Consider the following 56,680-nt stretch of genomic DNA (forward strand, 5'->3'; position numbering starts at 1 on the left):
TTAGAATTTTATAAATTGATGATAAAAGGGTTTTACCTCTATAACTATTTGGTGGTTCAGGGATAAATATTTTAGGTAAATTAATGATGATTGATTTGCAGATTTCAGGAGGTACGTTTGCTGCTAACCATATCTTGTTTAAAACTGGAAATAGAATTTATGATGTTGTAAATGGGAATTTTTTAAAAGTTCATTTGAAAGATTGTCTGATATGGATTTGTGATTTTTGAGGCTGTTTATAGCTTGTTTTAAGGGAAAAGTAGCATGTGTGCTTAGTTGTTGAGAAGTTAAAGATTTAATGAGAGGTATTTTACATTAAAAATGTTCCTATAATGATCAATAAATATATTTATTTGATCTTCTGGATTGTTAATCGTGAGACAACCAATTATATTAATTTTTTTGTCGTTGGAGGATGTGAGAAAGAAGTTAGTGTAAGGAGTTGTAAGGTAAATAGCAAATCTGTAAATGAAAAAAAAGTTAAATAAAAAAATTTGCCTGATTCTTCATTTTAAATTGATCTTTCTAAAGGGGTATGACTAAATACTGCCTTGCTAAACTGCCTTGTAAAAAAGCAATTATTCATAATCAATCATAATATGATATAATATCTTTTAAAAAAAATTCTCAAAAAAAATTTTTTTATTTTACATAAATCAAATTTTAATTAAGTAAAAAATTGATATAAAATATCAAATAATTTAAAATTCTATTTTTACTTAATATTATTGGAAAAAAAAATATATTTACTAGCTTATTACAACTTAAATTTTATTTTTCAATTACAAAATTTAACAAATTTATATCCATAAAAGGGCGTTTACACAAATATGAAAATATATTCTTAGGAAACCAGAATAAATATTGGATAGCGCTTTTTTTGTATTTGGGTGTAAATACATGTGAAAAACCAAAAAAAAAATTTAAAAAAGGGGTTTCTTTGACATTTAATTAATGAGTAAGTTGAGAATCGAAAAATAGTAGAAAGTTTGTAAGGACCATATTGCTGGCGTTATTGATCAAAATCTCTTCATTTTTGGTTAATACATGTATATTTAGGTGTTAAACATTATCCTAAAAAATATTTTGAAAATATTATGATTTGACAGAATGCCGAGCTCAAAACCGACCACTTACTAAATATTCGATCGACCAAATTTGGTGTTAATATTATTTGGAAAATAATTATTTTTGGTTAATTTATCTATATAGTGCAAATCATCATCCCAAAAAATATTTTAAAAATATCGTGATTTGACAGAAAACCGATTTTAAACCGGCCCAATGACTAAATACTGCCTTGCTGGCGTTATACATGGAAAATTCTTCATTTTTGGTTTATAAGTGAACAATCAGGTGTTAAGCATTATCCTATATAATATTTTGAAAATATTAAGATTTGACCGAATGGCGAGCTCAAAACCGACCACTTACTAAATATTCGATCTACCAAATTTGGTAGTTATTTGGAAAATGTTTATTTTTGCTTAATTTATCTATAAATACGTGCAAATCATTATCCCAAAAAATATTTTAAAAATATCGTGATTTGACCGATAACCGATATGAAACCGAAATACTGCGTTGCTGGCGCTCTCCATGGAAAATTCTTCATTTTTGGTTTAATAGTGAATAATAAGGTGTTAAGCATTATCCTAAATAATTTTTTGAAAATATTAAGATTTGACCGAATGGCGAACTCAAAACCGACCACTTACTAAATATTTAGTAATATTATTTGGAAAATGTTTATTTTTTGTTTATTTATCTATATATACGTGTAAATCATTATCCCAAAAAATATTTTAAAAATATCGTGATTTGACAGAAAACCGATTTGAAACCGGCCCAATGACTAAATATTGCCTTGCTGGCGTTATACATGGAAAATTCTTCATTTTTGGTTTATAAGTTAATAATAATCTTGTATAATATTATAGAAACGATTAATAAATCAAGTAGTTTGAGAAAATTTAAAAAATATAATATATATCATCAAGTCTATCTAACAATGAGTGAGAGGGTGTTCGATTTATAAAATATTAAATTTGGTATAAAAATTCTTGTTTTCATCCATAAAGATAACCTTTTCAACTAAATTTTTATTTAAAAGCCTTATGTTTGCAAGAAACTCACGCTTAAGAGGAATTAAAATAGTTTCTGTTCGAAAACAAAGGATGACTATATAAGAAATACAAACAATATTATATATATATAAATTATATTTAGTCTCTCTTTAATAAATACTTTTTTTATTTTTTGGCCTTATATCTTGGATATAGCTATGTTATTCCTTTCAAGCAAATATATTTTTTATAAACGTAACATCGTGTTTAATTAGTTAATAAAATATTAAAATCATAAAATATACAAAGATGCTTTCTACAATTTTTATAAAAATAATAAAGGTATATATAAATCACTATTAAATTATAGTCATTAAATTTTATAAAGTTTGTGGCTAAAGTTAAATGGATTTCATAATAAAAGGAAGGACGTTTTGCAATGCTCTGAATCTATAATTACGTAGAGCATATCTTCGAAAAATATATGAATATGATTGAGTTCTTACATGGATAATCAAATTATTTGAAGATCGACCTTTCACTAGAGATTAATTAAAATCAAAACGAGCGAAGAAATTGAATATTTCAAGTATCGGGATTCTAATTTACATTTATTTTGATCATAGGGAACTCGATACTAAGAAGGCATATTGGCTAGAATCTATACCCTTTCGAGAAGTTTATAGTGATGGGCTTAGAAGTTCTGTGCTTACCACTATTATATTCGGTTGCAGTCTCTAGGTTCTAAAGCTTTCAAACTTCGCACATAATGTTCATGTAATAGAAAATCTTTAAATAATGCTATTTTTTATTAATATCTATTCGCAAATATCTAATATTTTATTTTATTGTTTTCTTTCGAGTGTAATAAATTGCTGAAATCTTCATCTATAAATCATTGATAAACTGGTATGATTAGAAAGAAAAAAGATGAGAGAAGATATAAAAAGTAGCAAAAAGGAGAAGGGAGAAGAAAAATGTTTGAAGAAAGAATCGAGATGAAATAAGATAAAAGAAAATCTAAAGAAGTAAGACAAAAGAAAATATGTGGTCGGCTTTGAGCTCGGCATTCGGTCAAATCATAAACCACGTTATTGTACACGTATAAACCAAAAATGAAGTATTTCATGGATAACGCCAGCAATGCAGTATTTCGGTTTCAAATCGGTTATCGGTTAAATAACGATATTTTTAAAATGTTTTTTGGGATAATGATTTGCACGTATTTATAGATAAATTAACCAAAAATGAACATTTTCTAAATAATATTACTACCAAATTTGGTAGATCAAATATTTAGTAAGTGGTTGGTTTTAAGCTCGATATTCGGTCAAATATTTCCAAAAAATTATTTCGGATAATGCTTAACACCTTATTGTTCACTTATAAACCAAAAATGAAGAATTTTCCATGGAGAGGGCCAGCAACGCAGTATCGGTTTCAAATCGGTTATCGGTCAAATCACGATATTTTTCAAATATTTTTTGGGATAATGATTTGCACGTATTTACAGATAAATTAACCAAAAATGAACATTTTCCAAATAATATTACTACCAAATTCGGTTGATCGAATATTTAGTAAGTGGTCGGTTTTGAGCTCACCATTCGGTCAAATCATAATATTTTCAAAAAATTACTTAGGATAATGCTTAACACGTTATTGTTCACGTATAAACCAAAAATGAAGAATTTTCCATGTATAACGCCAGCAAGGCAGTATTTAGTCATTAGGCCGGTTTCAAATCGGTTATCTGTCAAATCACGATATTTTTAAAATATTTTTTGGGATAACGATTTACACGTATGATAAATAAACCAAAAATGATTATTTCCCAAATAATATTAACACCAAATTTGGTCGATTGAATATTTAGTAGGTGGTCGGTTTTGAGCTCGGCATTCGGTCAAATCATAATATTTTCAAAATATTTTTTAGGATAATGTTTAACACCTAAATATACACGTATAAACCAAAAATGGAAGATTTTGATCAATAACCCCAGCAATATATTCCTTACAAACTTTCTACTATTTTTCGATTCTAAACCTACTCATTAATTAAATGTCAAAGAAACCTCTATTTTTTAAAAAAATTTTAGGTTTTTCACATGTATTTACACCCAAATACAAAAAAAGCGCTATCCAATATTTATTCTGGTTTCCTAAGAATATATTTTCATATTTATGTATTTAACGCCCTCTTATGGATATAAATATGTTAAATTTTGTAATCGAAAAATAAAATTTAAGTTGTAATAAGCTAGTAAATATTTTTTTTTTCCAATAATATTAAGTAAAAATAGAATTTTAAATTAGATATTTAATATCAATTTTTTACTTAATTAAAAATTGATTTATATAAAATATAAAAAATGTTTTTGAAAATTTTTTTTTAAAAGATATTATATCATCAAATTATGATTGATTATGATTAATTGCTTTTAGCAAGGCAGTTTAGCAAGGCAGTTTAGCAAGGCAGTAATTTAGTCATACCGTTTCTGAAGTCCATATGAATAATTTATAATCATTAATGATCTGGTTTACCAAACGATAATTTCTTCCAATATTACAACTGCCAAACAGATTACAACATTTTTCATTTGTGTCGTGCTTTCTTAGCTGTTGATGGTGTAAGTTATTCTCAAAATATTTTATTCCTCAAAAAAAAAATACGTAACGATACATGACGTAGAGAGGACATCGGAAAATTATAATATAGATATTTTATTATTTAAAAATTATTAAGACTATCTAATTTTTATTAAATGAATACCATTTTAATTATTAGATTAGATTAATGCATATAAATTATATTTTCACTATGTCAGCTTGCAATCAAATTCTGTGTTAAAAATCGAATATCAATATCCCTCACTAAATATTAATTTAGCATTAACAGCAGTGGCGTCACTAGGTAGGGGCGCGCCTGAAAAATTTGAATAGCCCCCTGAAGCAAATTTTTTTTAATGGCTCCTTAATATCCCCTTGAACTAAAAATAAATTGTTTTGATTGCCCCCTGAACGATTTTTTTTATAATTCTATTGCTTAATATATAGATTTAATTTTATTATTTAAAAATTAATAAGATTATCTAAATTTTTATTTAATGATACTATTTTAATTATTAGATTAGATTAATACATATAAATTATATTTTCACTACCACAGCTTGCAATCAAATCCTGTGTTAAAAATAGAATATCAATATCACTCACTAAATATTAATTTAGCATTAAAAGTTGAAGCTTAATTGACTTTTATTATTCAAATTATGATACAATGACATAGTCATTGGATATAACCCTAATTAAATAAATATAATCGTTAATTTAAAAAAAATATTGTAATTAGCCGAGTTCAAAATCACTATTCAACTATATTATCATTTTAAATTTAATTACCATGCCTCTTCCTAAAAATATTTTCAAGGTCCAAATAATATAGGAGATTTCTTTATAAAAAATCATATAGTTTATAATCCCATATAATATATAATTAGTTATAAAATATTAGGTAAAATACCAATTTTACATACGTATTTGACAGTTATATAATATATTACAGTTAATATTTTAATAAATTTTACTAATAAATGCTTCTGATTATAAATATAAGTAACAATCTACATTCAATTCTTTAATGCCATCTATTTATTTAGAAATATTATTAAAAATTAAACATCTTATTATTCACCCCACAATGGATGTAATAAATTAGATTTATATTCTCTTCTTTTTTTACTAGTTTTTAGGAGGGCTATTTTTTTTCTTATTTGAAAAACAGTTTCGAGTTGAATTTTTAATACGAGTATATTTTTGATATTATTGCAAACTACTATTATTTTAAGATATAATATACCAACTCGAGGTGGTGCGACAATAATATATAAAATCTTAATTTCTTTCATTATATCAAAATGTTTCTCTAATATGAATCCTTGCCGTGTAGATAAATTAAAGCTTCAATATATTTACATAATTTATTCTAAAGATTTTTAATGTTTTTATATTATTGATTTATCTAACATAATAAATTATGATATGAGTAACATCGTGAGTGTCATTCATGACTATGACTGCAAATTAACTAGCACCTATTATTTGTGTGGCAATGTAAGTTAAGATTATTACTACAGCTGCTGAGAACATATGATTGCATATTTTAGATAAGCAATAATGTTCAACTGTGTCTTCGTTTATATATTATTAAAAATGAAAGATAATCTTTTAGAAATTTAATATCTCACAATAATTTTCTCGATTACTTATCTAGCTTCCATCATATCATCTAAGAGGAAGCTCTAACCACCATATAGTTTTATGATTTGGATTGGTCGTTTATATTATTTTCTTCAAGAAGTGTTGATTTGGTTAAGGCCTATAAATTTTTTATTAGTCCATTCTATAAAACATTGTCTATAATGGTAACAGATATATTAGTTTCATGACCTTTTGTCAATATAAGTTGCTAAGAATTATATTGCTTATGTGGTTTTTTAAAAACCATTATCAATTGAGGCATATGTAAGAATTAATTAACCTTTTTTATTACTTATAATTCTTTAGACGCAAAATTTTTTATATCAGCAATTGAAAATATTTTATATTGTAATAAATATATTTTGTATTAAAAATTATTATTTTAAAAAATGTCTTATATTTTTTTAATAATTTATATGCTAGCTTATATTGTATGCATAATATAAATGACAAAATATGAAAGAATAATTGTCCAGAGTTAACAAATTTTAAAAAAGTATAATGTTTAATATAAAACCCGGCCGATGCCCCCATAAAATCTTTTTTAATTGAGCCTCCAGAGATTGTAAAAACTAGCCACGCCCCTGTATCATTCGGTTTGAAAAGGAGACTATATCATGAACATCAATGGAGTATTGCATAAAAATAAAATCGATGGGCAGAGTACAACCCAAGGTACTGATCTCAGCCATTTTGTCAAGGGAGTATGAACTACGATTTAACACGTTGTTTGTCCACACAACATGTCCAAGGAAAACTAGGCGGGATTTCTTTGGAGGGTGGAATTTTGAAATGACCTATTTAGCGTAATTAGCGTAAACTTTATGGTCAGACTGATATTTTATTTATTATTATATTATAGATTAACTAATAGATTTTTAGTTAACATTTCGATCTACCAAAAATTACTAACATTGTAAAATGATTGATTTATTATTTTACACATATTAAATAAATATCATATATAAAGGATCATGGGCGTCGCTAGCCTTTACGATATCAGAGGCTCAACTAAAAAAAATTTATGGGGAAAATATTTTCGATTGCTGATATAAAAAAATTTTGCTCCTAAAATTACAAGTGATAAAAAAGGTTAATTAATTCATACATATACTTCAATTAATGGTTTTTAAAAACCATATATTATAATATAATTCTTAGCAACTCACATTGACAAAAGATCATGAAACTAATATAACTATCTGTTACCATTTTAGACAATGTTTTATAGAATGGATAATAAGGAAAAATTTATAGGCCCAATGACATGTTATTGATAGGCCTAACCAAATCAATAATTATTGAAGAAGAGAATATAAACGACCTATTCAAATCAAAAAATTATATGGTGGTTAGAGCTTCCTCTTTGATGACTTGATGGAAGCTAGATAAGTAATCGAGAACATTATTGTGAGATAATAAATTTCTAAAAGATTATCTTCCATTTTTAATGTTATATAAACGACAACACAGTTGACCATTATTGCTTATCTAAAATATGCAATCATATGCTCTCAGCAGCATTAGTAATAATCTTAACTAACATAGCCACACAAATAATAGATGTGGTTAATTTGCAGTCATAGCCATGATACTCACGATGTTAACTCGTAGAAGAAATTATTATGTTAAATAAATTGATAAAACAAAAACACTAAAAATATTTAGAAGAAATTATGAAAATATATTGAAGCCATAAGTTATTTACACAGCAAGGATGCCATATTAAAAATGAAACATTTTGTAACTATAAAATAAGACAGAATGATATGATAAAGCAATTAAGATTTATATATTATTATCGAAGGATTATGAATTTGAGGAAAGATTATTATTTTCAAATGTATTTCATGATTAAACAAATGTTTATAATTTGTAGTAAATATATTAATTTGAATAAAACGATTGTATAAATACATGAAAATTCCTAATTTATTTACCCATCTACATCTCACTCAATTTATATCTATTTTGAACCACAAGATGCAACTTGTTGTTATATTTTTGTTTAATTTTTTGAAGCATGGTTTGTACTCCTCCAATTTTGGCCAGACATGATGTTTCACGTCATATGCCAGGCTTATTATATTCGATGAATTAATATTTAATTAGTAATGCTTTCAGCAGAAAGAATGGTAAATTAATGATTACTACTAAATTTTATTGAATTTCTCCACAAAAAAAATATAGTGGATAATTATTCTCAGGTTTTCACAACTTGTTTATTAGTTTGTATAAATTAAGTAACTAATATTTTTCTAAAAAATTTGTTGTATTTTCATTTAGATTTAATTTTTAATGGCAAACTAAAATTTAATAACTAAATAATTTTTTTTTAATTTGGGGGCCAAAATTTTTTTTGAAAGCCAAATTTGGGAGCCAAAAAAAATTAAAGGGGAGCCTGCCCCACTCGTCTTTTTCTCCAGCCAGTACCGTTTTTATTAGCCTTTGTTTTAATATTTAATAGGATTAATATTTTCAATTTTACCCTCCAGTGGTTAAGGCCCTCCTTATCATTTTTCTCCTTTAATTTGATGAGAATCATAAAATTCTATATTTTTGACGTTTACATTCTAAAAGGTAATAATATTTTTGCTTTTCAATTAAAATTCCATAATTGTCAAATTCATCTTCCGAACCTATGGCCTTGGCCTACAACTTTATAAATAATATTATCTGAAAGTTAAAATGTCCACTTTGGGTAGATTTTTACGGCCCGATTAAGATTGTAGCCCAAAATAATATTTTATAAAAGATTTTCCTCATAGATAGGTGAAAGGTTTGGACTTCTATCTGCCCAATCTCGAGGCTTACATCATATTATTTCGGCTAAAATCTTAATCGGGCTTTTTAACAGCACTAATGTTATTGTTCAATTTTAAATAAGTTATGGGGAAATAAAAACAAGCTCATTTATTTAAAATATTCGAGAAAGTATTAACAACAATTTTAAAAAACTTGAAAAAGAAAAGAAATCAAAGTCTTTCTATCTAACATTGGATTCAACATCCGCAAGTTCAACGTCGGTATTTTAATATTTAAAAAGGGTGAAAATTTTAATTATCCATTTTATCTCAATTGAAAAAAAAAACATTAAAAAATTTAACATGTTAAAATACTGGCTTGACTCTAATCACTTAATTTGCTAATGAACTTAGGAAAAGCAATGGAATTATTTATATTCATTGTCGTTGTCGATTATTATGTATTTAATCATTTTGTGCCTTTATTGAAAAAAATTCTAAATATTTTAAAGTTATTTTATCATATTTTTTGTTTAGTTTGTATATGACAATATATATGTCCTTTGTTTTGTCGTTAAAGTTTTATGTTGTACTCATATAAATATAATAATATGTTATTTCATAAATAAATATTCTTTATCTTAACCTTTTATAATAAGGTATGTTAATTTTTATATTTTTTTAAGGTGAATCAACAGATGACATGATCTGGTGTCACGGGTTAGTAACCCATTCCCAGGCAAAGGAACCAAAGGGTATTGGTGCTTCCACCATGATAGATTTAGACAATATCATATTTGTTTTAAATCAATTCACACACTGCTTATTTTTATATTTAAATTAATGTCAAGATCATTTTCCATAAAATTACAAAATTCACGATCAATTTTTGAAATGATCAAATTCAAGTTCAATATTTGACGTATAAAATCATATATTAAATATATTATATTTACTTTTCTTATATATATTTCGTGCATTAATTGCTAAATTTACAATCTATTGATAAATTAAAATGAATAAATAAAAATATAAATAATAATTAAAATAAGTTAAAATAAATCAAAATAAAATATGATATGATATTTAATTAAAATTAATTAAATATTTTGTTATTGGTAACAATTATTGTCATAAAAATTAACTTTTATACAGTCAAAAATATAAATTTTTTATACATAGTGCTATAAACGTTACCACAAAAAAGAAACGCGTTACCGTTACTCGTAACCTTTTCAAAAAAGGAACGGGGGTTACCGACTATTCAAAAAAGTAACGGGCTACTCGTTACTTAAAAAAATTAAATATATACAAAAATTATATTAATTTTTTTCTGACAATGTATAATAAAATAAAACTATACAAAAAGAATATATAAGATCGTTAAAAAAAATATTTATATATTTAATATAAATAAAATTATACAAAAATAATATATTATAAGATAACATCTTTATGTAACAATTTTTTATTTATTTTTAGCAACAATTGATTTCAAAATTTTAATCAGACAAACAAGAGCGCTTAGTGCTCAACATAGCTGGTTAAATAATGGGATGTTATATATAATATTTTAATAATAAATAAAATCTATAAAGAAATTCTATGTAAAATTTTGTTATTGGATAAATCCTGGCTACGCCACTATTTCATATATATATATATTATTTAAACATTTTTTAAAATCACTATTTTTTATTCTTTAAATTTATTAACAATTATAGTCAAACCAATAGCAATACTAAAACAAGAAATAGAAGATATAAAAAACTCAATATAATACTTTGAACCAAAACCAATATTTTGTTAATCTTGGGTTTTTAATGTTGGTTCCCAGCCCAATACTGAAGTATAATTTAATTGCTTATATTTAGGGCTGTGCCGATTTACATATTTATCACCGATCCGATATTGATTCAAACCCGATCCGATATTTATATTGATTTTTCACCACCCCCCTTTGAACCAAATAAAATTAAGAAATCAATATTTTTTATGTAAAAAATCAAATTGTGCATTTAATTTTTTTTATTTCTACAGTTAAGACTATAATTTAAAAAATAATATATTTGATAATATATCCATTTTAAGTTGGTATGAATTATAAAATGTATTTAATATATAAAATTATAATATATTAGTTTTTTTAAAATAAATATGAGAGCCTCTAGATTTTCTGGTAATAAGCTTCTACGATATGGGGTATCTATATCCCCTGCCTTACTGAATGTAAACTCAGATGATTCGCAGATAACGCATTTTGCAAAACTACCTTTGTCTATTATAAAATAATTCCATAATTCTGTTACCATATTTAAAATATTTCTTTTATTTAAAGTATAAATAATAAAATTGGCGTTATTATTTAAAAAGATTTAAGATAATTAAAACTTTGGGTGTTCCTTTCTATTTATAAAAAAAACTTTTAAAATACTATAAATCTATTTTAAAAAAGAATAAAATTTAGAGGGTGTTGTGCATTTGCATTGTTTAAAAGAAAATTATTTAGAAATTATTACAATAATGTAAAATAAATATACATAACATAAAATAACAAAAAAAAAGAAATGTAAAAAGATTGAATCGGTTTTTTACAGGTCTCAGCCCGATCCGATATTTTTGGGAAAAGCTATATATCGGTGTTGATCTGACCCGATATTTAAAATCGATACAGCCCTACTTATATTTTAATTCCATGATTAAGCTTTTCAAAAAATTACGAAAGATATTATTCTATTATTAAAGTAATGTTCAAAATAATGATATATTAATTTATCTTTTTACCTTAAAATGCTTTTTTAAGTTTGAACTGCTGGACATTGATGTTGAAATATTTGTTTTGGGATATAATTTACATTTACAAAGTGTAGACTTGGTATTATTAATTTTCTTTATTGTTTTAATATATTTTAAATTAGGGCCAGGGAAGGGTTAAATCATCTTCATCTGAAAAAGTAAGTACTGGACATAATATTCTTAAAATAAATTATAAGAATAATAATATCATTATAAACATTTACTTTGAATTTTGATTGAATATTAATTTCGACGGAAAATTTAACAACGAGAATTATGAAGGAAATGGTTGATATGAATTAAAACTCGGTTTAAATTATTTATATTAAGAATTAAAAAATAAATAAAAGTAATTTTATAATTGTTTTTATTTTTGTTAATATTTTTTAAGAAAAAATATAAAGTAACGAGAAACGTTTTGCGTTACCTTTACTTAAAAAAAGAAACGCGTTACCGTTACTCGTTACCCCTAGAAGGAGGTAACGAATGGCGTTACTTTTTTGACGTTACTTCACAGCACTACTTTTTCATAACCTCATTTTTCTATTAAATGATTTTGCTTTTCGATAACAACTTTATAAATATTATAGTTATTTAAATATTATTTGTAAAAAATATAATTATATATATATAAAAAATATAATAAAGATAATGCTCTTTGCTAAATGTTATGTTTTTACTTTAAATTATAAAATCGTTCATACACACTTTAAATAATTATAAATTTCTCTTCTTACAATAAAGAAAAGAAGTTTTTCAAATTAAATTGGTCTATATATTTAATAACAGTCATAATAAAATAATAAGTTTCATTTAACTTAATAATAGATGGTTTAACTCTTTAACATAATGTTTAAAATAAGTAAAATAATAAAGAATAATATAATTTTAAATAAGCAAGATGGCATTATATATAAAACAATTTTAAAACATTATACCTTAGGGATTGCTCACAAAAACGTTCAAGATTTATTATGATCAGAAAATCAATCTTATTACTTCCTAAAAATAATATATGCTTAGTATTTTGTTATACTTACTGTGATTTATTCAATAAATTGAATAAAAATATTAGGATTGCCTAGCGTCCACATGAACGGGTGAGAGGGGGGGATGTAGGAACACGTCACATCCAATTTTATTTTATTTTTTTTTTGGGGGGGGGGTACGAAGTCGGCATTTTAAGGTGGTAGGCTAGGGTTAGGATAAACTTATTGGGAGGTTATATATTTTTAGATAAAATAAGGCAAATGCATTACAATATAAATTAATACCTCTATTATAGACGTATTTTAATATAATGATATTGCTAATATCAGACCAAATCTATATATTACACACAATCATAGACAATTTTTTAAAAGAAACTATTTCTGGATAAATACTAAACAATATACTATAATAATGTAATCATTGTATTTGTTAATTGGTGAATCTTTTATTAAATTCATATTTTGGCTATGGATATAATAATCATTAAGTCCGTCTCGATACAAATATATTTATTTGAATTAAGTATTTTTATGTAAAGTAAATATATGAATTACATTTTCTGATTCTCTAATATTCAGTATGGATTTAAATATATAAATTATAATTTTTCATCATCTCTTATTTTTTATCACGCTTTATATATGATCTCGATTATATTAATCTATCCATGTTCGTCGCTTGAAGTGTAAATAAAACATTATATCAAACTATTAAGTTAATGTATATTTCAATAATCAAAGAAACAATTTAGATTCTCTTTTTTCTAAATATTATTATTTATTATTTTTCTTGTTGATATTAAAAAAAACACGAGCACGATATATCAACTTAGGGGAGTTGTTAATTGAATTCAAGTTTTTGAATTCACAATATTTTGATAGTTGGTAGTAGAGCATTAATATTTTAAGTTATTATTTAAAAATTTATTAAGGGAGTACCATCATAATTAAGTCGTAATTAATAATTTAAGGGGGGCTTGCCTCCATTAAAAATCCTGCTTGCGTTGATATTTTATAAAATTATGCTATTTTTAGTTTCATATAAATGAACTTTCAAAAAGATTTAAAAAGTTAACATACTTTGTTTTACTCACAACATACATTCAAATAACGAAATTTAATTAAAATATTATTGCTATTGTTAAAAACCTCATTGCGACGATATAAAAAAGAAAATCAAGGTTTAGCCAAAAAATATTGCCTAAGCTTCGAGATTTCGCCAAAAGAAGATAAAGACATTTAGCAAATATCAGGAAGCTTATGTAATATAATGATTTAGCATTTTTTAATAAAATCGATGGAATTAAAGATTTTAACAACACAAGATACTATGAAAGAATGGATTAGTGTTTTAAAATCTTACCAAACTTTATATATTTAAAAAAAATTATTTTTTTAATTCCTCATTTAAATGCTGAATCAGGGTATCATATCAATTCGGCTCAGAATCGTCAATTTAACAATTTGGTGCCGCATTAATTTAGCACGGCGACAATTCGGCGCGGCTTCAATTCGCGCCTATCTAATACAGTTGCAATTTATTAGTGTAAAACAAAAGGATCGTTGAATAGAAGTCATGCTAAGGGCTGAATATCAAAAAATAATTAAATAAACAAATATTTATACTCTGATTTTTAGTTGACCAATTTACTATTTTATAGATATGATCCAAAAAAATTAATTATTTTATAAAAGTAAAGAAATAACGGTATGACTAAATACTGTCTTGCTAAACTGTCTTGCTAAAAAGCAATTAAACATAATCAATCATAATTTGATAATATAATATCTTTTAAAAAAAAAATTTTAAAAACATTTTTTTTTACATAAATCAATTTTTAATTAATTAAAAAATTGATATTAAATATCAAATAATTTAAAATCTATTTTTACTTAATATTATTGGAAAAAAAATATATTTACTAGCTTATTACAACTTATATTTTATTTTTCAATTACAAAATTTAACAAATTGATATCCATAAGAGGGCGTTAAATACATAAATATGAAAATATATTCTTAGGTAACCAGAATAATTGGATAGCGCTTTTTTTGTATTTGGGTGTAAATACATGTGAAAAACCTAAAAAAAAATTAAAAAATAGAGGTTTCTTTGAGATTTAATTAATGAGTAGGTTTAGAAGCGAAAAATAGTAGAAAGTTTGTAAGGAACATGTTGCTGGCGTTATTGATCAAATTCTCTTCATTTTTGGTTTATACGTGTATATTTAGATATTAAACATTATATTATTTACGATTTTAAATAATTACTAATCGGGCGATTTACATAATCAGATAATTAATTCAACTGTATCCCGATACACCTTTCTTGATCTCTAGGGTTGCGTACCAGAAATTTATTTTCGGTTAATGATTGTTCTAAACAGAGTATCTAAAAATTTCCAAATAGAGGGATGATGCGATGAGAGCTGAGATAAGAATGCGCGGTGCCAACCTTTAGAAAATAATTGCAAAGTAAATTATAAAAAATGATTGTGGAATAATAATGATTAAAAAAATAGAAAATTTAAAATCAAATTACATTCAACTGTATCATTTGTTTTCGGAATTCCCTCCAATGCAGCAGCGTGATTCCCAAAATGAATTGGTAACCTTGGTGCTTGCCTATCCATTATAGAGACGTTTGCCAATCCTATTCGCTTCATAAAATGTGTATTAGTGTCTGTAAAAGTCCATAAAAGGCACATGTTACGTCATCCATGGGAACAAATGCAAGAGAGAGCATTTATATAATTTTTAAACTAATTTCCTTCATCTCTATCTAAATACTGCACTAGTAACTCGCTATCACTTTATATGCGTCTCCAAACCTCTTAAGTTATATGAAAAAAACACCCTCTTATAGTTATAGGGAAATAAATTAGTAAAGATATTTATTTCTCCCTGTTCAAACTCGATCATTATATAGGCTTTAGATTAATTTGTAACCTTTTTATCTAATCCAATACCTCTATATATGTGATCTGGCTTTTATTCAGTTAGCCCAAAAATTTTGAGTATAATCGTTGTAATATAGGACTAGGAGGGTCCATAGTTAGTGAAAAATTAAATGGGATGCTTTAAACGTTCCACCCATATACCAGTCACTGCTTTCCACTATCAATGTAAAGTTTTGCGAGGTGTCTAATTTTAAAATTCTTGGCAGTTCTGGTTGCATAATACTTGCTGTCATATTGAAGGAATGACAACTCCAATGTTATTCTATAGCTATCGGATAAATCTAGATCATAATTGTTTGACAGGCTAGGTAATGGAGAACCTATAAGCGAACTAGCCCGCTGAATGATCCGTTTTATTGATGGGATGGGTGGAAGCGCAGCATAAAGGGATGGGGAACCCCTGCTATTAAAATACTTATAATTTTTTGAGGTTTATCAATCATCTCAATGGCATGTTTTTTAATGTTAATAAAGCATTCGGTTAAGGCCTAAGTAGCTACTAACACATGATTATGATTATCAAACTTTTTATTTAATGTATGGCACAGCCCTTTGCAACTGGCAGGTCTACCTTCCAATAATTTATTATAATCAACACTCTAAAAATGACTCATCTCAGTCTTAAATGGAAAAAAATTAAGTCAAAAATTATAATCTAAATATAATCGCTGTTAAATATCATTGGAAAATACCAACCTCTAGAAAGAGACATCCCTTTTGTTAAAAAATTAAGTCAAAAATTATAATCTAAATATAATCGCTGTTAAATATCATTGGAAAATACCAACCTCTAGAATGAGACATCCCTTTTGTTGATCCCCTATCAATATTCTAATTAATTATTTGATAATTATTGGACCAACCGATTAAGATTTTAACCAAAATAATATGTGATTCGAGATAGAATAGAGGTCCAAACCTTTCTTGCATCTATTTGCAAAATCTCCAGGCAGATATAATATTGGCTAAAATCTTAATAAGGCCGCTTAACAACACTAATCAACATACCTTATAACATGATAAATTGGCCCACCAAAAAAATTGATATAAATATTGGTTTGTTAATTTTTTTGATGTTATTAAATTTTTTTATTGATATAACACCTCTAAATAAAATTGAGATTGTGAAAAAAAATATTTGAATAAATACTTAGCCAATATTCAAAATGACTTCTGTTTAATCATCCCTTTGTTTTATATTAAAAATATATAATACAGTCAAAACCGTTTAATTGCGAAAGCTTGGGACCGAAATATTTAAAAATTTCGCAATTATCCGATTTTTCGCAATTATACGATTAAAATTCAACAATTTATTTATTAAAAATCAGTTTGTGTTTTTTATAAAGATATTTATCATCTATATATATTTTAATCAAATAAGCCATCAAACTTTGCAATAAATACAATTTTTAATTAATGTAACCAACTATATATTTTAATTTGAATAAGTTATGTAACGAATAAAAAAACTAAATTTTAAAAATTTATCTTATTTGTTGAAACATATGATCATAGCTTTTTTTTTCTTCCCACCAATAATCCTATATTTTTATCGTCAAATCATCAAGTTATTATTTTATAAAAAGTATTCAATTAATTTAGATCAATCAAATAATATTAAAATATCTGAAGCACTTGAAAGTAATGTGATATATTTTGATATATATACTTTCTCTAGATCTAGACATGATTATAGACAGAAAGGAACAAAGAAAACAAGACTTAATTATAAAAAGATTGTAATTATTTATGTATTAGCATTATAGTTGTTGATAAATTATTTTTTATTGAATAAAATTATAATTAAATTTGTTTACTTGATTTTATCTCATTTTTTATTTAAGATATGTAAGAATTAAAGCAAAAAAAAGCTTTTATGAAAGATAATAACATTTTTTCCTTTACAATACCCTAATATTTATTTCCATTAATTTTAACTACTTTTGTCATTTTACCTTCATTAAATTTACTGAAATATAATTTTACACAAATATATTATCACTTTTTAAATTCTAATTTATTATTAAAGCCAAATTTTAAAATATTTTGCCTAAAAAACTGGAAACAATAAGATTAATATAAAAGAATTTAAGTTTATTAAGTGTTTTGTTTTCATTCACATGATATTTGATTTAAAATCCTATGCCTATTCAAATCTTATAAATTCTAATATTATAAATGTAAATGTATTAACAGACCATGCTGGAATGAAAGTTTATTAATGCTTTATAACATAAGATTTTATTTGAACTAATTTTATTATACATGTATCACAATTATTATAAAGTAATATAAGATTTAATAAAAATATTTTGTGATAAGAGTTTGGCTAGACTCTGGAGTAAATAATTCTTTTTCCACTATATTCTCTAGCTTTCTTATGATCAGATATCTCTAGGTTCCCTTCGTCATTCTTGGAGCTTTCATAACCTTCTATAAAAAATAAGATTAATTAAAATTTTAAGTAATTAAACCTTCCAACTCTAATCTTATCTGATTACAAATATCCTGATCATCTAAAATTCCATGGCAGCTAGCATCATCATCGTGTAACACATATTCTTCAAATATGGGATCAAATTCATCTTCTTCGTAGTCAGTTAATGCTATTTCATCCTCCGATTCCCAATCAAATGCCATAGACTTATCAAAAAATTTAGCTTCAATAAAACACTTTATGATTGTGGTACTTGTCACCTCACCCCATGCAAATTTTATAAGATAGAGGCTATCATATAGTGTAAATCTTTAAAAGAAATGGTGTCATTTCCTTCCATCAATGTTATCATTTTTCTCATGATACCCTTTCTATAATGACATTTAAAGGATCTAATTGCACCCATGTCCAATGGTTGAATTAATGATGTTGTATTTGCTGGTAAAAAAATTAATTTTATATTGTTAATTGTTAATTTTGTTTTGTGACAAGATGCATTGTCACAAAACAATAAAATTTTCTTCTTTAATGAGGAATCCCATTCTTTAAGAATATCTTCAAAAGTTGAGGTTGTCATCCAGCTGCTTTTATTGGAGTAGTATTTAACTGGTAATTTTTTATTTTTAAAGCACCTAGGGTTTTTAAATTTCCCTACAACATATAACTTTTTATCAGATCCATCCCCATTTATGATAAATAGAACTGTGACCTTTTCCTTGTCTGGTTTGAAGCCCAGTGGTTGAGTTCCACTAAATTCCATTGTGCCCTTTGGTAATGCTCGGTAGTATAGTCCTCATCACAATTGTAAATATTACTCCTTTGATAATCTTTAATCAGAGATGAGAGTGTATTTCTGCTCCATTCATTTGCATTAATAATATCTGCACTCCCCTTTTCATTGCAAACATTATGAAAATTTATATTCTGTCTTTTCCTAAATCTCTGCAACCAGCTGCTAGTAGGAATGCCTATAATTTATATATATATATTATAAAAACTTATAATTACCTTCATTGAATGTTTGGCTAAAAAACATAGCTTTTTCTAACATCACTAGCCCATTTAGACTGCAATTTTTACTTCGCATTTGTGTAAACCAAACCAATAAAGCTGCTTCTGTCTTTGGGTAACAACTCATTCTAACTCTTTTAGTTGTAGGAGGTTTATTCCTTAGAAATTGTGAGCATAGATTTTCTTTATTCGCTATTAAACGGTAGATTGTCGAGACGTGGCAATTGTAATTTGATTCTAATTGTGTTTTTGATGTAGTGTTTAATTTATCAATTATTTCTTTTTTATGCTTCAGGGTTAATGTTTGGAATGATTTTTTTACCATTTTTATATTAATTTCTGGCGTGGTAATGAATGAATGAATGAATGGAAAAAGGTTAAATAAAAAAAATGATGAATAATTTTTTTCGATAAATTTTTTTTATTTTTTCACTTATCCGATTAAATTAACGTTATTGTTATATAAATGGGACCTGAAAAATTTTGCAATTATCCGATATTTCGCAATTAACCGATTCGCAATTATAAATGTAATTTAACATTATACCATAGTAATTATTATCAAAATCGCGGGGTTTTTTCGCATTTAAAAGTTTTTGCACTTAAGCGATATGCAATTAAACGGTTTTAACTGTATATTGCAATTGTATTAGAAATGCGCCGAATTTTCAGCGCCAAAATTTCTGCGCCTAATTGACGTGAAACCCCGAATCAGAGTGCATTTATATATATATTAAATACATCATGGAGAAATGGATCTTCATTCATCTTCGATTTATTAAAAGCTGAATTACTTCTAACACAGTGGGGGGCTCATTTAAAAAATATACAAAATTAACAAAAAGGGAAGTAATTCTACCATAAAAGAGCAAAAGCACAAAAATGTAACTCTATATAGAATGTGCAAAAGGACTATATCTAAAAAATCTTAACATTTATTTAGAGGCTTTCCTAAGTTTTAGAGATCTTGAACCCCTTTGCCTTCTCCTAGTGAGCCATCTGGTCAAACAGAATTGAATTGATTGGGTAGCTGAATAAATTTCCCCCAAAAATGCAACTGTAAAAAAAATATTTCAATCGTATACAATAGTTTACTATATATAATATTTTTATTTTAGGATATATTGTAATAAGGATGTCCCGCGAGCCCCGTTTCAGCACCTTTTTTTGAAAATATCTATATGACATTAAAAATACGGCAGTTTTAGTATATAACACAAATTAAGGTTATTATAGATGTAAAATTTATTTGATAAAACAAAATCTTATAAGCATATACTTTAAAAATTGGCGTCTACTGTCTAAAATCAGAAAATTTCGCTCACCCCTTCAAAATCTTATATGTCCACCTAAAAAATATCGCTACCCAGACAATTATACTATGTTCATGTTATTATTAAAATATTAACCACCATTTCAAACAAAATCCTAATTATAACTCTTTCAAGCATCATAATTCAGATTAGAACGACTAAATATTTGTCGGGAATATTCAAGTAGTTGTTACATATGAATCTAAATAAGATCTGCGAAGCGAACGAATGATAGTCCTTATTAAGGCGAAAATCAACGGTTTTTTAGTTATCGTTCATAAGTAATAATAAATTAAGATAAGGGATGGTATCCTTAAAGAATTTAATAGCCGGACCATAAACCAACTAAAAGATAAGACAATAGTTACATCTTATATATTTCCATCCTAATATATTATTGCTTAAAAAAAAGTAAAAAATAGCTCTGGTTGAATTCAGGGGTATATATTAATTCCTGATAGGTTCTTCCATATCAATTACTCTAATGTTTGATTTATATTTTTATATTTGTTTTTATTATTTTCCAATGTTGAATGAGTGAATACCCCACGTTTTAATAACTGTCATATTATTTTCGGTATCATCTTTATTTATTAGTCTTCAATTGTTTAGAACATAATCATTCCATTGCGATTTATGCGAATTATAACATTATGAATCAAAAGAATATGGATTTTCATCAGCAAAGTAAGGAATATTCGATTAATAAATAATGGAATCATTTATATAAATGCTTATAATATTTTATTTTAATATATAAAATAACTTACAATTATATTGACAATCATTAATTAAAATTTCCCATATATAAACCTTGCATCTTGATGTAATAATTAATTATCAGCATATTCCCAAGATATATCAAATTTATAAATATATTAGCATGGATGCACTAATACTTTATAGTAATGGTGCATTTTTTCAATTTCCAGTGGCTGACACCAAAAATGATATAACCTTATAGTAAAATAAAAAAAATACATAAATTTTTTTAAACAGGTAAAATTGCTAAAATAAAAATTTGGAATTTTAAATATATCTCTTATAAAATTTTTAAAGATTACTTATTTGATTAAAACAATATTGATTTTATTATTTATAAATGGTGAAAAGAATTTAAATGAAATTGCAATTAAATAAGGAAATAATTGTATTGAAAAAATATAGCAATATAATAATTTTTCAAAAAATTAGGGCTTAATAAATTTTATTTGACTGACAGTAATTTAAAATTAATGAATAAATGTTGTGCTATTCAACAGTAAGCTCTGTTATAGAAATGATATATTATAATTCATAAACAAAAGTAGCATTGGTAGCCCAACTTTGTTTCATAATATAGGTGCATAGAAAGACAAATAGATGACATTTATGCATCTTGTATCTGATAAATGCTACTCTTAACAATTTTTGGGATATATTAAAACAATGAGAATATTTAAATTTAATTTCATGATATGATTTTGGCTTAATCCTATATAAAAATTTGACTGATTATATTGTAAAATTATACAACTTTGAAGCAAAATATTCCCTTGGTAACCAATGCATGGCAAAAGATTATAATAGAAAAACACTTGTAAAATTCCTTTCAACTTAAATTTGCTGCTTTAAGACATGTCCTAAAATGATAATTTTCTATCACCTATGCCTATATCTATAATATTAATTTTAATATTTTATACAATTATCTTTCTTATGATTATTAAAAATAACTAACCTAATTATTCTCATGTAATAAAAATATTGTCCCATGTTAATTATTGACATTCTTACAACATACGATAAGTAAATTAGTTAAAATAAAATTTTAATTTCTAAAAAATATTTTGGTAAAATAATTACATGTTCAAATTTTAAAATATTAATAAATAATGATATCTATAATATAATTTTTTTTGCATTTCCTAGATTTTTTAAAATAATTGGCATAATATTATCTGATTTGGAAACTGAATAGAGGTATTTTTAGAAAATAAATACCACAGACTCTGGAAAAACCCATTCCTTAATAATTTATCTAAAAAATTATAGTTATTAAATTTTTATTTTATTATCACCCAGTATCCCATTTCTTTAAATTATTTGTTTTACTAGTGGTTTACAATGGGTGGGTTTATGGCCCACAAGACTACCCATCCAATGGTTAAAATAATTAAATTTGATTTTCATTGCTCATTAGTCTAAAATTCTTTACCTGCCTTGATCTAAATTATTTACCCACTATTTATAAAAAAAACCATGCCAACTCATAAAAAATTTAAATATGCCCATTTTTTCAATTTTTTTAGCATCTAATAAAAAATAAAGATTCAGCTCCAGTGTTACACACCTACAAAAAGTTTTGTAATTTAGGAAATTCTATATTAAGCATTCAACCCATAGAAATTCAGATTATAAAAATCTAAATACATATGCTTCATGGGTTCATTTTCCAAGCAGCCAGAATGATCTGAGATCTTTTTCCCCTTCCCTTCTGTGTTTATATCATTTTTTCTCTCTTTCTCATATTAAGAAATATATATGTATCTTATTTTCTTATTTATATTTGTGATTTTAATATAAAAATTTTTCTTATATTTGTGATTCTAATTTATAAAAAAGTTCCTTTCTTAAATATTAATTTCTGTATGAATTAAATTGATTTTTCTCATAAATATATAATTATTAATTTATATCATTATTTAATCTATTTACACATTTATAATGTATTTATATTAGAGATCTGCAAAGTTAGGCCCGGCCCGTACCCGGCCCGAGATAACCCGGCCTAAACGGGCTTCGGGCCAGGCTCGTGCCTAATTCTATTTAAAATAATTGGGCCGGGCCGGGCCTAATATTTTTAAAAAAAATTCGGGCCAGGTCGGACCTTGGAAATTTTATTAAATATATCTAAATTTATCAATTTTATATTGAATTTTTTATGTAAAATAAAAAATTTTTTAATTTTTTGAAACTAAACGCTATATAACATATGTCTTTTATTTTAAGTAATTATAAAAATTAATTTCTGTATTTAAATAAATTTGGGCCAGGCCAGTAAATTTTTTTAAAATAAATTTCGTGTTCGGGCAGGGCCGGCAAAACTTTTTTAAAAATAATTTCGGGCTGGGCTTGAAAAATTAGGCTCTATGATATTTTGATTACAATTATAAATTAATTTTTATATTAATATATTTTAGATAGACAAATATACTTTATTTTTTATAAACATTTTGATATATAATTTTATAATAATATTTAATATATCGTTTGAGTGGCCTAATGGGTTAGATGTATGCTTGGAAACAGAGAGACACAGAGGACACAGGTTTCCTGTCAAGGAGAATAAAAACTTTCAGGTTTTTCTTCGATGACTGATGTGTAAAGACATATGGTAAGATGAATTTCGGAGCTTAGAGTTGACACCCCGGTCACCGACAGGCCTGGACAGCCGGGTGCTAAAGATACTTGTCCAATAAACAAAATGAAGGAAACAAATGGAAATATGAATATGAAAGCTAGGTTCCCTCCAAGCGACGAGCAGGGTGTAGACCTCCATCCTGCGAAAAGTAAAATAAAGGTCAAAGCACAAGATTAGCAAGTTTGAATATTGGGACACTTAAAGGTAAGACAAGAGAATTGTCATCAATGTTGAACAAGAGAAAAGTTTATATAGCATGCATACAAGAGACAAAATGGAAAGGTCAGATGATTGGAGATGGGTATAAATCGTACTATAATGGAATTGTTAGCAATAGGAACTGTGGCATCCTCCTCAGTCAAGATCTAACCTCCTCAGTAGTAGAAGTCAACAGGATCTCTGTTAGATTAATGAAGATAAAACTCTGCATTGGTCAATCAATACTACACATCCTTTCAGTATATGCTCCTCAAACGGGTTGCAAGGAAGAAGAGAAAGATAACTTTAGTGCTATCCTCGATGAAGCTGTAATGGAAATCCCTAAGGATGACCTAGTCATAATAGGTGGTGACTTTAATGCACATGTGGGAAAAACAAGAGATAGCTACAAAAGGCATCATGGTGGTTTTGGATACAGAGAAAGAAATGATAAAGGAAAGCATGTACTGAAATTTGCGCAAGTCTTCGACCTTGCCTTAATTAACACCTACTATAGGAAAAAAGACAGTCATTTAATAACATATGAAAGTGGTACAAGGAAAACACAGATAGATTACATGCTTATCTCTCGCAGAAGATTAAAAGATGTAATAGACTGCAAAGTCATCCCAGGAGGAGATATAGCCGTTCAACACAAGCTACTAGTCATGGATTTACACATCACAAATAAATCCACTCAAAACAAGTTAAAATTGGAACCATGCATCAAATGGGGTTAATTAAAAACAATGACAGATGCCTTTGCAATCAATGCAATAATTGAAACAATAGATTCCTCACAAATCAGTGAAAAAATGTGGACAGACCTTTCATCCAGATTAATAGACACTGCCAAATCGACACTAGGCTTGACAAAGGATTCAACAAATCATACAAAGAACTTTGGTGGTGAAATGAAGAGGTACTAACCACTATACAGGAGAAAAAAGCCTTTTATAAAATATGATACAAATCCAAAAACTCAGATGACAAGACAAGATACGAAAAATCTAAGAGAATAGCTACAAAGGCGGTGGCTAGGGCCAAATCTATGGCATACGATGACATGTATGAAGAACTACATACCAAAGAAGGGCAAAATAAAATATACAGATTAGCCAAACAGCGAGAAAAGTATTCTAGGGTTATAAATGGAGCTCCGAAACTAATCAAAAATAAAGATGGGAAATTGATAATAAAGGAAAAAGAAATTAATGAATAGATGGAAAGAATATTTTCAGGAGCTTCTCAACTTTAATCCCCACATACTATATCTAGACGAACACTCCCCATGTCAAAACCTTGTCCAACCTATATCAAAACAAGAAATAATCACATGCCTCAAGCATTCCGTAGCACAACAGGTAAAGGGTCGGCTCTCAGCCCACTTCTCTTCATTACAGTAATATATGTATTAGCACAGTCTTTACCTCAAACAGTCCTGTGGAATATGATATTTGCAGATGATATTGTGATACTTGCCGAATCCAAGGATGAAATAAAAGAAAGATTAGTGAGTTGGATAAATATCCTAGAAAAGCACGGACTAAATGTAAATAGAGAAAAGACCGAGTATATAGTGATAGGAGGAGATGAAACAGAGAGTATTGATATAAATGAATGGCAGATATCGGCAATTGAAAGCTGCAAATATTTGGGCCCACCATACAAACAAACGGCACAATAGAAAAAGAGATAAAGAGTAAAATTAATCAAGAGTGGTTAAAATGCAGATCTTTATCTGGAGTGCTATTTGACAAAAGAATTCCACCAAATTAAAGGGAAAAATTTACAGTTCCATAGTTCAACCAACTATTCTATATAGTTCGGAAACATGGCCAACCAAGGAATCAGACGAGAGAAGTCTACAAACTTGGAGATGAGAATGCTGAGGATGATTGCTGGGTAACAAGAAAGGATAAAGTGCACAGTACAAGAATACTAAGTAGTTTAAAGGTAGTGCCCATTAAGACTAAGTTAATGGTAAACAGACTTAGGTAATATGGGCACACAATGAGAAGGCCTATGAACTACATTGAAAATTAGGTTGAGAGTTTGGAAGTGATGGGCAAATGTAAAAGAGGAAGGCCAAAACTTCAATGGGGCCATAAAGTTAGAGCCAATATAAAGAAGTATAAATTAGATAAAAGAGATTGTATGAATAACATAAAGTGGAGAGAGATGTTGAAGGAGCTTACCACCAGAAAAGGTGAAAGCTAAAGAGAAAAAAATAAAATTAATATTTAATATCTTTTAATTTTAAAATAAATTGTTAGAAAAAATATTTTAAAAAAGATAAGGAATTTATTTCAATTAAAATATTTTGAAAAAATATAAAATTAATATTGAAATTATTTGTAATTATAATACATAATGAATCCACATTTTCTGGATTTGAATACATTCTTCTTAGTTCTAAAAACATCCCAGCATTACTTAATCCTCTTTTCAGAATAAGCACATTGCTGGAATTGGTAATATTTTTCTAGCTAATCTTAATTGCTTAGGTAAATCTTTTTCTTGTCATTTCCACCAGGATCTTCCTCAGATGAGATCCTTAGATAAAAAGTGAGGCCATAATAAATTTAAAAAAAATAATTTAAAATTTTAATTAATTGTTTAAATATTGTAAACTAAACGAAGTAGCCTAAAATCTTGTTGGATTATACAAATTAAACTCATTACTTTAAGAGTTATATTTTGTTATGTCATTAGGTACAATGCTCTCCTTTCATCCTCTCACCTGTTGTGGTTTAATTTTAATGTTGTTGCTATCTATTTCAAACATTGCATTTATAATTTAATACCCTCTAATTGAATTCTCTTTGCTTTGGGGGGTAAAATCAGATTTTTATCCACTTTAATATTATATTCTTCCATGCAAATTAATTCCAACATGTTTTCGATATATTTTTTTACTTCATTAATTTTTATAAGAACTTTGGTATTAAAAATTTTGAAATTTTATGGAACATATTTTCTTTAATGTTTACCTAAATTATTTTAAATAACAAATAAAAATAAAAAATTTTTTTAACCTTTAGGCTTTTTAAAATTTTTTAAACCCACAACCCTCTTATAATTTAACTTTTTTTAGCCTTGCCTGCCATTGAATTTTTGAAAAATTTTTATTTCGCCTAAAAATCCACCAGTTGCATACCTCTAAATTTTACATTATACATATTTTTTTAAGGGCTGTGCCGATATTAAACATCGATCGGACCGGTAACGTTATTTAACGTTTTCTAAAAATATCGGATCGGGCCGATACCTGTAAAAACCGATCCGATTCGATCTTTTTAACTTTTTTTTGTTATTTTATGTTATGTTTATTTATTTTACATTATTATAATATTTTCTAAATAATTTTTTAAAATTTTATTTCTTTTTTAAAAATAGATTTATAGTATTTTATAGTGTTGTTAAAGGGCTCGTTTTGAACCGATTTTTAAAAACGGCTAACTCAGTATTTTATCCAGAATAATATTACGCAAGCATGAAGATTTTGTTTGTAGGAGGAACAAAGGTTTGGACAACTATTAACGAAATCTCGAGACTTAAGCAATACTTTTCTGGCTAAAATATTGAGTTAGCCATTTTTAAAAATCGGCTCAAAACGAGCCGTTTAACAACACTAGTATTTTAAAAGTTTTTTTTTATAAAAATAGAAAGGAACACCCAAAGTTTTATTTATTTTAAATTTTTTCAAATAACGCCAATTTTTTTATTTATACTTTAAATAAAAGAATTTTTTTTAAATATGGTATCTGAATTGTGGAAATATTTACAAAAGACAAAGATAATTTTGCAAAACGCGTTATCTGCGGAATCATCTGAGTCTGCCTTCAGTACGGCAGGAGATATATATAGTCCATATCGTAGAAGCTTATTTTATTTAAAAAATCTAATATTATATATTAAATATTACAATTTTATAATTCATACCAACATAAAATGGATATATTATTAAATATATTTTTTTTATTATAGTCTTAATTGTAGAAATAAAAAATTAAATTAAATTCATAATTCGATTTTTTGCATAAAAAATATTGATTTCTTAATTACATTTGGTTCAAACGGGGGTGATTAAAAATCAGTATAAATATCGGATCGGTTTTGAAGCAATATCGGATCGGATGGTGAAAAATATGTAGATCGGCACAGCCCTACTTTTTTTTATAAAAGTATTGCTGTTCTATTGTTAGATTCATTTTGGTCTTAACTTGTAATGATAATAAAACTATTAAAATGTTTTGTTATTATAATTCAATACATAAATCTGGAGCAGAAATTTGAATATTCATAAGCTTTAATAAACTATTTAGCAAATAGTTGTTCAAAGTTTTAACTGAATTAATATAAAAAGGAGGTGTTTGACAGATGTATTTAATACGAATGTTCTGGGATTTATACTCTTTAAAATTAGATTGATGTGCCATTTTTTATTTTCTTAGAGCTAAAAATTTTATAAAATTGTTTAAAACATATTTGCTAATTAATAAATATGCGAAATATTAGAGAAAATGAATATATATAAAAATAATAAGTAAAATTTGTATATTATAATATAATAAAATAGAATGAAATAATATTTATTCAGGGACGCATCTCTGAACGTTCTGGAACTTGGAATTGGGAACAGAACAGGAATAAAAAACTCAAAGTGCCCTTCTTCCGGGCTGCTGTATGTGCACATTATATCTGAGATAAACGACCTATGACTAAAAAGCAAAAAAAAAAGAAACATGATTTGATTATATGCGAAGATCATCTATCCAAAACGATGAAAGGCATTGTTCAATAAACATTAAACGATTACCTTTCTCTGACATGAATAATTTATCAGTCATGATGGTACATAGTGCCGAAAGATAGCTCTAATTCAGCTCAGCAAGTGCATGAACAAATGACTCGAGCATTGAGGTCCGAGATTATATTTTTTTCTGTAACCTTAGAATTCGGTCCATTCATTTTATAGTCAATCTCAAAAAAGGTATTTACCAACTTGGCACCAAGATCAAGAAAATTTATTGCTGAGATTTATAAATCGATTTGTGTTTGGAAGTGTAAATTTGCTTTTGATGGCCATTTAAAAAGGGAAGACGGTCTATCCAAACATTATAATGACTATGTTCCTGCAACAAATGTGTTTTTTAGAAATATAAACAGACATGGGCGGGCTTTTTATAAATATTATAACCATGGAGCAGACACCCTTTATGTTATGGACCTCCCTTTTTAAAACAAATATATTTATTGATAATTCTTCCTTCATTAACCTTTTTTCAACGATAAAAGGATGGGTGATATTTACCCATCGCAAATTACCCCCCCCCCACCCCATTTATGTACTTATATTTATCGCATCAGGATGTAAAAATTTGAGGTAAATGAATGTTGCTAACATCTTATAAATATACTAAACATGTGTTATCATAAATCGAACACTTGCTAAGGTACTTGTTTTATTCGCAACGTTTTAAAGAAAATTAGATACCCCTCACCCCCACCCCCCTAAAAATTTAATTTGATATGAGAACCTTATAATAGCCATATTTATTCAGCAACCCAACTTATACAATAACCTAATATTTTACCCTGAACATTGTATGTTAAAGTAGTACCCGCCCCATGACAGCTTGGCTCTATGGCTTCCCCATTCAGTTCTTTCTACATCCCTATCCTACCCTAATATAATTATCTAATTTAAAAAAACACATGTAGAAACCATTCCTGCCACTTTAGCCTTCCACACAAACTACAGCAATGGGACCGACAATTTAATCGATTTGAGTCGCGCATATAATCCAATTCCTGCTGCCCTTTCTTCTTCCGGGACTAGCAAAAACGCAATGGAAAACACATCGCACGACAACAACACGTCGCCCAACAACAATTGTCACGAGACCGCCGGAGTTTTAGACGGAATGCCCGAGGCTCTACTACTCAAATTGGGCATAAACCCAGATAAGTTAGAGGAGATAAAACACTGGAGCCTGTCGACGCTCAAGTGCACGAAACAGTTGGTACTTCAGCACTTGGGTAACGGCGTTCGGACGATCGATCTTGATCTCGAATCCCGCGTTCAGGTACTCCGCGACACTAAACACAAGTACACTCAGCTGATAACGCTCGTGAGGGTCTTTTCGTCCCATCTTTACCATGCCAAGGAGGCCCAAAACTGTTTGAGCGAACTTTTCGGGGAACTGGCTCAAAAATCCCCTGAACTTCAGGTGAAAAAAGAATGAGATATATGTTGTTATGAAAAATCTGAATTGAATGCGTTTATTTTGGAACCACATTTTAAAATCATAGTGGGATGTGATGCGGCGTGATTTAACAGCTGATTGATTTTATATAAATCTTGAGATCGAATTTTTTTTATTATAAATTTTATCTTTATTCCAATCATAATGATAATCTAATAATTATTAATTATTACTAATAAAGAGATAAAAGATTTTTATAAACTATCGGCTGTTAATTTTGGGCTCACGTTTGACGCGATGTTTCGCCATTTATTACCTAATCTAGTTAATAAAAATAATTTATATTTATAATAATTTATTTCAAAATAAGTTATAATTAATCGCATTAATAAAATTTATGAACTCGATTCATCTGTTAAATCGCGTTCGTTCTTAATTCAGCCCTAGGCAACATTAAAACGTTTCCAATCTAGATGGCATTATTTAAATTTTAAAGGCCTTATAATAATGTAAATACATCAACGCTTCCTTCCATATCTCCCTTAAAAAAATGACGCATGCATCTAAATTTCGTAATAATTTATAAAGCGCGAATATTATCGTTGCATTTTTGAAGCGTTAAAAGAAACCTCATTAAATGTGACGCTTACATACAGCCCTAGAATATGTGTAGAATGTGGATAGGAAATCTCACGTAATTTGACGCCATATCAAACAGACAAAAATGTCCCTGACTAAGAGACGACCGGTCTGGTGTCATTTACACCCGGAATTCTAGAGAGAGAAATTAGGCCCAACAGATTATAGTTTATTTTTCGATCCGAACCCGGCCCTGCTTGAAATTTTTATTCATTTTTAGGTTCGAGCTGGGTTCGGCATTTTTTGAATAGAAATTTAATCCCATTCCCGACTTAGGGCTGACTTCCAGGACTCTAAGGGAAATATACTAATATTTAAACTTTGTCAAAAACATTAAATTCTAAAATTTACAAATTTTATCGAAAAACGCGAAATAAGAAAAAAAATATGGTGTTTCAAGACACAGCTTTATTTTATAGTCGCTAATGTTCTAACTAAATTTATTATTTACATAGGTGTTTCGCTTAATTGTTTATTTAGGTGTTTCGGCACCATTTTTCTTTTTTTAAATTTAGATATTTTTTATAAAATTAAAATTTTTTTTATATTATTATTTTTTTCCATAATTTTAATTACGTTTCTTATATTATAATATCATGTATAAATAACCTTATATCTTATTATAGGCGAAATGTTATTTAATATAAGAAAGTTTATTTATAATCGATAAATTTAACGTAAGGAATTATTGTAATTTAAGAAGAGAAGAAAAAAATTACTAATTTTTTATTGTATTTAAACGCAAAATAGACCGAAGGCTCATCCGCCTCGAGGCTCGGTCCGAATCAAATAAAAAAAATTACATGGGGCCGTTGACTCTGTCTGTTCCTATTTAACATTTATATTTTAAAAATAAAACAAATATTGGAAAATTAGGAAGAATTTTCTTATAACGCCGAAACGCAAAAAGTTATCAGCAGGAATATGGAATCCTTCATTCAAGCGTTAAATTTTTTCGTCTCCAATATCAGCACGCTTGTCAACAAAACCATTGAAGACACGCTTCTCACAGTCAAGCAATATGAATCCATTAGGTGTTTATTTTATATAAGATATGTATATATGTTTGAAAATTCGAGAGATAAAGAAGGGATAGAAAGAAAGGATTCTCGACTTTAAGATCAGAAACCCGGGTCGGTCTTAATTGGACCTTCTTTATTAGAGCCGTTTAGGAATATGATTTGATTTGGAGCCAAATATCCCTTTTTTTCGATCTTTCCATCATTGTTTTTTAAAAAAAGGCACATTATATTTTTGAATGTGCCAAAATTTTGAAATCGATGCCGGGTCGTAAAATGACCACCGATTATTAATTAACCTGGTTGGCAAATGGATCCTTTTTTTGGGTCCCCGAGAAACACAAAAGCATACGTACCACAATTATATCGTTAGTGTTTTTGCTAGGGATGTACCGATATATTTATTGGATCGGATCGGGCCGTTATTTCACCCATTTTAAAGTATCGGTTATAGGCCAATATTATAAAATTTGCCGATCCGATTAGATATAGAATAGCGTCTTTAACAAAATAAAATGTTATAATATTTTTTAAAAAAGTTATATCTAAAATCATTTATTTTTATAAATAAAATCGAAATCCATTTTTATATGTAATTTTTTTAATAATAATTAATTAGTAAACATTCTTTCATATTGTTATTTTTTTGCGCATTCTGTTTATAAAAGTGTGCGTTGATAATCTCTTCAGAATCTGTTTTTAGTGAAGCTGGTGATATTGATAGTTACCATCGCCGCAGGCTGACCTCTGATAAATTGGAAATATTGGTATTTCTAAAAAGAAATTTTCGATATATTAATGCTAAATATTATTTTAAATATTTATTTTAAATTTCTTAATATATTTGTTTATTACTTATTTTGTATATAGATTAATGTTATTATTTATTATATAAAAGTGATTTAACAATAAAAATATTTTATATAATTTTAAAATTGCAATTGAATTGAATATAAACTATAACTGATCATTATAATATATTTAAATGACATAAGTTATGGTATAGTTAAATTATAGATGTTATACTAATAAAAAGTATATTAAAAATTAAAACCATTGGTATCTTTACATAATACAAAATTAAATATGATATCGGATCGGTAACCGGCCGATATTAATTTAATATCGGATCGGTAACCGGCCGATATTAATCTATTATCGGATTGGATCGGATCGGCCTATAAAAAATGGTATCGGTACACCCCTAGTTTTTACTTTGTGTTGGACACAAAAATTTTCCTTAAATACATTTAGGTAGTAAACCTAACTTAATAAAAATGAACATACATATATATTGGAGTTGCACCGACACAACCATTATAGCGATTAGGGGAAGAGAGCAAGGATATAATGGCCCCAATATTGGCGCATTTCTGATACATATTACGATAGTAAGATTTAGAAAATTAAAATAAATTTTAATAATTTCCTAATACGCTTGCAGCCCTTAAGGCCAGTGAAAATTTTTTATCAGGTCTTTTGTATTTATTTTTTTACCCAGCTCAGCTTTTTAATAATCTAGATTGATATAAGTATATGTTCTCTATATTATAACCTTAGCTCGCATCACTATGGTATATCTTTAGAGCCCTTACTACAAGGGGCCATTTTGCGAAATGGTTTTTTTGCTTTTTATGCTTATACATACATTAATTTTTTTATTACATAAATTATGCTTAATATTCCCTAATTCGGTCATTTATTACAAATTATATATTTTACTATAAATCTATTACGTAAGGTATTCCTTAATTCATAATTCATTGTTTATTCACGAAATTGCATTTTAGAAATGGCGAATTTACTAATATGTTAATATTATTCTAATCCTAAATAAAGTTTTAGATGTAAAAAATATTAACCTAAAAATTTAACGTTATCTGTGTATTTTAGTTTTATATTTATTTACCTTTTATTTTTTTAATTCTCAATTTTCGCGAATTTTATATGGGTGTCGTTACCCTACTAAATTTAAAAAAGGGCTTTTGAGTTAAAACAAAAATATCAAATTTTATGAATATAACAAAAACACTTTTTTGTTTAGTTACGTGATATTGCCACTAATTAGAAAATGGGCAAATTTGCTCACAACGCCTCGTGAAAATATTTTATAATTAGGGATGTTTTTTTCAATTATTTTTTTTAATATCATTACAAAACCATATAGAAAATAAAATCTATTAATATTTTTTTGGATATTATTTTTAAATTGAGTTTATAGAAATATTTTTATTTTATTATTTTTTTTAGAAAATTAATTTAATACATTTAATTTCTTAGTGCTAAATTTCGTTTAATAATGATTTTTAAGCTTATTTTATTTTTTTTCGCCGTTTTTTCTCGTTTTTTAACATTTCATTTATAACATGTGATGTGTAATTAATATTTGTAATTTATCATTACTTTAGTAATGTCTTATATATAGCAGTGATTCACGAACCTTGAACCCCTAACATGGTTAGACCCATTTTTTGATGAACTGGACTAAATTCGATTCCTTTTAACTATTCGGCTTAAAATCTAACATAAAAACATATAAAATGGGTTCGGTTCGGCGTCAATAATATTTAACATCATCCGATTTAAATTTTATTATTTTGACTAAACATTTTTACCAATAAGTAACGAATCTAAAGCTAGTTATATATTTACAGGGACCCGAAGTGAACCGGAATGACCCGTTAAACCTTTATAAATTCTAAACTCTAACCAAACCGATATAATAATTTTTTGAAGGAGTAAAAAGAACCTTTATAAAAAGTTAAACCGGTTTCAGCCAAAATAAAATAAGTATTTTTTCATTTTTTTCCCTGTGGTGTATTACATATTTTACCATATCTGCGTCGTTATTTATAATTATTAAATGAACAAAATATTTGTTTAATATCCATAAGATATGTATTAATTGTTTCCCTATGACTTAAATTGGTGGAAATTTTATGTCCCCAAAAAATTTTCTGATCCACAATCTATTAACTTCTTCATATAGTATTTGAGCACTCCTCTTTTCTCTATTTTAGTATGCAAAATATTTAATTTATCAATTTTTGATTTAGTTTCATTTATTTAATTAAACTAAAAAATATCAGTTTTATGTATTGGAAAAAAATTTGAATATCCAGAATTATATAAATGCTCTTATAGTACTTGCGGTTCCCGTAACACAAATTTCTGTTGGAAGGGCCTTTTCGGGGCTAATATTTATGTCATTATCACACTAACAAATATGAATCCACTTATATTAAAAAATATATACATTCAAATAATATATTTAAAAATGAGTATTCTTACATATTTTTTTATATATATTATTCATAGTATAAATAAAATAAATTAATTTCATATCTATTTTATAAATAAACAATAACCTAAGTTATAGCAAAAATTTTATATTCATAATTAAAATCATTATACGATGGTGTTGCTTCATTAAAAATAATTTTAAAAATATCTAATATTAATGAACCTTTACAATTAACTGAACCGAACCGTAACTTTATAAATTTTTTCTTAAGAACCGTAACCATTATAATTTTTTGCATACTGAACCGTTATAAATAAAAGTTCGGGTCCCTGTATATTTATGACAAACTAAATTTATTCCCAAATTTAAAATTAGTGTTTATTAAATATAATATCTCACATCAAGCACTCCTTCGGCAAATTTGACTAGGGAAACTTATTTTTTTGTGAAAATTAGCACATCTTTTAGACATTAATTTTGAAAATAGATTATTGTTTAAATAAAGTCAAATGAAAATTCATAAATTTAAATTTTTTATGAAATTTTTATATCGTTTCGGTGCAAGTATATAAATAATATATTGTGATATTTATTTTTCGCAAATTAATTTTACCACTATAGTATATTTTAACCAGTGCAATTATTTCTTTATATAAATTGTATTTTTATGCAAATTAATTTGATTAAAAATTTTAAATCGCTAAATTATTTCGTATAAATAAAAAAAAATTATATTAAAAATTCCGAATTACATAAATATTTTATAAAGTAACTTGGTAACTATTTGTATTTATAGCCCAGAGTTGTTAATCGCTGCTTTTAAAAGTAGCGCGCTACCGCTATCGTTATTTATAAAAAAAGTAGTGCGCTATTAGCTACTTTTTATAATAAATTTGTTTTTTTTTGCCTATAATGTTATTGTATAGTAAATATATAAAAATCAACATTTATAAATATTAAAATATAGTTAGTTTTGATTATAAAAAAATTTATGTAATAAAAATAAATATTTATGGTAATTTGTTGCATTTTATAAGTTTTTACCTTTTGTTATGTGTCCAACTATCTGCCGTGGTACATATATATGATATATCTGATAACTCTACTATTAGAGCATCTTTCATCATTTTAAAGTTATCTGGTATTTTATTCATTAGTGTCTGGCGACATTAAATTGTTGTACCAGTGGATAGATTTTTAATCATCATGGTAAATGATGGATTATCAACCAAGGACATTGGCTGAACTGTATCAATTATAAAATCAACAATAATTATCAGCCAATTTCTGAGAAATATTGGCATTGTATTATTAATTAATTTGGTTTGAATTGAATTAGTCTTTTTGGATGTAGAGCCGCCTATTCTAAAATTATTTAGATGTTTCTCCATTTCCTTAAAACTATTGGCATGAACAGTCTTATAAAAAATACTATTAGAATGTAAAAATGACAATTTACCTTTAGGTGTTTCTTGAGGTTATAACTGATTGATTTGAGGAAATATTTTTACATTTAAACAAATAAATTTGAAGCCAGTTTTTAGTTTTTATATTTATTTAAAAAAATTTTTCAAATCTAGGGAATGGGAAATTTGTATTATAGCTATTAAGAACATTTTCTTCCCTGGTATCTTCCGTTTCATTAATATTGTCTGAATCACTTTCAACGATTTGGATATCCATAGGCGATGACATTTTAAATTATTAACAGATTTAGGTTTATAATACAAATGAAAATATAAATTACAAATTGAAAATATATTTCAATTTCAAAATTAAATAATAAATCATAAAAATTATAATTAATTATGATATTATATTTAAATTTTCATGTTTATACTTACCTTCATTACATTTTTTTCAAATCAAGTAGCGCGCTTAAAAATTTAATGATTACAAAAATAGCCGCTATTAGCTATAGCTATCAAAAAAGATAGCGCGTAGCTTTAACAACTCTGTTATAGCTTAGTAATATGGATTTTAGCCAAATATATATTCCCTCGAGATTTCGCCAAAACCAGGCAAAAAGTTTGGCCCTCTTGGCAAAATCTCCTGGCTTCGAAAAAATATTTTATTCATTTTTTAAAAAATCACTCAAATCGAGGTTTTAACAATACTATGCGGTAACTGGTTACTTTAAAAAAATGTAAGAAGTTACTTTTCTAAAGTAACTTTTAACAATACTAGAAAAAAAGGTAATAACATATTAAAAAATTTCACTTACTATTTAAAAATAACATGTACACAATAGCTATAATAGGTACATATATAAATTAATATTTAATTTAAAATATCAAATTATATAATATTCGACAAATCTTTTTTTTTATTCTGAAGTTCTATCCAATTTAATGAATGGTTATATAATGTATTATATATAAAAACTAATATAATTCAAAATATTTAAAAAATAGAATAATACGAAATTAATAATATATGAATTTTTAAAAAGGGAAATAGATTTAAAAAAAAATAAAGCTACGTGACTCGCGAATTGTTAAAATATTTGAATGACAATAATTTAATGAAGATATAAAAATTATTTGAGGATAGGGCCTCATGACCGAAGTCGCTAAAGTAGAGGTATCACTCAGAACGAAGTGTATTTTGTTTATAGGTGAATATTTGTTCCTCCTCGTTTTTTCGGAGGAAGATTAGATTCGGCAAGCACGTTGATGCACGTTTACGCTTTGTTTAAAATTAGATGTAATACACATATACTCCAGTATACCCCATTCATTTCTATTTTTTTAATTAAGAACATATTAACAACTTTGCTTGTTATAAATTAGTTTTTCCGACACTAGGTATTGATATCACTTACGTTAGATTAGGTTAAGAACATACCCAGAGCGCTAGCGTTTGAAAAATTGACCTTTTGGTATTCATTTTTAAAACAAAATTAATACTATAAATGTAAATAGATAGTTATAAAATTTTACAGAGTTTAAAAGATATTATATATATATATCAGAGACCATCAGATACCTGGGCTAGGTCTAAAAATTTTTTTTTAAATACTCGGGACAAGCCTAAAATATATTTTATATATAATATTGGGCCGTATATTTTAAAAACTATAAAAATTAAAAATAAATGTAATATGTTTTAGAATCTGGCCAGGCGGAAAAATATTTTTTTAAAAAGATCGGTTGGGCCGTGAAGATGGTATCTGCAGATGATATATACAATTTAATATTATTTTAAAATATAGAAATTCTAAATTAATATGCTATATTTGCTATCTTCTTGCATTACGTTCTTAAGGCCTAACCCTCTGGTATGCCCTAAGTCTTAGTATTTGTAAGACGCTACTAAAATCGATATTAGTCGATCAAGTCAATTTTATTATTTATTCAATCAATATCAAAAGATAAATTCAAAATAAACAAGTCTCGTAAAACAAAGCCCTGCTTAGACCTGAAGCTCGGCCCAAGGCCTAAAAATTAAAAATCGCGGTCGGAAAAAAATTGAGCTTGCAGGGCTGTTATATAAAGACTAGCTGATAGCCCTTCAAAAATGACGGGGAATCAGAATTTTCGCCTTTATTTAATGATGGATAAATAATAGATTTTACCTTTATTTAACAATGGTTTTTTAGATGAAGGGTTATTCTAAAATTTTCCATTATTTATTATAAAATTTATTAAGTATATGGTTTAGTAATTTTAATTTATGCGCATAATAAAAACTCTTTAAAAATATTTCTTATTCATTTGTATTTGTAATTTATAATCTAAAAAATATATTCTTGCTAGATGAGAGTTTAAATTATCTTCAAGCAACATTTGAAACAGATATTAAAAATGGACAAAAAATTAAATAAATCCAATGATAATTTATTGAATGTATAGACATCAAATTTTATATTTTACTCTCTAATCAGAACCTCTAGAAGAATTGGAATGTTTCAAATGGATGGAAATTAAAAATGTTCCCAAGTAGTCAGATTTAGAAATTTTTATAAAAAAATAAAAATGTTTCTTTAGATGAGTCAAAGTTGTTCAGCCAATTTTGCAACTTTAAATTATTTATTACAAATAAAATCAGACGTGTTGAATATTTAAAACCTGCTCTTCACCAAAAATGGGTCAAATTTATTTTATATCCCAATCCTTCGACAATGTAGTGAACTGCTATTATAGCAGGCTTTATTTTTTTCTATATCAGCTCATAATGCCAACGTTGAAAAATCTTTTCTTTAATCAATAATCAAATGAGAGAAATATATTATCCATATGTATTCTTCCAAGATTTCTATAAATTTTTAGAAAAAAGACCAAATATATTATGGAAAATATGGAATAAAAAAATATGATTTTTAAGTTATGATATTTGTAAAAAAAAAATTTACCCAGACACAATGGTTTTTGTCCTCTCACTTCTTATAAAATCTACACTCATCAAGAATTATTTATAAGCTTTTGAAACCTTCATAAATACTTATAAAAAGACCTGAAGTCTACGTATCATTTAGGATTTGGTGTTAAATGAGAAGGCAAAATAGCTTCACATGCCATTTGTATTATATTCAGAATTCTCCTCCTATGGCTATTATCAAAGTAGACTTTAAAATGCTTTCAATAGCAAATTTATTGAACATTTCGTAAATTTTTTTTTATCCCAAATTTCGTGATTATTCAAAATTCCTAGAGACATACTATAACATTAAAGCTCTCCATTATTCAGTCCACGTGTCATTGATTTTGAAGGATCCAGCAGGGGGCCACATGTCCTCATTTATTTTACCTTGGTATTCATGATCTCATCCATTATCTTAAATCTAAATTTGATTTGGTGTATATTAGGAATCTTGATGATGGAACAAGCTGTGGAGCTTTTCCCAAAATATTGGTTTTCAATTTCTTAAACCAATTTTAATAGACTCATTCTTAATAAGTCCAAATCTGCTTCCATGATGACAATTTTAAAGCCATTATTATCTATTTGAAAATAAATTTAAAAAATCCATACCAGGCAATGCCAAAATTTAAAAAAAAAATCCAGGGTTGCAAATGGTACCTACAGGTCTCTGCAGATATATTTATTACCTTCAATATAAATATACCTTTAAAACATAATCTTCATTATATTAATTTCAGAAAATCTGTAAAAATTATATTTATGTGCTCAATAAAAAAATATTCCTACATGAATTTTTATATATTCATTTGCAATTTAAAACCTAAATTTATTCTTGGTAGATGAAGGTTTAGCCTAATTTAAACTTGCTTATTCTTTGGATATACTGAAAGATATTGAGTTGGTGAGTGGAGGGCTAATGATATTTTTAACAATGGGCAGGTGAATTTGAAATAATTTCAGACAAAATGAGCAACTGATTTCTTTTAAATTTAAGTAAAAAACATTAAAGAACCAAATCAACCAATATAATAATTTTAAGCATTGGACAGGCAAGTTAAAAATTTTTTTAAAATAAATGAGCAGGCAGGTGAACCAAAACCTGCCCATTGCAGACTTTTAGCCAGTATGACACCGAAAACATCAGATCATAATGATATTTTACTTCTACCAAGGAATTCATTTATAAATAATGTATTTGCCACATTTATTTTCCTATGCATTTACCAACAGAGGTCTGAAATGACAACATTTTTAGGCCCAATGAGAATTTAAAATGCTCATCCCAATTTCAATTTTTTACTAAAGTTGTCTGACCTTTTTTTTATATATATTTGCTGAATTCTGATATTTCATAGAAGTGATAATTCATAAAGTATAGTGTTTTTAATTTAACCACTCTCCAATATTATAAATAGTGTTTACTTTGGTGCACAGCAACATATATTTTGGTATAAGCTTTGGTTTAAAAAAAACAAATATTCAATTATATATATGAAATTCATGATAAAATAAAGAGTAACAAAGATATATAATTGCATATCATCAGAGGTCTGTAAATTACAACATTTTTAGGCCAGTGGGAATTTAGTTCCATCCCAAGTTTTGCTTGGCCTAATTTCAATTTTTTACTAAGCTTGCCTGAACTTTATATATATATATATTAGTTGAAATCTGATATATTATAGAAGTGATATTTCATAGTGTTTTTAATTTAACCACTCTCCATTATTATAAATAGTGTTTATTTTGGTGTTCAGCAACATATATTTTGGTGTTCAGCAACATATATTTTGGTGTAAGCCTTGATTTAAGAAAGAAAAAAAAATTCATGATAAAATAAAGCATAAAAATTATTTGTTAAAAATTATACTTTTGAAAATGAAAGAATTGGCTAATATTACTAATATCTTAACATCATCTGATATTGATATGGCATCTCTGAATTCTGATTAATTCGGTTTTAAAAGGTAAAAAGAAATTTATTTTATATAAATTTAAAATATATGAATTTTTACCATTAAAATTCTTCTCTATTCAACCCAGATGTCATAGACTCTGATGAAAGGAATTTTTACCTTGATATTATTTGGGGATATGTTCTAAATCGCTAAAAATTGGGAGCCTGGCTTATATCTCCTAGAAAATTTTTAAAGTAAATTTGAAATTAATATTATTAGATACTAGGGGACTAAACACTTGTATTTAAATTGAAAATTTTAATCATCCAAAATCCCAGTTTTCGATTTTTGTTTTAGCGATTTGGAACGGGAACCGATATTTGTGATCTCATCAAAAATAAGATAATTGAAGTTTAACTTTGAAGTCAACTCTCCTTGATTCAGCCCAGATGTCATAGATTAATGAAAGTTCACACAAAAATAAAATAAGAAGAATTTAAATTTGCCTATTCTTTGGATATACTGAAATAAATAGTGTTTACTTTGGTGTTCAGCAAATATTTTAAATATATTATCTAAATAAAATTTGTTGAAAAAAGAATATTTTACCTACAGTGGCAAATTTGATATGGATATTGTGTTACGCCATATTATAAATCACATGGGAATTATTGGCTTAAAATTGCTAGATGATTATCATTGCACAAATATTTTTTAAAAGAACACTCTTGGCTAAACTTGATTGACGTTTTTTGAGGATTATTATAATAGATTATAATTCTTTTAGTAAAGTAATTAATGCTTTTCATAAAATAACTAGTGATATTTATGCAAAATTAATAATATAATAGTTTATTGATTAAAATATAATATTTAAAAGTTATGCAGGGAAGGGGGGGGGGGAGTCGTAATTTTTTTAAAATAAAAATATCAAATTTTTAATATGTGATTTAAAAAAGGTAGCATTAAAAAAATAATACTCAAATGAATTTTATAAAGGCTATGATTTTTTTTGGACAGTAAATTAATCCAAAATGGATAGTATTTTTAAAAATAAATTATTTGGGCAGTATTTAAAAAATATTGAGTAGAAGATAAAATATATAAGGTTGAGTTGTAAACTAAATTTTTTAGAATTTATTTGAAAATTGTTTAATATTTATACAAATAACTCTTTATTATAGGTTATCGTGTATATTATATGAAAATTAACATGTCAAATATTAAAAAATTACTAAATTGACAAATAAAATATCAAAAGGAGATCCGTTATGGTATAACAGTTTTACCATGATTACATAAATAATTAAAATACATATTCATTTATGATGGTAGTTTTAACCAGACTAAATTTTTAAAATTTATTTCTTATTGATTAATTGCCTTAAAGTAATTATTGGATTTGCCTTAAATTATATTTGCATAGACTATTTTCTTAGCAACCATTTTTTTAAATAAAACTGTTGAGGTAATGATAAACATCAACATGATTTTATTATCGCAAATAGTTCATTTTATTAGGCCTTATGGGTTAATATTATTATTATTTAGTCGTTGGTTACCGTTAATGGAAAAATGATTTGGAATTTTTTGATATATAGTTTAAAGAAACGTTTATTTAAACGACAATTATATTCAAATGATTTTAAAATTAAAATACTTAAAGTTTAAAAAACCCACCTTAATCGACTGTAAATTTTCTAAGTATTTTCATCATTAATCACCAATTTCATGCTAATGCATTTTTTTTCTTGATGTTTAAACTCTTCATATGGTGTGTTATTTTTATCTAGCCATTTAGTTTTAAAATATTTAACAGACAGGAAAAACTATCCTTTTTCAATAAATAATTCAGAGGCTTTATTAAAATAAATTGGCTTTGAGCTAATAATAGATAATTGATTTGTCAGCACAAAGAATAACTTTTTTAACAGCCATTGTATTTTTTATTTCATCCAGATGTATGCCTGATTTTTGGCGTTTTCATTCTTACCAATACCAGGTTCATAGTAATTAGATAAACATGAACGGTTTCATCACATACTTTCAACGTTATTGTTCAAAAAAATTAAAACTTCTTAAGTAAAAAAAAACCTGAAAATTTAAATTACCTACCAAATTTTGAAACTTCCTATTTATTTAAATACTGCCCAAATCTATAAAAAACTTGAAAGTTGATATTAACTTACCAAAAATTTGAAATACCTACCAAGTGTTTTTTTATACTGCCCATTTCTTATCAATTTTATTGCCCATTTCTTATTATAAAATCTGCCCGAATAAATTAATCTATTTATTATAAACCAAATAAAAAGCGTAAATAACCAAAATTTTACCCGCATTATACGAATAAGAAAAAATATATTAATAAAACCAAAAAAATAGAAGAAAAAGAATGATTATATATTTTGGTTCTCCTTCCCCAAATTATATCACGGAGATGAATAAGAATCCAATCATGGATCTCTTGATATTGTGCGCATAATGCTAAAGGATTTAAAAAAAAATATATATATCACATCCCTACGATTGAGGAATATCCACCCATATTTTAATACTTCCTTATAGGTTTAATTCATCAAGTCCGGCAAAAGATTTAGGGTGAATTAGTGGGTATCCCGTCTTTACAGAGAATCTTTTATAGAGAATGCAAATATAGAGAAAACAATTGTAGAGAATGTCGTTTATAAAGAATATCGTTTATAGAGAATGATTTTATAGAGAATTTATTTTATAGAGAAACTTTTAAAGAGAAAACAATTATAGAGAATGTCGTTTATAGAGAATCTCATTTATAGAGAATGATTTTGTAGAGAATATCGTTTATAGAGAATGATTTTATAGAAAAACTTTTAAAGAGAAAACAATTATAGAGAATGTCGTTTATAGAGAATCTCATTTATAGAGAATGATTTTGTAGAGAATTTCGTTTATAGAGAATTTATTTTATAGAGAAACTTTTAAAGAGAAAACAATTATATAGAATGTCGTTTATAGAGAATGATTTTATAGAGAATATTTTACAGAGAAGGGTTTTACAGAGAATTATTTTATAGAGAAAATTTTACAAAGAATTGTTTTAGAGAGAATTATTTTATAGAGAAGGATTTTATAGAGAATAATTTTATAGAATTTTATAGAAAATGAATAAGTATTATTTTAGAAATAAATTTTCTCAAAAAAAGCCAGATGCCGTCATATAAATTCTCGGAACCCTTGAATAGAAAAAGGGAAAAAATAATCATAAAAAAATTTATTCACGTTCCTGATTTGTATTGCTTATGAATAATTATGATAATATTTTTGAGTTTCCTTTTGTTATTTTTTTTAAAATACGCTGAACAATTAGAAGTAGTAATACTAAAATTATGAAAATGTTTCCTTCTTTATCAGTTTCTATTAGTGCTTTGCTTTAACTAGTAGAGTAGCCATTTAAAAAAAAACTACTAGCAACAAAGCCAGCCTTACGCCAATTGTTTTAGAAAATTTTGTCAATATTTAGTTGCTTTGTGCATTATTTTAATCTGCTTGGCCCGGCCCCGATTTTTAAAAAATATATTATCTATTTTTAATTTGCCTAGATAATAATGGTGTTAAAATATTTGGTTTTAAAATATATGGCCCGGCTTGAGTTTTTTAAAAAAAGCTTTTTTTGACCGGCCCGTGTATTTAAAAAAATTAAAATACGTCCCGGGTTTAAGGTCGGGCCTGTAGGTCTCTGATTTATAGTGCACTTTTATAATTTCCCTAATAAATCTGATTTTACCAATTCCGAAGAGAATCTACCATGGGAATTTCATACGATTGCGCCAAAATATTTTTGTATTTAATAATTTTATTTTCTATTTTTTCATTTTAAATCATAAATTGAGCGCGTTTTATTAAATTTTATATCAGATTTTGCCGAAAATGCATTATAATATGTGTAGAATATACCCACTCTATAAATTTCAGAAGATCTTATATTGAACTTCTGAAGAAATTTTAATTTACATTAATCTGAAATTTATAAGTAGTGTTAGTAGCCTAAAAATCAGCTAAACATAATTTGGCTTAACCGAAAAATCGCCTAAAACTAATTAGACAAAATGTAGGGACTGGGAGCTAGGCTAATCGCCCGTCAGCGTTACGCAACACTAAGCCTGGCCTTTATTAAAATTATTTTAAATATTTATTATGTAACGATATATGACGGGCGATTAACCGACTCCTTAGCCGATGCCTAATTTTTGAATAATTAGTTTTCGCTATTTTTATGCTAAGCCTAATTATGCTTAGACGATTTTTTAATCTAAAAACTTGGCTAACCGTTTTGGAATTGCCTAAAATTAACCGATTGCGCAACATTAAGGGTGGGTATTCTACACTTATTCAGGTGCATTTCTGTCAAAATCAGATTTTTAAATTTAATAAAACGCACTCAATTAAGGATTTTAAATGCAAATAATAACAAAAAATAAAACATTACCCATTAAACTATCGCCTTACCAACATTAAGTTTAGTTAAAAGATCATTAGAGTACTGTCTAATATTCACAGGGTAGGCAGGGAAGACCAGGGGGTGGTTGGATCAATTTCTGTCAAAATCGTCATAGGTCCGAAAATAATTGTATCTGAATTTACAAAATACAAAATGATAGTTCAAACCCTTACCTAAAAATTATACATTGACAAAATTTAAAATAATACACTTTTTTCTCTAAATTGATTTTAGTAAAATAAAAATTTCTTATTACAAGCCTAAACTCCTTAGGGGTGTAGAGAAAGGTGAATCAAAAAGTTTAAAATGTTTTTTATAGGTTTTTTGAACTTGTTAAACATTCCGAAGATCAGACTTTTAATATTTATAAGAAATTTTTTATTTACATATAGGGATTATATTTATTGATACCAATTTGTTTAAATATGGTTGGTTCACAGACAAGCTTGTCATCATATGATTATAAGAAGTCTTCTGATTTCCATCACATTGTAATGTCTTTCTTTAAAAAATATCGAAGCTTGATATTTGCAGCAGATTGCACAATATTTTACTAACTCTTTTACACTTAGAAGTTATTTCAGATACCTAATTATCAAAAGATTTTTCATCATATATTATAATACTACCCCCTTCTTCCCCCACTCTCCTCATTTCCTATACCACATCAAAATCAGAACAACGGAATTCCAAATACAAACTACCCATTTTAATTTCAATGCCAATCATGAGTTATAACCCCTTCCCCTGTGGTAAAAGGTCCTGTTTAACATTGTTTGAATGGTTAAGCGTCTTTTTATTATTGGTAGTCGGTCTATAGATCTGGTTATAAGCAAGTATAATTATCATTAATATTTAAATTTCTTCGTATCATTAGGGCTAATTATTTATTCAAACTTTTCTGTTGGGAGGAGGGGTGGATGTTTCTTAATAAAAAAATTTTCATGATTAAAGCAATATTTTTATTTTCCAGCATAGCATAAGGATTTTCATTATCTAAGCTTCCTGAGACAGTTATATATAAAGGCATAGAAAATGTAAAAAAGAGATATTTTCCACCTTTCGATTTTTTAGGGTTGTATCTACTCCTTGAAGTACAACTCACAAAGTAAATATTTCATTCCATTAAATTTTCTCATCTTCAGCGATGATAGTAACGTCCAATCACTATTATCGCCACTCTAATAAAATTTATGACATTCATCAGATTAATAAAATATAGCAACTGAATTGAAATGGGAATGTACTATAATTTGTGTTAAAAATAGCTAAGTTATTTTTAATAGAGGCATGTTCAATTCATTCAATTTTAGCTCTACTTATATTTATTATACTTCTATATCTATTTTTGTATAATTTTGTCTTTGATCACATAATTGGAAAAAAGACTCGTCAGGAAGCAAGAATTTAGCAAGAATCAATTAAGGAAATCAATAATCTATTTTTTTCCCAATTCCTAAGTCACAATAGTGGCAATTTCATCATCAGAGATTACACGTAGTAATTCAATTCGACAATCTACCTATGATGCTGAATATTGTTTCATGTCTTGTTGTGATAAGCTTTGACCTTGTCTTTTTGATTAAACAATAAGATAACTTTATATAAATTTATTATCAAAAAATGTTTATCAAGTCCATACTAAATCCCTCACTAATCAAAGCATGCTTTGTCAAAGAATAATATAAATCCGAGGTCTAATTATCATTTTGGCTCAATGTTTTAAATAAAACTTTTTTTCTTAGTGCCTTGCAAATTTTATTTATTTCGGCCAAAGCTCCATCCAAAATCTTTATTTTTAGGAGCCTAGCCATAATTTTAAATTTTAGGCCTGAGCTTGTCCTGTCCCAAATTTAATTGAAAAATATACCTAAACGCATATTAAACAATCAATTAATATAAAAATTTAATTCCTTTACCCTAATCTTTAGAGAAATCTATTTTATTGCTTAGAATCTTTTTTATATTTTTTGAGTCAAAAAAATCAAAAGCCTTAACCCTATTTTAAAAAAAAATATTTTTAGACCCAAGCCCAACTTTAACTTAATTTCCAGGTTCAACTAAGTCTGTCTAAAGGCCGATAAATATAAAATTGTAGTTTCATCAAACTCCATTTTAGATATAGCAACTGATGTAATTCATTTGAGATAATGCATTCGCGATAATACATTTGCGATAATGCATTCGCTATAATATTTTTGCTGTATTATACTCGCTATAATGCATGATAATGCGTTCGCTATAATGCATTTGCGGTAATGCATTCGCTATAATATTTTATATAGAAACCTTCAATTTACGGTTTTGGTTTTTTAGGAAGGACAAAATTATGGTGCTTATAAATCAAAAATATTGGTTTCTCTATAAATATGTGGAACCCCAAAAGCGTATCATTTGAGATTAATGAATTCTTAGTTATCTATATTAAAAAGTATGAATAAAATTTGTATAATAAAATAGAAAGAAAATTATATTTAGAAACGTGTTCCGAAACGCAGAACGAACGGGAATGTGACATATTTTTTACCCAAACAACTGGTTAAAACCTTTTCTTAATTAAAATTAAAATCAAGATTCTCGTCCGTCATATTATATCCATAAGGATAAAGTTAAGAACCCTTCTATAGGCTAATTTAGGTAGCTGACATATAAATGCAATATATAAAAATTTTAAAAATGGTTGGTTCAGTTTAGATTCTCTTTAATAACAGTTAATACATATTTAACAAATCGTTTCAGGCTTGGTTTAGCTGAGTTAATAATCAAGCTAAACCTTGATATGAACTAAAAAGATTTTACAAAAAAACCATTGTTGAAACAAATAAAGTCATCGAAAAAATACAACAAATAAACTGAATTGTATTATTAAAATGTTAATTTTGATATATTTTTCAAATCCCGCATAAATTTTTTGAACTCTACAATTGTCCCATATATAATATTTCTCTATAAAATCAAGATCTAGAAAATAATTTTCCATAAAATAATTCTCTACAATGTAATTCTCTACAAAATGATTTTCTACAATGTAATTCTCTACAAAATAATTCTCTATAAAAGTAATTCTCTTTAAAATCATTCTCTATAAACAACATTCTCTATAAAATCATTCTCTTTGAAGTCATTCTCTATTAAGGACCTTCTCTATAAAATAATTCTCTTTAAAATCATTCTCTATAATAGACATTCTCTATAAAACCATTCTCTATAAACGGCATTCTCTATAAAATCATTCTCTTTGAAGTCATTCTCTATAAAGCACATTCTCTATAAAATAATTCTCTTTAAAATCATTCTCTATAAATTACATTCTCTATAAAACAATTCTCTATAAATGCATTCTCTATAATTGTTTTCTCTATAAATGTTTCTCTATAAAATACATTCTCTATAATGGTTTCTCTATAAAGACGTGGAACCATATTAGTGAGAGAGATTGAGTACATTGTAAATTTTATAGTCACCTGCTTTGGTAATTATCTATACTCTACTCCTGCAGTATCTATTTCCTCCGGCTCCTCGCTTGAACTGAAGACTTTTAAAATAAAAGGTATACTTAGCCTTTAGAACCTCCATTGTAAATAATACTAAACGTTTTCAGTTACTAACTAAAGATACCACAGACGATTTACTTAATACTCTCTATGTTTTTTGTCGCAATGTATCTTTTTGACAAATTTTATTTTATTCCAGAAAATCTGGATGAAAATGTTTTAACGAAATTTCTAAAGCTATATACTTTCAATGATTGAACTTACAACTCAATCTCTACTGGCTAAACCTACATTCACAGTTAACGCAAATTCGCTGGAAATCGCGTTAACTGCGAATGAGGGGTAAGACAGAGATATCAACAAAATGGAGAAACCTTGTCGAAATTTGTTGAAGCCTTAGAAGTTTGCAACTACGCCACTTGGGAAGAAAATTTCCTTATTCCGAGTGATCTGCGCATAGTGTATAGAAATTTATTCAAATCACATTTTTAAGGTCTAACACACTAAAATGGAGAAAAATGTGCTCATAAGTAATTTTCTGTATTCAATCCATATTTAATTTAAAATATTAATTATACAACCCCAAGGAAAAATTGAAAGTATTATGAGAATTCGTCAGTTTGATTAAAAATCTTCAGAGATCTTGAAAATGCAGGAAAAATTGTTTTTTTAGTAAATTTTTTGTTATCTTTATGCATAAAAATCCGGTTAGGGTCTGCTAGTTCTTATTTTAATTATAAATACATATATCGGATATAACAATTTTTGACTAGTTTACATTTGCATTTTGATGATAAATAGGGATTTTTAACTATATTAACACTTCATTGCACCCAGGCCTTGCCCCAGATTTAGTATTATAGAGGGAAATTTCAGAAAATATCAGTAATTTTCATAAATAAAAATACACAAGTAGAACGATACCAAAAATCCTACATGATGTAATCTTAATTTTTTTTGATCTTTTCTTTTTTTATGAATAATTTTATTTAAAAACGGTTTCATTTTAGAAATAAAATACAATATAAACGATATCAAAATTAAATATATTTAAAAAAAAAGAAATAAGAATATATAAAAAAAATATGTAAACATTAAAAAAGAACTTTAAAAAATTGCCCCCATCACCATAGAAAGGTTTTTTTTCAAACTCTCCGATTAAAAATTTTAATTAAAATTGTTTTCGCTGGCGGGGAAAAAATGAATTAGCGGCAACTCTAATCGAACCTTTTGATATATATATATATATTTATGTTGGGCTGGAATTCCAGGGAATAAAAAAAATTATAGATTCTAACATTTGTTCTTTTTAACAATTTTTTGAATTGATCTATTTTTAGGTTAGAGTTTGACGCTTATCGCACGGAGATCGAGAATTTAACGAAACTCTTAAAGACTAAACCGGTTTCGGAGGCGAAGATAGCCGAAAGCACAAGGCAGTTTAATATTTCCAAGGACAAATTCGACAAGATCCGCAACGATTTGTCCATCAAACTGAAATTTCTGGACGAAAATCGGGTGAGTTGATTGATAACTCAACAATGTAAATTAATGTTTCCGGATTTTTTGTAAATTTCTAATAGATCTTTTAGTTGTTGTTTTAATAGTATAATAGGTTGGACTTCGCTAATTCACCCGATCTAATTGGATGGGGGAAAAATTTGAGGATCAGCATAGTTTTTATTAATAAACTCTTCAGTAATGTGAGGTTTTTGAGACCAGCGATCCTAAAAACTTTGCATGTATAAGTAAATTTAGCCCATGAATAGGTTTTGAGGGGTCTAGCTGATCCTAGAGATTTTAAAATTGTAAAAAACCCGGTATAATTTACTTGGTTTTTTCCGGTAACCTTTTGAATATTCCATTAGTTATGAAAAGTTTACCTCCCATTTTCATTGGATAAATTTTTTATCAAAGATGTAAATGTTTTTTTTAAGTTGAAAATACAGAATTTGAACCCAATTGATTTTTTTAAATTATTTGATTGAAAATTTCTTTTTAACTAATTTTATTTTAAAAAAAACTGATTTTATACTTAAAATATGATCCGATAATTAGGAACCTTTAACTTATTTTGCATCTTACTAATCTTATATAATTTTTATTTATTCATACCCTTCAATTTATTTTATTTTTTTAAATCTTAAATTAGAGGTTCAAAATATTTTCCAAATCAGGACACCACTATAGAGCTAAATAGTGTTTCTATTGAAGATTAATTAATCGTTTAATGACCTGTGCCAAACCATATTTGGATTTGGGCGTTTGTTAACCGGTTTAAAAAAATATATTATTAACTTAATTTTTTTTGAAAGAAAATTATTTTTAAATATCTACATATCTCTTAAAAAACATTTAAATGCAATTTTACAATTAAAAATCAATATTATAAGGGTGTAGATCTATATCTGTGGATGGATATGCAGCTAGATCTGTATATATTTAGAAATATTCTCTGCCTGAAAAATTTTTTTCCTTAGAATCACCGGGGATAATAACTTTCTTCCCGAAGGCATAAAGCAGAGCTAGACCTATGGGAGCCATTAATCTAGGGTGCTAACTATAACTGGGGTGGAAAGATAACCACGAGGTAGCTCGGTTATTTTTTTATTTTGATGACCTCCTGTTATAAAGAAATGATAATTTATTGAATTACTATATTTCATTTTTATCTAAATAGTTTAATAACTCTATTTTTTTTACCTTATCTTAAAAAGAATTTTTCAAACAAATATTTCCACGATTTTTTTTAAAATTCTACGCCAAATTTTATCTCATGAGAGTTATAAAATATACAGATATTTACGCAAAAATAACGAGATAAACTTATAAATATAACCGTTCGATTGAGATTCATCCAGAAATATTAAATAATATAGCTTTAGTTCAACATTTCCGGTTCTTTACTCAAAATTAATATATCGGTCTAAGCCCGTCCCGAATCGCGGAAGGCTAAAATCGTTATCGATGTAAAAATTTGAATTTGTAAAGTCTTTCATCGAAACAGACCAGTTGATTCTAAAATCGACCGACTAACAGCTTTAAAAATTTGATTTCTTAGATAAATGATTTCTTTTATTTTCTATAAAATCAATGTCCACCATTATTTCTTTATTATTTAATTTTTTTACAGATCAAAGTGGTAAGAAAGCAATTGGTCCTTTTTCATAATGCCATCTCCGCCTATTACAGTGGTAATAATGTAGCCATGGATGCCGTTATAAAGCAATTCAACATAAAGGCCAAGTTACCCAACCATCAACCTTTATCTTGGATCGAACATTTTCGGTCTTAGTGGAGTTTTTTTTAAATATTTTTTTGTTGTTTTTCCAAGAAAATAAACACAATATTTTGCGATTTAAAAAAAAATATATCGCGTCGCAAACAAAAAAAATTATATGTTATTTATTTTAAATTATTATTATACGATATTTTATATTTAGATAATCTTTTTATTTTTGTTAAAATTATTATTATAAATATTACGACCTATGTTTTAAAAAAAATCAGATGCTTATTATAAAGTATTACAATTTACAAAGTTAAGAAGATATTTCTTTCTATATTTATTTTTGAATTTTCGTTACACACATCATCTAAATAAATGTTGGTTATTTTGTTCGATGAGAATGTATAAATCCTTTTATTTTATAGATTATTAATTAATTGCTGGATTGCCGGAGGAAAGAATATATAGAGACCTCCAGACTCCTTCCCTCATAACTGAAATATAAAATAGATCCCGAAATATCCAATTTTCACCAAAAATATTTTATTATCAATTTAAGCCATAAATATTTATTCACATGTATTATTGTAAGTGAAGTACGGGTAGTATAGTAGGAGACCCAGTCAGTTCATATGAGCGTGTATGGGCCATAATGGGTTAATTAAGAAAAATTCAGAAATAAAACGCAAATTATTTAATATTAAACAGACACGTATTTTATAAAAAAAACTTTATCTAAATTTTATCAAGTAAAAACAAATTATTAAATTAGTCCCTTTTTAGGGAAAATAAAAGGCGCAATTAAAAATTAAAATTGGCGCAAAGTAAAAAAAAAGGAGTTTTTGCGAAAGGGAGTTTGTTAATTTTATCTTACATAATTGGGGATAAAACTAACCCCCCCCCCCCCTATAATTTTCGGAACTCAAAATATACCTCTGGATTCAGGACGATGAATCTAAATATCTAATTTATAATTACTGAACACCATACTAAGAAATTCAAAAGTATGAAAAATCTCTGATTAAAAAAAACACAAAAACCACGTTTTACTTTTAATGTAATTAAATCAAACAAAAGAATGACTTAAAAAAACTATATTACATTTTTATGTATTTAAGGCGAGGATAAAAAAATTATTTTAAATTTATATGTATTTAAGGCTAAACAAAAGAGGGACAAAGGATAAAAAACTAGTTTAAAGGAAACCATATTTAACAGTAAGTAATTTTATTGTATGTTTATTCTTTTTAATCCAATTAATTTCGCGAAACTAAGTAAGGTTTAATTAACAGCACTTTTTTTAAAAGGACTATAACCGTTAAAACTATCGTGAGTATCTACGTATCTCCCAAAAATTTTTATGCGTTGCCTTCAAGAGATTTATACAGGATAATGAATCTGATAAACCATAGATGGTTAATTGACCGAATATTAAAATGAAAACGGATTAGTTGTAGATTAAACTATTGTATTTTGAAACATTACCATTTATGTACTATTAATAAATATGAGATATATAAACATTTTCAAATCCGGCCCGAGTTTCAAAATTATATAAATATTCACAAAGTTGGAAGAACTTGTATCTGAAGGTACCTAAGTTAAATTAATCTGTTGGCACAAAGCATATTTTTGAAACCCGGATCGTAAAATATATTTAAAAAATCCGGGCAGAAAAAAAAAGCCTGCGATTAGACTAATTAAATATAATGTTCTTAGGGCGACTTTTCATTCATTTATAAATGTGTATCAATAAAAATTAGCCGTTGATACGCCATTTTGGTTTCCGATGTAAAAATGATATGATATTTTATTTATTTTTTTATATAGGTAAACCAAAAATACAAATAGGGGCTTGGTCGGTTTAAATAAATATAATTTTATCAATAAACCTGTACGGGCTTACCTTTTAGAGATTTTAGTAATAAGTCGAATTAGGACATGATCATACAGTTTAGTATTATTTAGGAAATGTGATGAAATTTTTAAAAAAAGAAGCGTTTTCTTTTAAAATTCAGAGACCTGGCCCCCGAAGAGCCATAATAAATTTTTTTTAAATATACCCGGGTCGGACCTGAAATGTAAAACTCAGGTCGGGCCGAAATATTTTTTAAAACGCTGTGCTAAATTTTTTTTCTAAAGAATTCGGACCGGACTGTGGAAATGGCACCTCTGCAGGTCTGATATAATTCTTTTTTATATGTTCAAAGGTTCAAACAGATTTTTCAACCAAAAATATTTCCTATGCTCATCTTCATTTAAAGGTAGAAAGTCGCGATTGAATTTTAAATAAGTTGTGATGTGAGAAGTTGATTTTGAATTTATCCATAAATTTGCTTATTAATTCTTAAATCTGCTCATTTGATATTATATTCTTAAATTTGATCATTTGCTATTAAATCTATGCGTTTGAGCTTACTTAAGGCGAAACTGCTAGAGGCAAAATAGGCGATCTGCATTTTTTGCTATTGAATTTATGCTTTTGCATTTATTTTAGGCCAAACGGCTATAATAAGCGAAATAGCTGATTTAGGCTTTTATTACATTTGCTCTTTTACACCGATTGAAAAAATTATATGAATTTATTTTATGTTATCATCTATTGTTGCTAAAAGTGACTTTTGAAAAAGTAACTAGTTTCTAGTGGATGGCGTAGTCATGGGGGAGAGCGATTCTGGCATTATGCTAATTTCGACTATTTTTTATCAATTAATTCTTTTACTTTGATATATGGATCTGGAATCCTGTCCAACAAAGGTCCATTAATATTTGTGAAAATAAATTTGACAAATTATTTACTCTTAAACCTGCTCGATTATCTAACATGATTAAAAATTGCATTATCCATGCGGTTATGGAATTTTTAAAATTTTTTTATTAAGAATCTTTCGATATATTCGAAGTCGAGCAATCGTTTTTTATTTAGTTAATTTGAGCTTTGACAGATTTTTATTTGATTCTCACCAACTAGCGTATCTAAGTTCTTAGGTAGATTTTATTTTTGAATAAAGAATATATAAGAAAAATTTCTAAAATAAAAAAACAATTTTATGAATTTTCGAGTATAATACTAGTGGAATGGGATGCAGCGGCGCATTCATTCTTTTCCCCATAACCTAATTGGCAGGACTTTAGTAAGTCACTGAGATTGTTTTTAATTCGGTTAGTTATAATTTGTTATTTGATTTCAAGTGTAAAAAACTGTTTGGTAGTATATTAAAGGTTGAGAAAACTGGGTTTCCAGAAGAGGGGCATCAAATATTCTATTGTTGGTAAACAGCGATTTTACCTTTACATTTTAACTATTACAAATGATTATATGGGCATATATTTTATATTTTAACCTATATCCTTTAAAAAAAGATTCATATTTCATAAAAAAATTACTTAAATCAATAGAAAAAAAAGAAGGTGGCGTTTAATCAATATTTCTTTTAATAAATAATAATCATAAATTAATATTTGCAGGCGCGTACGCAGGAATTTGGTCTGGGGGGGGGGATAATAAATTTTTTTAAGAAATATTATTGTTAATTAAAAATACTAAGCATAAATTTATTAGGACTAATAACTTTTCTAATACACAATTTTAAACTAATGTGAATTAAAAAAATTATATATATAAACCGGCATTGAAAAACTATAAAATAAATGTGAATTATGAATATAACCCACGATATAAATCACTTAAATGACCCAAAATTGAAATTTGAATTTTTTGAGCTTTTAAATTATATAAAGTATAAAAAATTTAAATGTTGGAAATATAAATTAATACACAAAAAGTTTCTTAGGAATAATTGTATTTTGTATGTTTTAAGCTAATTTTTCAATTATCTATCCTTGCTTGGCGTTAAATGCGTTTGAATATTCAAAAGATCCAAATCATTCAATCTACTTTCAGATGTTGTATT

General features: G+C 26.7%; 1 protein-coding gene and 1 long non-coding RNA gene across 2 annotated transcripts; both read left to right on the forward strand.

The window, feature by feature from the left end:
• The first annotated feature begins 17,322 nt into the window (after positions 1 to 17,322).
• Positions 17,323 to 17,636, forward strand: LOC135922418 (uncharacterized). The gene is made up of 2 exons (XR_010570885.1): positions 17,323 to 17,465; positions 17,503 to 17,636. It is a non-coding gene; the product is annotated as an uncharacterized LOC135922418 (long non-coding RNA).
• Positions 17,637 to 21,131: 3,495 nt separating this feature from the next.
• On the forward strand, positions 21,132 to 53,045 carry LOC135931011 (arfaptin-2-like). Its single transcript, XM_065467857.1, has 5 exons — positions 21,132 to 21,272; positions 29,914 to 30,422; positions 31,914 to 32,071; positions 50,878 to 51,055; positions 52,671 to 53,045. Exons 1-5 carry the CDS (start codon positions 21,239 to 21,241, stop codon positions 52,830 to 52,832), a joined length of 1,041 nt encoding a protein of 346 aa, XP_065323929.1. The 5' UTR covers positions 21,132 to 21,238; the 3' UTR covers positions 52,833 to 53,045.
• The last annotated feature ends 3,635 nt before the right edge of the window (positions 53,046 to 56,680 follow it).

Source organism: Gordionus sp. m RMFG-2023, chromosome 1 (assembly GCF_954871325.1).
Source record: "Gordionus sp. m RMFG-2023 chromosome 1, tfGorSpeb1-WG-v2, whole genome shotgun sequence".
NCBI lineage: Eukaryota > Metazoa > Nematomorpha > Gordioida > Chordodea > Parachordodidae > Gordionus > Gordionus sp. m RMFG-2023.

Coding starts and splice junctions, on each gene's coding strand:
- LOC135931011 (XM_065467857.1), top strand. CDS start 21,239: ATGAATCAAAAGAATATGGATTTTCATCAGCAAA. Junction 21,273..29,913: donor TATGGATTTTCATCAGCAAA/GTAAGGAATATT, acceptor AAACACATGTAG/AAACCATTCCTGCCACTTTA. Junction 51,056..52,670: donor AATTTCTGGACGAAAATCGG/GTGAGTTGATTG, acceptor ATTTTTTTACAG/ATCAAAGTGGTAAGAAAGCA.